Raw genomic sequence first — 72,089 nt, forward strand, 5'->3', positions numbered from 1 at the left:
ATGAGTTCGTCCTCTACTCCTGCTGTGTCACTGCAGGCCTGCAAGAAAAGGTGCTGGCTGATATGTTTGACATCAGTGTGTCCACTGTCTCCCGCATTGTGATCACATGGGCCAACTACCTCTACCTGCTCCTTGGTTCCTGTGAGGAGTTTACCAACTTACTCGACACCTGTGAGAGACCAGAACAAATGAGAGTCAGACACGAGAGCTTTACTTTGTACAAAGGGCACCCTGCCACTGCAACATCTAAGCTACAGATAGCAGAGAGGCGCAGAGCAGTTCCTTGTTCCTTTATTTATAGAAGTTTACATGACATGTGACTGGACAGGGGCAGTCCCTGTTCCAGTAAAATAAAACATTTGATTCATCATGAGTACAGTGTAGTAAGATGAGTACAGTGTAGTAAGACTACTGATGCTGGGACATGTGACATTCTTTTAGCCTTCTAACAGTTCCCTACCTATCTGGATGAGTAAACAGCAAGTGCAGGAGACGATGCCAATCAAATTTGCACAATACTGTCCAGAGGTGAGAGTAATCATCAACTGCACTGAGGTGCGATGCCAGAACCCTTCATCCAACAACAATCCTGGGTCAGGGAGGGATCCTAAAACAAATTAAGCAGGGAAAAAAAGTACAAGTGTTGAATTCAGCATCTTTCCACAAGCATCTCATGTAACTCGTTTTGGTTTTCAAGTCTGATTATTTTATTAACACAATATGTATAAAAATGGTAAGATACAACAATATACTGTACATACTTATACAGTAACCAATCACCTGTGTATGCTTGATAGAGTGTTGATTTGCATACACTCATGGCAGATGGCTTTGGTCTCTTTACAACCAAATCCTGAACTGCTTCTGCGTGGATCCCCTGGGAATGATATTTACAAGCCAGAGGTAAACTTTTGCAGTCGCTTCAGTCTGCCAGCTCATGTAAAGAATATCATCCCTAACCATATCCCTCACCTGCAACATGCTGTAATGGGCACTCTGAACGAGAAGGACCACAAGATGGTTGCACAGAACTTTCCCTGCGGTACAACTGCATGATGTTTCAAGTTCTCCTTCACTTATCTTCAACTGGAGATTGGCTGTATCGACTAGGAAAACAATCTAAAGCAAAGACAACATAGCTGTCAGAATAAACAAAAAATAGTTGTGTATGATATAGTATTCATAACGAATAGAACAGCTTTACAAGAAAAAATTTGCAACTAAAACTTCTTAACTGCAGTTAAGAAGTTAACCCCTGCACCATTAACAACATGATTCAATATTTTTGCTATGCAGACAGGAGATGGCAAAATTCAAATGCAAAGTTAGATGTAATTTGATATAAATCTAAGCAACGGTGGAAGGGGTTTACTTAGTGTTGTCCTTAATCCAGTGCTATGCCTTAGCTTCCTAATATAACCTTCAAATTAAAGCTGCAAACAGCGAACCACAAGAAGTTTCTGACAGCTCTGAGAAGGTGCTTGCTGCCCATTTCTTCTTTGAATCTTTTTATGGATCGCCACGCCCACACAGTTTCCTCAAAATTCATAATTTTGATAACTTTTACTCAGGAAGTCTATATGAACAGACCTACCAAGTTTGAAGTGAACTGGATAAAATTCCTAGGAGGAGTTCGTTCAAACATGACTCCTTCTCACCAGCCCAAAACACCAAAAATGGTGATTTTCATTCTTAAATATCTCGCTTCCTGTTCATTGTAGCCCATTGCTCCAAGAGACTTTTTTGTAGGTCTTGCCATGTTCTACAATTTGGCTGAGGTTTCATAACTCTGTGTCCAAAAAAACCCGAAACGGACAAATTTGGAACAAATTGGACGCAGGACGCGTCGCTGTAGCCCGGGTCACCAAGAAACTTTTTTGTGTGTCTCGGTATGTTACATACTCCCTCCAAATTTCGTACACGTGGACGAAACCGTGGCGAGGGGCCCCTCCGAAAACATGCATCTAGGTGGCGCTGTAGAGCCATTTTTGTACGTCCACGTGCGAGACCCCCAAAATGCGTAATTTTACACCCGACGTTGGGGGGAGGGGTAGGCAAATTTTCGTGAGTTTTCGAGTACATATGGGCCGTCGAAAATGCGATTTACTTTAAAACTTTCGAAATCCAATAGGGCCTTGCACAGCGTGCTGTGCTCGGGCCCTAATAATGGGGCTCTTCTCGCTTCTTCATCGACCTGAAACACCCTGACAGCAACCTCCCTGTCAATGATGTTGGATACTGACAGACAAAAGAATAATTAATGCATCAAACACAGCCAGAGTAACTTAGCATGTAACAGGTATTGTAGCTACACGTTTACTATGTTGTGGAGTGTTCATTTGGACAAAAGGGACAGACTTGGCTAGTTACACACATTGTTCATTAACGTTACAGAATACGTGATAAATAAGTATCCTCATCATTATTTGAAGAAAGCGGGTAAACTATTCAATTAGATGTAGTATTATCCTTGACTGCACACGTTATAACGTAAACACTGGTTACATTAGCTGATACGAAGTTGGTTAACGTCAACGTTGCTTACCTTGATAGTTGTTGTAGCTCTCTTCACAACAGGACAGACACAGGTCGTTCTTTGAAACGGGCATTTATTGCTGCGGACATAACTTGCTTCTCATCCCTGCACGTCTTGCTCACGCCGGCACGCTTTCACGCCGTGAGAACTGTTTTCACATGAACAAACATGTTGCAAACACACGTAGAAGGTACGTTAGCATGTAAGATGAAATACAAATGAGGTGCGTATAAAACAAAGAAATACAAACTTCAACAAATACTTGTCGTGAAAAGAGCTTAAAGTCTTTTTAAAGTCCCTTTAGAGTCACTTCTTGTCTTCTTTTAGCATAACGAATGAATGAAAATAACAAAGCCTGATGAAATGCGTAATGTGTCATTTACAGTCTCCACAAATCTCACCGTAGTGATTACACACCTGGGAAACATTACTTCCGGCCAAGAAATACTCACTGATTACAATGACTAATAACATTTTTATCTGTCCCATGACGTTTTAACAGCTCAGTTTTACATTTGTATCAGATTATTTATTTATTTATTTAACTTAAAATTATTGTTTAACTTATGAATTATTTATGCATAATGAACTTAAATTTTATACGTCACTTACAGTTGTAGATGAATTTCTCAAAAAAGAAACTGTATCCTTTGTCCAGTTTGGAACGGGCTTGTTGAGCCGCATTTTGTAATAACGGTGCATTTTGTAATAAACGTCCAAAATGTAATAACTTTTTCATTTCATTTTGTAATAAAGCCGCATTTTGTAATAAATTTTGCCGCATTATGTAATAAGTTATTACATTTTGACAAGATTATTACCAAATGCAAAAAATCTGCAATTTACATAATATTCTCTGTTAATGCAACCTTTGAATAGTGTACTGATAGTAATTGCTAAGTACTGCTACTAGGCTAATACAGTGATACTAATAATAGGCCTAGCTTTTACAAATACTTTAAAGTAAAATAAAATACAATTAACAAACAAATAAACTATGCTTTAGAATTGTTATTACATAATGCACCATGTTATTACATTTCCTAGAAAATAAAAAAGTTGCAAGTGCATTTTGTATTAATCTTGTCAAAATGTAATAACTCATTACATAATGCGGCAAAATTTATTACAAAATGCGTTGGGGCAGTTTATTACAAAATGCGGCTTTATTACAAAATGAAATGAAAAAGTTATTACATTTTGGACGTTTATTACAAAATGCACCGTTATTACAAAATGCGTCTCCACAGGGCTAAACCTAATGTGAGTGAGCGTTATTGGCTGACGTAGTGGCTCCCATTCATAGTTATGCAATTTTTAAAAGTTACGACATAACTTTATTAATTTATCGACCCCTAACCTATGGCCTGCGGACCCTCCCCCCCTGTTTGAGAATGAAATGAAGTGTAGGGCTGTAATCTCCAGTCATCCTGCGGGGGGCAGCACTGCGCCGTATCCCGCTCCTGACTCCTACACCGGACGTGCGTCAGCAGGTAGCGGAGCCATTTTGACGTGAAGGGAGAAGAGCTGCGTGTTTGTTGTTCGGCTTCGTCTTTTTTTTTTTACACACAAACACAGGTCACCATGGCTATGCAAGCGGCGAAACGCGCTAATGTAAGTCTGCCCGAGTCGGCAGGTGTATTATCTGAGTATTATAACGAAGAGCATGAGCTCGGTTAAAGCTAGACGATAGCCTCTCACAGCGTTAGCCAGTTAGCACGCTAACGCATTGAAAACAATCAACGCGTATCTGCTAAAAGTCGACACATTTTGTTCTCAGTTGAGATAATACAACACATCTGCTTATTTATGCGACTTATTTTGGGACAGTTATGGTCTGACATATTGTTTTAGGCACGTTAAAGCATGTACGCTTATGTAAACACGTTAGGTAAGTTTGGTTATTGGCTTCTGGGAAACGTAGTTGGTCAAGAAGATGACTTCATTTTCAATGAATGAGTCAAACTGCAGCCTTTACCACGATTCAGCATGTGTTCATATTAGATTACTGAGTATGCTGCATGTGTAATATCATTGTTAAAGGCTCATGTTGTAACACCTCTGTGGTTTAACATCTTTAACATGATGTCTGACTGTGTTTGTTTTGTGTCTGCAGATACGATTACCTCCAGAGGTGAACAGGATCCTGTACGTCAGGAATCTTCCTTACAAGATCACAGCCGAGGAAATGTACGATATCTTTGGGAAATATGGACCGATACGTCAAATCAGAACGTAAGTGTTTATACGCTGAGCATTTCTGTGAGCCGGGGTCAAATAAAATACTGTAACAAGAATGTTGGTTTGATCGTTTCCATCATAAAGGCAGCTTTTTGGATCATGCTGTAGTCAAAGTAGACGAGGGATTTTTGAGATGTTACGACCTCGATTTTTGAGGGGAACACTTTGCACAGATTGCTGATATTGTGGATTTTTGTGCTGGAACAAAACAAAACAACTTTTTCTATGGGGATTGTGCAAAGGGTGTCAAAAAGCTGCTCACTTTAACACATAACTTATAAAAACATATTAATTCATAAATACAAACAGTATTTAACCTAAATATTCTTTAACATGTCATTTCTAGTTGACACTGCTGAGTTTTGCTTCATCTGGTTCAGCACATTCATTTTTCCAGCACATACACAGTGATATTAATACGTCTGTGTTAGGCCAACATTGGCAGACTAATACATACACCTAGCTCTGGATTAGACTGACACAGGCTTTTTTTCAGTACCATTTTAAAGCTGTTATAAAAGTAGTACTTGATTTCCCTCCCCATTATTTTGTGGTGCATGTAAAACAGATCTATATTGCTCAGGGAGGTTAATCAGCACTTGATGTTAATCTATCTAACCTAATCACACTTTATTAAAATAGAAGGGCGACATCAGAAAGAGCACTGCAGGATATTTTAGACCAGTTTACTGAAATATCAGTATTTCCCACATTTACATATGATATACTCAATTAAAAATATTCTAAACTTCTCCAGAGCCACATAAATGTGTGTTTTTATGTGTACATACACTTTCCCTGTGGGACAGATATTGGCCTTACAGTCACTTCACGTGTGTGTTGCTCTTCTTTGCTTCTCAGAGGGAACACGCCTGAAACAAGAGGAACGGCCTACGTGGTTTATGAAGACATCTTCGATGCCAAGAACGCCTGCGACCATCTGTCAGGCTTCAACGTCTGCAACCGTTACCTGGTGGTCCTCTACTACAATGCAAACAGAGTACGTATGAGCATCAATGTCTGTAGACATCATGAGGTCAAAGTGCAATTTAAAAAAATCAAGAATCTGTACAAAATTCAAAACATTCATTTTCTTTGTTTTCTCTTTGCAGGCTTTCCAGAAGATGGACACAAAGAAGAAAGAGGAACAGTTGAAGCTTCTGAAAGAGAAATACGGCATCAACACAGACCCTCCAAAGTAACATTCAGGAAATACCACCACCTCCATTTGATCCCTCATACCCAGAATCTACTAATACAAAAATCAGATGTTCTTTTTACACAGGTATTGATTTTCTGATACACTTGTTGAAAATATTGTTTATTTTTTAATGATTTTGTTGAAATGAGGAGTTGGAAAATGTTTTTTTTATTATTTCTGTCATCAAATATGTGTGATCATTGAATAGACAAGTGTGTGAGTTAACACAAGGGCAGAGAGCGGTTGTATGCCGTTCCCAGAATTCACGTTTCAGTTGCTTCAGTTTTTTCAGTTAGATTTTGTGAGCTGGGCATCAGAATCTTTGGTGTTCCTGTCAAAGGTGGGACAAACTCTTCAGAGAGGAGTTTTACCAGGTTTTGACGGTGACTGGGAAAGTGTTTTCATTCTTTTTGTTGTCACTTCTACTTCATACTTTTACAATCTTTTAATTTAAAGCCAACCATGGTCATGCAGTGTGTGACATGAAATTGAGTTGATCATTTCTGACTATGTAAATGGTTTCATGTAAAATAAATGTTCCTTTTCTAAATCCTCCTGTCTCTTCCCTTTTTCTTTACTGTAGATGTAATGTAGCAGAAGCGCTGTCCTCTGTGTGAACCCATTAAGATCAATAGGCTGAATGCATTTTCCACATTTGCACACAGGGCTTAGGGGGTGGCCCGGTAATTGGCTTGCCTGAAGCTTCAAACAGCTTGTGATGGTGCAGCCTCTTGGGTTTTATAGTGGGGTTTGCTGTATATGTATGAGGGCACAGTCCTCCAAGTGAACCCTGTGTAATCAGTGGTATTATAGTGGGGAGTTATGGGTAAGCAGCAGGTTTTCTGTTATTTCAACTGAAAAAGGGTTGCAGTACAAAATAAAAGAGTTAACTGTACTGTTACTTATTTGTTAGTATTACTTCCTGTCTAAATCTACCTGGAAAAACTCAAATGTTTCCATAAAAATGGAAACCATCGTCTCAAAAGTGACACCTGGTGGCTGAACAGGGGCATTATTCCAAAAAAGTGCATCAGTATGTCCTCTTCAATGCTGGCACACACATTAGATCGTGTAAAGTGTAAACTGAGGAAGGAAACAGGGTTGCTTGAGTTCATGTCAGAGAGGCAGCTTTTTAGACCATAAGTCTTCACAGACTGACCCTTGTGTAAAATTATTTATGAAAACATAAATCAACAAAGTAAATGTCCTGCATTTATCGTGTTACTTAAGCAAAAGTACAGAGGTAAAATGTATCTGAAGTGTCATGTAAAACAAACTGATGTCGAAGTGCTGGACAGACAAGATAAGACATCTGAAGACTTCACACTGAACTTTAGGGCATAGTCATGTTTTCCACCATTTTCTAACATTTTTTGAAAGCAGAAAAGTTCTTATGAGTGCAGCGTTTGGGGTCTTGGCTCTGACCTCATGACTGAGTGATGAGCAAATATCCCTTAGGTGGATGCTGGGGTGGTCGTGGGGCTGAAGAACAGGCGGTGATACTGATGCAGAGTGGGAGATGGAAAAACTCTGACTCTTGTGGTTGTGTTTGGATTGGATCAGCGTGGAGTGTGAGGCATATATCATGTGTATGTGCAGTGCAGCTCAAGTTGTCTGTCTGAACTAGCTTGCAGGTATCACTCCATTTATTGTATAATTGGATTAGTGTAACCGATGTAATAATATTTTAGCAGCATTTTCATTTTCTAAACTGGGTCTTATTCTAAATGACATATATTCTTGGTAGTTTGCTCTATTACAAGGAGTTATATTGTATAGACTGATCATATATTTTGGTTTGGAGTAAAACGTGCAATGTTTCCCTCTGAAATACAGTGAAGTAGATCTATGACACAAATTAGAAATACTTACGTGCAATATTCAAATGTGTGTTCAAGTACACTACTTGAATATATTGTAGGAGTGAATTTGCAATAGCCAATATGTTTAACTGTGCGACTTCATTTTGTCACCACCTACTGTCTTCAGTCAGTCATAACACCTAAAGACATACTGCCATAAAGTTTATATATTTAGTTAGCCATTGAGAAAACAAGTGAGAAGAAAGGTAATTACTGAATTATTGAATTCATCAGCTATTAAACTGTTTAAATAGATCTTAAATACTATAAACAGTAAAGAACTGGTCTAAGTATACATCTTCTATATAGATGTTGCTTATGTAGCTTGGAGAGATGGTTTGTTGAGTTAGCAGACCAGACAAAAGCCCATAGAGTTCCTTTTATTAGATTAAATCACAACACAGGGAGTAGTGCAGCCATGTTGTCAGGGACACAATACATGCTACAAAAGAATCCTTGTACACGTTTGCCTTTGCTTACATTTGGTATCTTGATAGCAATAATAGTAATAACAGAGTTGGAATTAGAAACATTGTCTGGCCAAAGATGTTCATGTAGAAGAAGTTCAGATTAGAAACTTGACTGGGGGGAGACAAGCCACACTGCTGAGAGATGACGATGGACTGGTATGCTAGCTCTTTATTGCAACACTGTATGTATTGACATATCACATCTCCTTCAACCTCCTTAAGCTCTTGAAACACTGGTGGTGTTGTGGTTGGAAAGTGTCTGCGGTACTTTCAGGCAGGAGAGGGCCAGGTATTTAAAGATACAAACGGTTATTTCCAAATCATCTACAGGAGGTACCACGCTGAATTTCTCTACATTTACTATGCATCAGTATGTGTACAATGTGTGAGAGAGGGGAGTAAAAAAGTACAAAAAGATTGACTGATCGGTAAGAGAGAAATACTTCGAAGGGGTCAGGGAGGGCGACTTGTCCAACCTACTAAAAACATGACTTTACAGTAAGGGCTGTCCTCTACTAGTACAGTGTATAATGGAACGCCATTCACTGCTCCTCTCACTACGTAGCATTCATTTACTTCCACTGAAAAAGATAAATAAGAACATTAAAATGCTGCGACGGGCCTGATTTCTTCTTCTCCTCTAAGTGTCTGAAAACACTCCTCCAAATACATCATACTGATATGCAACCTGCAGGCTAATTGGGAAAAAAGTGGATGTGATGCTGACACATAGGTTATGACAAAGTTTGATAACAATGCTCTCCAACTACGGATGGATCTTCTTTCTAATCTAATTTGAGTGAAGCTAAGGGAAGCCTCATTCATTCTACTAATTGTAAATGTTTAATCTCGCTTGCCAGTCTGTTAGTTTCAGAAATGTACCAATTGATCTCTTTTTTTCTGGTTCACATTCTGCTCATTTGTAAGGAGATAAGTGTGTTTAAATGCAGAGGGGCAAGGGATTTAGTTCTTAGCAACATATACTACAGCTAATCTACAAGGAAACATGCTCCCACAGTTAAAGCAGTCAAAAAAAAAAACGTCTCGACAGATCACAAAAATTTACATCCCATACGACGATACTTGTAGAAGGACCTACTTGCGATTGTGATTATTTTCTCTCTATACGGTACAAATCTTTTCTCACGGTTTTCTCCCGAGTGTCACCGCGCTGCTTTGATAAGGCTTTCTGTCTGCGATTACAGGATGCAAAATGAGGAGGTTTCTTTAAGGCAGAACCTAAAGGCATGCAAATTAACTACGTTTACATTTTCTTTACTGACGATACAAGCATGTTTTTGGAAGGAAAAGTTGGACAAATCCATCTCTTCTAGAGCTAATATCGGATAGATAGACTGTCGTATTGGAGGCAGATACATCATCATAGGAATTTGGTTCAGTTGACATTACTCAGTATTATGAAACACATACAGCTAGCGTCAGTAAACTCGGAACGATAAATAGAGTAGCGGCAAATTCAACGTAGCACATCACTGATGCGCAAGCTCCAATAGAATGAAAGTGTATGGAAAATACTTTGCACACTTCACATTTTGGCAGTTGATCTTTGAATAATTTAAATATATATTCATATTTATATATCTATATATATATATATTATTTGTGCGAGGTGTTTATATGTAGTGAGAAGTGTTTGTGTGTGTGTGTGTGTGTGTGTGTGTGGTGTGAGTGTGCACCCGCACTCTTGCACCCCGCAAACTGTTGTTGTAATGTTGTGTGTAGATCTTTTTATAGCAAATAACATTCTCATGCACACAAGTGTTTCAAACACAAGAAGCAGATCCATTGAAAGGTAGTCCAAGCATTTTTTTTTTTCAGTGGAAATAGCTGCAAACTGAATGGAACATGAAATTCTTTCTGTGCAGTCCGTGGCGGCTGGTGGAGCGCTCCGCTCGGCCTCCGGCCTATTTCTGGAGGTCACACTGCAGCAGTAATACGATGGACGGGTCACTCTTGGCCGCCTCTTTGAACTCCTCCAGCGAGATCTGGTCGTCGTTGTTCTTATCCATCTTGGAGAAGATCTTGTCCACCCTCTGCTCGGGCGTCAAGCCATCCTCGTTCATTTTCATCATGATCACGGTGCCCACCATCTTGTAGATCGCCTGCAGGGGAGATTGAGGTACATCTCAAGAGTCCATTAATTGCGTTTTCCTTAGTAAGATAAGACAGACATTGCTGATTATGATTTAAGGCTGATAAGCTATTATTCATGAACAAGAAATATATTTTAAAAAGTCATGAAGTCATGCTGGTGCTGGTGTTGACAGCTGTTGGAATGAAGGTGGTGGGAGTTGCTGGAGGAGTTGCATGTAGCGTCTTGTCATCTCTCAGACTTTGAATTAATGATACGGATGGACAGAAACCAGTCTGACGTCTGATGTCCACCCACATGACAACAGAATATGAAGTCTCTGCAAGCATCCACAGATGCATGAATTCTTTTATTCTATATTTATGTACAGATCAGTAGAACCTCAGGTTGTTAGTGGACTTCACTCCTCAGATGTGGAATACACATGTGGCAACTGTTTCATAGAAAAGCAATTAGCTTAGATCATATATCTCAGATAAAGATATAGTTATCCGAGTTTCATTGCTACAAGTTAAAAGAAATGATGCTGATAATTTAATGTGTTTATTGCTGAATATAAATCTCTGCCTCTGTCTGGGCAAAGCCCCTGAATCTACACGAGTCTGCTCTGAACATGCACTTTTGCCTCTTGTTACTTGTTTCATATTATTCCCATTCATGAATAATGAGTGTCTTGTCAGGCCCAGCAGCCCTCTGCTGTATAACCTTTAAACAAGGTATTAAAAAAAAACTGCTGCATCCGAGTGACTCAGCAGGTTAAGAACAGAAGCCATGTGGCATCGTACTGATTGCCAAATGTTGAAAAAATATTGTGGGGAAATGTGCTTATTTATTTTCAATAGATGGATACCACTCTTATAAATGTATAAATCTTATAAATACGACAGTGATTATGTGTTTCCCCAATCAATTTCCAGCCTACACATTTGTAAAGTGTTACGAGCTTCTCATCTAACTCTTAACAAAAAAGTTTATTTCCCAGAATGTCAAACAGAAATCATATACTGCTTATTCCTCACTGTGATACCTCGATGATCTCCAGCATTTCCACCCGCGTGATCTTGCCATCTCCGTCCAGATCATACATGTTGAAGGCCCAGTTGAGTTTCTGCTCGAAGCTGCCTCGTGATGTGATGGACAACGCACAGATGAACTCTCTGAAGTCGATGGTGCCGTCACCGTTCTTATCAAAGGTCCTGAAGGCGTGCTGGGCAAACTTGGACGCGTCTCCATAAGGGAAGAACTAGAGGGGAAAAAAAGAGGATAAAGAGATATGTAAAGGTAAGTTTGAGTTTTTTCATTTTTAAGATCAAGATTTCCAAAGTCAGCTTGATTTCTGGGTGTAGGACATTTTCGTCATAAGCCTGATCTCCATGATGCAAACGCCACCCAAAAGGAAGATCAATGTTCAGCCAGAAATGTGTGTCAAAATGCACCACATTTTATATTTCTATATGAAATTATTCACTGGGGATTAGAGCTTCAGATTTCTGGTGTGATAAAGTGATATTTAAAAAGTAAAGTAAAAATGAGTTGTAGCTTGCAATAAAAGTGTAGACTCAGGAAAACAGATGTTATGGTTATGGTCAGGTGTTATTTGGGAACTGAATGACAAAGAATGATTGCATTTTGATGGATGATTCATTATGTGCGGTAATTAAGTGAATCTTCTGTTCTCGTCCAGTGCTTTTCAGCTCTACCTCTGCAAATTTTTATCATTGGTCTGTGTATTCATGCATATGTTTGCATAACAGATGTTATGCTGGGAAACCTGTTAAACCGTCTGCAGCCTGCAGAGATGCAAAATGCAAGTCTAGTTCTAAAGTCAGCATCACCACGGTCTTTATTGACCCCTGAAGGGAAGTTGTCTTTTACTTTAGGTCCACACACTGGAGGGTCAGGGTCACGGACATGCAGCAGCTAGAAGCAGGTAGAAACATTCATTCACTCATAGAAACTTCACAAACATCTTAAATATGAGTCCTCCCGTTACAGACCACCTCCCTCACAACTTCACTTTGCAGTTACACGATTTCCTACTGTATCTGTGTGTACATCTGTAGGGTTACAACTTTATATATATAATATAACAGAGTTAGAGAAAAGCAGCTAAACCCTTACTTTTTTTTTGCCCTTTGTACATGTCAACCGCCAGCCAAAGTCGACAGCCTACAACTCTACTGTATCATTTACACAATACTATGGATCAGCTCTGTTCTCTGCATTGGCTGAAACTTAAATCCGCTGTGTGTGTCGGCGGTCCAAGCCATCTGTGTGCAAAAAGGTCAGAGGTTAATGCAGTAATTCTGAATGACCACTGAGCCCCTGCCGTGCTTGTCATCTACTGTAGACCGTGAACCCTGAGGATAGCCGCGAGAAGCCGAGCGATTCATCAGATATGACCTTCCACTTGACCTCTCGCATAAACACTCCTAGAGCCGATGGGTAATCTAAGCCGAGCAGGGGTGCTCTCTGAGAACTGGTAGGCAAATGAAAGAAAGCTGGTGTTTCAGTAGCAGCCTTCATCAAGGAAATGCAACAAACTGGAAGAGATATTTCTTTTTTTTTTTCATATAAACTCTGCTGGATTAATTCAACATTCATCTTTGCATCAGACAAAAGCAAAAAGGAATCATAGAGAATGTCAGTCAGCGGTACAAGCATGAATGTTTGAAGTCAAGGTGAATCAACTCAAGTCCCTTCATTATTTTAAAATATTTAATCTGTCAGTGAATGTCATCAAATCTTGCTTGTACTGACATTTTGTGGGATTAAATGATGAGAAGTACAGTTTCTACTTTCAAGATGGATTTAAATTTACAGACTTTAAAAAACAAGTAAAATGACTAGTGTAAGTTTGTTTGTTGCTTATTTACGTATCCATCTGACACAACATTATCATTCAGTTGGGAGTCCAAAGCCTCAGACTCAGCCTTAGAAAGTAGTAGCTCAGACATCCGGAGGGAGGGAGCTTGAGTCGAGCTGCTGCTCCTTCATGTCTATAAGAGCCAGCTGAGCTGCTCCAACTGGGAGAAGACCCCGGGGCAGACCCAGAACTCGCTGGAGGGACTACATAACCCATCTAGCCTGGGAACACCTTGGGATGCCCCAGGAGGAGCTAAAATGCGTTGCTGAGAGAAGGACAGACGTCTGAAGTGGCCTGCTGCACCTGCTGCCACAGCGAGCCGACCCCGGATGAGTGGAAGAAAATGGATGGATGGAGTCCAAAATCTGTCTTAACTCTGTTTTTGGTCTCCACCAACTCCTGAGGGAAATATCAGGCTCTTCAGCCTCTATGCTCACTTTGTCTTTCTGCTGTTTAGTGCTGGGCAGGTAGCTTTTTAGGGCTCTTTTGGCTGCCTGCTGCATCTAGAGATGATGGTGATGAGAGCGACGAGAGTGAATCAAAGCAGAATTTGCTGGCTGTAATACCAAAACACATAGCCATTATTAATAAAATTAATGATTATTATAGCATCTTTATAGCAGTTTTAAACTGTCCGTACCAACAGTTGGAATAAGATCAGCTGCGGTTTCACGCAGCATGTAAATCACGGAATGTGTATTTTTGTTTCAGGCAGTGCAGCGACTGTTCTACACGGCGTCCTTGCTCGTGTGCATAGCAGACAGTCTCGTCGCCCAGAGGCTAATAAAAAGGCGAGGACGCTGCCCTCACCTAAGAGTAAACGCCCCTGAATGAACAAACTGTCTGCAGTCATATCGAGGTTATGAATCTTAATGGGAGGGCAGAGTGCAGTGGATGGGAGATAAAAAAGAGAGAGGGGAGGGGGGGAATCAGAAAGAAAGCGGAGGATGAAAAAGACAGGGTTAGACAGAAAGAGAGTTCGGGTTCGGGTCGACTGCCCATCTGCAATAAGGTCCCACCCATGTAAATTCTGCTGCAGTAGCAAACTGATCAGACTGCAGTGAGAAGTTAACAGACAGAAGAGAGTGGGGGAGGAGGAGGAGGGCTGAGAGAGAGAAGTCAACGAGGAAGGAGATGAGGAGAGACAGAGTGAATGAAAACACCCCCGCTAGAACTCTGAGATCCTCGAGTCAGCTGCTACTGGTCGCCCCTAAAACTAAACTGAAAACCAAAGGTGACCGAGCCTTTGTGGTGGAGGCCCCTAGACTCTGGAATAACTTGCCCTGGCACATCCGATCTGCTGGATCATTTGAGGTTTTTAAATCCTCCCTAAAAACCCACCTTTTCTCCCTGGCTTTTAACCAAGTTTAAATATCTTGGCATTTATCTTAACCTTTTGTAATTATGGTATTATATGTATTATATGTTAATTATAAGTATTAACCTGTACAGCACTTTGGTCAACCTCAGTTGTTTTTAAATGTACTTTATAAATAAAGTTTGAGTTGAGTTGAAAACAGGAGAGATGGAGATTAAAATAAGTGTGACAGAGAAAATGTTAGAGGAACTGTGACAGTGATAGTCCCAATCCAGGTCCCTATCTGCCCTCCTGCTCCGGAGAAGCCAAACTAATTTGAGGAAGGAAGCCCCTCCGGGATGGAGGGATGGTTGGGAGGGCGCGAAGCTGCCAGGATGAGCGGGAAGTGGCCTGTCGTTTACTGCATTGCGACGTAACTTCCTTCCCACAAGCTCTGCTCTCCTGCCCCCATATGGCCCTGCCTCGGCTCGTCTGCCCAAGCCCTCCTTGAGGGAAGGGGAGGAGGCAAGTGGACATGACAGCGCGGGGAAGGAGGGAGGGCAGGAAAGGTGTCAGCGATACGGGAGAGATGTTGATGAGGGGAAGGTGCCATCTAGAGAAAACTTTCACTAGATGGCACACAATTACCACCTAACAACCAAAATAACAGCCATGGTTTCCACACTTTTACAGCTACGGATATTAGGCTGTTAACATTTCCATTAAGTCTTCCTCCCCTGATTTGGCTCCCATTTGCTGTTAAGTCTGTTTGATATGGCTGTTTGGAGTCTGCCATCAAAGGACAGGCTGAATGCCAGACGTTTCTGTCCACTCAGGGAAGAGCCAGGCGGACAGGCACAGCTGGCTTAATAAAGGCTAATGTCACTCTGTGTGTGTGTGTGTGTGTGTGTCAATGAGTGAGTGGCGAGGCCTATTCTGTCAAACAGATACCTTATCGCAGCACACACACACACACACACACACACACACACACACGACTCAAAACATGCTGCTGTTAAATGGAACATTAAAGCCTTCGTAATCAGCCTGCAAGCTGGTACTGGTGCTGGTCCAAAAAAACAAGACAGGGAACGCCAAAGAGGAGCGGAGCAACAAGAGAAGGGAGGAGACAAAAAAGGAAGACAGGAAGATGGAGGATAGAGAAGGACACACTTCACCCAGTCACACTAAAAGATAGGCCATTTCACACTAACAGAACAGTCACTGTCAAAGAACAGATGAATAATGCAGCTCAGAACGATCCAACAGCAATCCTTGAACGAGAGGATCATCGGTAACGAGCAACAAACAGCTTGTGTTTGGTTTTTAAAGGAACTTCAGTTAGGTAACGCCAGTGTTGGATCCAGATTTGCGTTTGTTTGGGCCCGGCTGCCTGCACTGCTGCTGCCAGCTTTCCAGATAAACAGCTAAGCTGGACAGACATCTTGTAGCTTAAAAGCTTGCAGTGATGAGCTCGCGAGGGTCAGGATTTAAATGCGATGAAGATTTATTTACTTTACTCACAGTCTGTTGCAGTTTGGGGAGCTGCGGATTGCATGTAACTGGATTATTGTTATCTGAGTGCTTACAAAATACTAAAAAAAAAAAAGGTAACTGATCCGAGGCAGCCTGCAGTGAGTAGTTTTGGGATCTGGTGGATGTAGTTTTAGGACATCTGCCCACCCACTGAGACACGCTGATGCTCATAAAGCAATATGAATCAGATTAGTAAACTCTTTGGATGGACCGTTGCCTAGGATTTACTTTCACTGTCATTTCATCTGTTGTTCATTCCATTCATTGTTCACTTAATTCATTTGTTATTGAGTTATAAAATGTCTCAATTATTCTGATCGGAAGTCAAAACCTCTTATATCAAGGTCTACTTTTTAGCTTTTCCTCAGAGCTTTCAACCAAATCTTACAGTCCTAATGGAGGGGGGCTATCACCATGACAACAGAGCAAACTTCACTTCTACAGGGCTTCAAGATATCGCTGAAAGCTCCAGTAAAAGGCTTGACTTGGAACTCAAATTAGGATTTTTGTCTCACGTTTTAAATGTTTTTTTAAACGACTATTTGCTTTGCTTAGCTTCGCAAGCTTAGCCGACACAAACTAAAATCTTTTACTTGGTATCAAACTGAAAATATGAAATGATAATGCTGAACCTTGGATGTGAATGTTGTCTTCTGCATCATTCCCTGTAAACCATATAATTCCTGTGTACCACACAGGAAAGGTGGACTCCATCACTAGGTGATGAAAACTACTATACATTTACTAGAGGCATGTGTACATGTTGGTAAACATATTTAATGGCTATTACTGACAAAATAAATAGTATCAAATATGTTTTATATTATTAAAGTCTTAAGTAATCTATTACAACTTTAGAGTTTTGATCAATTGATTCTGTCTCGGTCTGATCAAATATCTTCTCTGCCTGCTGTAATTAATCACACCTGACAAAGCCGATAGATAGGAAAGCCTGACAAGCTGCAGACCTGTCAAAACAGACCCCTCCTCGCCCACCCTATCTCCCAGAAGATGACCCAGTGGGTGATCATTCATGTGCTCACTGTCCCATGATGCCCGCTGTGGAACGCTGCCATGGTGATACCATGCTCTCTGGTGTGTATCTCTATTTTCCATTGGTAGTGTCTGAATGTAAATCCATCCCTCTCCATACATTTCTGTTCTCCTTGCTGCTTTCATAGTCCACACACACACACACACACACGCACATGCTCACATGTACACACTCTTGGGAGCCTCAGAGCTCATTTGTGCATTATGGATGGTTCAATATCATTTTCCCCATGGATAAATGTTATCATTACCTGCAGGACTAGCATAAAAAAAGAAAAATGAATCCCTCACTGTAGATATAACTGCTCAGTGACCAGCAAAACTGGAACATTGGAGAATAAAATAGAATACAAAAGATCAAAAATTTGGTCTAAAGTCAGATTTCATGAAACCCATAAGGTCATCTCTCCTCGCTTAAGGGTCCTACAGCCACTGCCTCTAATGTTATCAACAATATGTAGCTGGTTTGCCATTGGCCATTCATCTCCAGTATACAAGCACAGGTATTAGAGGTCAGTCTGAGTCTGTGATTTACCCCTTCAAAGCATTTGTACTTTCCTGTTAGTGATACACTTAAAAAATGAGGCTTTGACTTGTTTCCTGTGTCATTCCACTGTGGCACCAGAGGACTGTGTAAATAATGCCTTATGTTTCATGCATCCCTTCGCTAACATTGTCAGATGCAGTCAAGCCTACTTAGACAAACACACGAGCAAGACCTTGGCTTGACAGCGCTGGCTGTCGCTGCATATGGCTGCTTGCATTGGTTCGTCTAAGCGTCGCTAAGATGCTTCTTCGCCGAGCAGAAGGGAGCTAGAGAGGGAATACGTGCATAATCCATTGCCGGGGTATTTACAGTGTGTGTGTGTCTGTGTGTGTGTGTGAGAGAGAGAGAGAGAGAGAGACAGAGAGAGAGAGAGAGAGAGAGAGAGAGAGCTCTTACATAAACCCTCAGTGACATGCCAGGCAGCAACAGAAACTTAGCCAGCACACTGCCGTGTGCTGCTACGGCTTCCAAGCCTCCAGGGTCTACACAGATAGAAAACACACGCAAGCATGCAAGCTGGCACACACACACACACACCTCTTCTCTGTAAAATGCATTTTTAATCACCCTCTTGTTACTCTCAGATGGGTGTCCACTGTGATATCAGTGTCACCACAGGTTAAAAAAAAAAAAAAAGTTAGCAGTAATCTATCCCTGCAAATATATTGAACAATAACTGCTAAAAATAAGCTCTCTGTGCTGGATCAGGTTGCATAATGGGAAATGATTGATGACTTTCTTTATTAAGAGAGTAGTAGAGTCGATATCGTATTTCTGTAGTATTAAACCACACTCGCTTTTACACAATAACCATGCATATCGCTAAATCAACCAGGAAATCTTAAAGATCAACTGAACACTAAATCCACAGTTTTTTTGAGTTAGTAACTTACATGTATAGTTGTTATTATATATGTTATATATTACTATCTAATGGCCCCAGTCTGTAGTGTTCAGTAGAACAGAAGTTATCTTCCTTTTTCCAAATAAAATCCAGTAATTCCAGTAAGTCCTGCAGATGCTGAAAAGGAATCACCTCTACACGCCTCCATTTGTCCACACCTCCAGTGTGGACACATTCTTTTAATATGGACAGCTAAAGGGTTAATATATCTCATGAAAAAAAGCGACAGTCCAAGTACACAATGTTGGCAGAATGGAACGAACACCCCTTATTCCTCCACTTGGTAGTGTTTGAACGTTGTTGGAAGGTGGTTGGCATCCACTGCGAATAGCTATGTGTTTATTGTGTTATGTATTTATAGCAGTTTGATAGCAAGTAAAACCACATACAAACCATGTATCGCTCCAATAAATCAGCTGAACTGATTGTATTAATGTACATATTGGATTTAATTTGAGGTCACTGCCAGCGGTGGTGCATTTACAACCATGTCTGTTGCTCTTTCCATCAAGTGTGAGAATCCTGATATCTCTGACAGTTGTAGTCTGACATGAGGCATTTTTTCCCACTCAGCTACTCACAAATACAAATTAAACGACTGCCGACACAATCAAAGATGCTACAGTGAGTCCAAAGTGGTGGCAGGCATCTATCTTTAGTTACGTTTAATGCACATGTGACCTTTGTGGTCAAGGTCTGTAAGATTGCTTTGGTGTTGAGGGATGAGCCTTTGATTCAGTGAGACAATAGGCTTTCAAGAAGAGGGGCCACTTGATTAAAACATAAACCAGGAATGATAAGTGTAACAAGTACTGGTTATATGTGTGTGTTTGTGTGTGTGTGTTGGAGGTGGCAGATATCAAGGGGTGGGGGTTGCTTTGAATGGCTGACTAGATATCCATTATGCTGTCCATTATGAGTGATTGTGTGCAGTCCAGGAATCATCCTGGAAGGTCTACTGCACACAATCACTCAGCTTGTGATTTAAGAGGAATTTGGAGCAGACCTGTCTCTGACCCTGGTTTATCTGTGGTTACAAAACACCCATCTGGCAGCACTAACTCTGCATTAGGAGTGTAAATCAGAGCACAACAGCAGATGGCACTATTGAGTGTGGAAACATATTTCATGCCTCAGGGGACGGTGAGGAGAACAGGTATTGGCAATGAGGAAAGAATGACTGGAGGAGAGAAAGAGCAGGAAGGCTGCGATGAGAGGTGAACACATCAGACTACATACATGGCAACAACCCCCAATCAATAACCTAGATCAGAAACTACCCAGTCAGGTGCTGAAATAGGTTAAAGAAAATTCATCAACCTATCAGCACACATATAGCGCATTCCACCAGTGCTATTTTTCTGCTTTTTTTTTTTTTTTTTTTTTGATACCGACTCTGATCTAAATCAGACACAGAAAATCAGCCAAGCAGGGCAGGAAGCAGAGTGTGCCTCACTGCTTCTTGCTGCCAGGTCTAGCAGGTAGGCCTGAGGGCTACCCTCTGCTCCTTGTGACGCAATTCAGAGCGAGGCAGAATATCAGAGAAGAAAAGGGACGAGGACTTGCTCGCTTTATCTTCACTTGCCAGCGATGTGTCCGAAATGGGCTCGTCTCTCAAGTTCTGGGCGAGATAAATCCTCGGTAGCTTGTGCAGTTTTGAAGCCCACCTTTTAAAAAGCTCATGATCTGCCTGCAAGCTTCTCCAAAAGACAGCGCCAGAGAGGGAAGGGGAGGGAAGAAAGGAGAGGCGAGGGAAGAAAGGGAAGAGGGAGATGAAGCGAGAGAACACCACACAACAAACACACACCCACTTTCCCATTTTCTCTAGATGTCTACAGTATGGTTCATTATTTATATTGTGCCTTCATTCTTGATGACTCATCAAACCTCCTTGGCTTTTCCTCCTCAAGCTTCAGTTCATTAGTCAGTCTGCACATGTGTGCACGTGTATGAAAAACCTCATACTTCTGAATCTGCATGCAAACATTGCTGTGTTAGTACTCCCTGCTGCCTCGCCTTTTTTTCCATCGGACTTAGGTAGAGCTAAAACACCCATGAGATGCCTAAAATGTTTATATAATCTTCCTCATACTTGAGTCCAATTATTAAAGTCAAGGATCTAAATTTAATGTGCATTTATATTAACCCTTAGGTGCACGGAAGGATATTCAAAGGTAACTGACTCAACCTGTGACCCATTTTGAGAGCACCTGTAATACAAACACTTTGGTTTTGTCAGCTGACTGCTGTAAGTTGTTGGCAGAGTTCTCCGAGTTTGTTGTGCAGTGTATTAATGTGTTGCATTCAGATCAACAGCACCGACCTTTCTCTTTCCACACAGGTGTCAGTACTTTGCCCACTCTCCAGGTGACTGAGTTTACCTAAGGGGGTAACTGGGTCTGTTTGGTATGGAATGCTCACATCATGTTCTCCTCATGTCTGTGTAGGTTCTCTCTGGGTACTCTGGCTTCCTCACACAGTTCAAAGACATGCAGGTTAATTGGTGCCCCTAGGTGAGGTCTGTTGCCTCACAGCAGGGAGATTCCTGGTTCGAACCTTGTAGCCAGCTGGAGCTATTCTGTATAGAGTTTGCATGTTCTCCCAGTGTCTGCATGGGTTCTCTTGTGTACTCCGTCCTTCCAAAGACTTGCAGGTTAAGTGGTGGTCGTAAATTACCTGTAGGTGTGAATGTGAGTGTGAATGGCTGTTTGTCTCTATGTGTCAGCTCTACGATGAACTGACGACCTGGGTGTACCCCGCCTCTTAGAGGTTACAGAATGGATGGATGTTGACGCATCACTGTGTGAATAGTGAAACCTTGGCAGTTCATTATATATTTTTAGCCACGCTGGCTGCATGGCTCTAGAGATGGCACTCATCTTCCTCACAGTGCTAATGGTGTTGGTGATCTCCTGAGTTCAAAATTCTGACACTCCAATGTCAATCTCAGCCTCACTTTGTAAGTTAATTAGCTAATGTTATTATACTTACATGCTAAGCATAAGCATTCTAGCTTTGTCATTGCGAATATATTAGCATGTTAATGTTAGCATTCTGATCTCAGCCTTGTTATCCAACATTCCACCAACCAGTTTAATCCTCTGGGGTTTTATCAATTGTTTTTGTAATTGTGGGTGACCCTTACTAAACAACATAATAACATAATAACATGAGTGACAGTACAAAAATTCTATAAATGTGTCTCTAACCTTGAGTGAAGAACTCATGCGTATCTCAGCAGATCAATACTTGCTTTCTCTGGCCAGCACTATGCAATTAAAGTTCATTTCTAAGATGTTGGCGGTAGACAAAACACTTCCCAGTTTAGAATAAAAATCTGTTACTGCCCACTAACTTTTTTAGTGCTGCTTCGGTTGGTGGAATCAGGTGTCAGTGATTCAATAATAACTTCTACTCTTGTAAATTGGTTGATTGCTTTAGTGCCCATCTGTGCATTACCAAGGAGGGTTCTTGCATTTACATGAAAGACAAATTGTCCTATCTATATCCTTAAACTTCTTAAATGATTGGTGCGTGATCAATTCAACTGCGAGTAACTAAAAGAGCTTAGAAATACAGTCGTTTGTCTATTCCTCCACACTCATATATAGTAAATGTATTTCTTCATACGTGTAGGCAATGTGTACCTTGTCTGTCCTGAGCTACACAAAGCTTCATGTACTTACTGTATGTGACAAATGAGGCAATGCCTCTACAGGTATTCATATACTTCAAGTGGCCCCAGTTTATACAGCAGTCATAACTTACAGCCTTGGTATATAATAATATTACTTCTGAAATATTTATTACATGGACAACACAAATGTGCCAGAGTTACACAGATGGAACATTTTTAAGTGCAGTCATTTGGCAAGGTATTTTGAGACCTATAAAATAAATCACCAGCAAAGTAAACAACAATGTTACAATTAATATTAACAAATGTTTATGTGTTTTTTTTCTTTTGCCATTACAATTATGTTCAGATTAACCTTCATAATTAAATGCTTTTGATAAATGGCTTGTGGAAACAAGGTGCCTGTACAACTTAATTTTGAGAACCTGGCAGGCCTATTACCTCACACGGTGTACCCACTGGGGAATGAAATTCAGATTGCTGATTATTACATATCCACAAATGCATCTACATGGATTTACTAATTTGTTTATCAAATGTTCCTATCATACAGATGCAAGTGAAACTCCATCTGAACCGTGGCAAGAGATTTAATGTGGTTAGTATAATTTTGGGGCAGAGCGAGCCTTTGGCTCTCATCGCTCTAATGGTTTAACTTCCATAACTGTCCTGTTTTCCCGTCCTTCAGTTTGGAGAATAGCTTCACTCTGTCAAGCAGTCATTAAAGTCAGGCTGATCGGACAGCTGGGTCAGTGAGGATGAATGGCAAGACTGCACAGGACAAAATGAACAAAATCTGAACAAAAATCAGCGCTGAATCTTTGGACTTTAATATTGATGTTTCGGTAAGGGGTCTACTGGCGTGTCTGCAGTCAGGTTAAAAATGTGCATGTGTAATGATAGCAGTGTCTGGTTCCCAAAAAATCTGAATAAGTGAGAGGTTTAGTTGGGTTCTTTCCAGCTGCCTCGGTGTGCATAAAAACATAAACATTAAAGCCTGTTGCTTCAACTTTTAAATTGTTTTCATACACCAAGGAGACAGCATACAAGTAGGAAAGCGACAGAGAGTGATTATGCTGAGAGAACTGAAACTTTACTTACAGTAGTACTTATTTAAAGATGAGACAGGATCAGAACAGCAGGAGCACAGCTACTTTTACAATCCTAGGGCATTAAAGTAAAAATAAGAATGGACCCAGTGTTAAACCCTGAGGAACACCTAAATACAAAAGGCAGCGGTTTAACTACACAGAATAAATTATATATAGCCAGTTAAAAGTAATGCTGCAAATGCTGCATTTTTATTTAAACTTTCAACCTGGGGCTTATTTCTATTCTCTTTATAGATATCCACAGTCGCCACAGATACTTTCATATTCATTCTCACTGAGATTTTTACCATTCTCATGTCTGTATAAAATGTATATATGAAGCTGGAACCAGAAGGCAGGAACAGCCCAGGTCTGTCTAAAATTCTGCCCCAGAGCACCTCTGAGTTTTACTAATTAACAAGTATATCTCCTTAATCTTAATTGAGATTCTCCAGGAATTCACTGGCTGGCTAAGAGACAATTCCAGCTCATAATGCAACATATACTTTACATTTTTGTTTGTGCAGAGATAAAAATAAATAAGACTCAACTTGTCAATTAGTCATATTTAGAGGTGCTGAGCAGGGAATATTTTTTACTTTGTACAAAGCCAGGCTAGTGGTTTCCCTCTGTTTTCAGTCTTTATGCTAAGCTAAGTTAACTGACAGAGAGACAAGGGCTTAACAAAACAAAAGCTGACAGCAATAAATAACAGTGATTACAAATGGCAGGACACAGGCAGAAAAACCAAGAAAGACAAAATGAGACACAAGATAAGGAGAGCAGGAGAGAACGAAAGGGGAAAGCCAGGCTCCTAACCTAATAATGTCCTACTCCAAAGCACTGCAAGCTGGGCAGAGGAGGGCCACTCCACTGATTAACAAGGCCCATTTTATTCACAGAGTACTTTGACGAATGCAAGACAACCTGACTTGACCTTGAGTGCATATTTAAATCCACACCAACATCAATGCGTAATCTGTTTATGTACTCTGTCTTGCAGTGTTTGCAATTAAGATATCAATATACACCTTATCCTATTTTCAATGATTTTGTAGCTTGTGTTGCTAAAAATCTATTACCTGTTTGTCATTTTATTTCCATTCATACATAACAGAAATGTAAATGATACATGATTAGACTCTATTATCGCTATTCTCTCCTTGCTTGTTGCCCTCTGAAGGTCAGAGATTAGTCTGATTCAACATCTTCCTCGGGTGGATGCTTGTAGACGCGGTGGCTTGAACTCTTGTTAACCAGTTGAAGGTCATCCCTGCTACCACCCCACTCCACTGCAGGATTTAAACCTGCATGGTGAGACTAAAAGCTTTGTGGCCTGGTGCCTTTACCATTCAACCACAATAACTGAAGTACCCTTACAGTGGATGTGCTAATGGTTATACACAACATGAATATGATTCCCTCCGGATGGGCACTATTAACTTCCTGTGTGCATCTAAAGGTACTCACTAACTTCCCCTTTTCCTCCTCTCTCATTGCAGCAGCAGCAGCAGCAGTGAGATTCAAGTTACTGAATAATTCAATTACAACTTCGAGGTTCAAAGTGGGATGCTTCAAAGAGGCCAGCAAGCAGCTGATTGGTCAAACGCAATTCATTACTATAAATCTGACCGTCCCTTTGCCTCTCTTCTTCTTCTTTCTGCCTTTCTGAGTGTATTTATGTGTCAGTAGTTTCTGTTACAGCTCATTTCGGATGCATCTGCAAACACTGACACCCTCAGCAATTAACACTAATTTTCTGTTCTGAAAGACTGGAGAAAATTCACGATGGGAAAAAAACACAGTTTGTCTTTGTGGAAATTACAGTCTGCTAATTCCGTGTCAGATTCCCCTCCCTCTGCGCTTTATAAACATTGTAAACGACTCACTATCGTAATGAGTGAGTCACTTTGTCCAGAGTTTATCATTGCCACTTGTGTGACTCAAATTTTCTATATTTGAACGCAGTCTATCTCATTAAAAGAAGTCTTTTCAAGTGAACACAAACTGTTTCATGCTGCTAAAGCACATAAACAGTCTGTGTGTGTGTGTGTGTGTGTGTTGTGACAGTGATGGAGAATGGCATGAGAGCTTCTGAGATGACAGAAGCTATTTTTAGTGTATGGCAGCCACAAGCCCACTTAGGCAGAGAGGAAGGGAGGTGAGAGAGGGAGTAGGTAAAGAAAGAGAGATGGAGAAAAGGAGAGAAAAAGTTGAGAAAGGAGGCTGGAAAGAGGAGGAGTATCATATACAGTAGTGAGACTGAGAGGAGGGAGAGGAATAGCTCATGTTATGTAATATTATGAGGGCTACATACAAGCTTTGCAGAGCACCAGCTGCTGTGTATTTGTGTAAAAGGGGAAATACAAGGTTACCACTTTCTGATGTGAACAGATACCACGTTATTTTTTAATAGATCTAATAATAACATTGTTGGAATTAAAGAAGCACAAGTATCTAACCTTGTCTCAGACTATATCATCATCTGACGCTCTGTAAAATCTCATATATCATGATTTAATTGAGCACATACAGAATTTATATTTGATGAATTTTGTTTCAATGTCATAAACTGTATGCTCTGATGTCATAAACGTTTATATAATGATTATATGTATGGCTTCCATGGCTGTGAAGTGAAGCTCATGTGGAAATGCCAAAAACTGCTGTTCCTCAAACGGCCATATGAGGCTGGCTACAGAATGAGTCAGTCTCCATAAGCCCCCATATTAAAATGTCCAACTTCACAGCCGAAATATGTTTACAGCCTGGTATAAAAAACAGTTTTGGTCTCTATAGCTAATTCCCTTGTTCATGAAAACTGTACTGATGGTGGATCTATACATAACTCACCTGTTGAAATTATACTAAAGCTTAAAGTTATGCATAATTAACGCCGTGGCCGCATTGATTGACAGGTAAGTAACGGTACAGGCTTGTTTGGGCACCCAGGCATCATTCGGCCTGCCTAAGGTCCACTGATGATCCATGATCCACATCTTTGCCAAATTTTAGATTAGCCAGGAGGCGGACAAGGCAGGGCCACAGATTTTGATGTTCAAAACGGCTCTTCAGAAACCTATGGGTGACATCACACATACGCTGTTATTTTATATACTATTAATGGATCCTAACATCAAGTAATGTACCTCTAGGATGGGAACCACCTGTCACAACAAATGTTTTGTGCCAATTAAGCCTTCATATTTAGAATATGGTAAAATTACCACTGTCGTGTGATCATATCAAGTAATGTTTCACATAATTTTGATGTACAAATAGTAATAATAGTAATAGCAGTAATTCTGAGCACACTGTATTGCAAAATGTACAAAATTAGTCAATGAATTTTACAGGCCCAAACAATGGGCCTGGCCAATCAGCCAACGTAAGATTGTCAAGGATTTTTTGGTTGTAGACCTACGATGGATTTACAACCAAATTAAGAAAGTGATATCATATCAGTATCAGCCTCAAATATCAACTACCTGCCAGGTGTATGGAATCTTCTCCTTTTTGATTTTGTGAGAATATTAATATCACTATCGGGATATTGATTTCAACCGCAATGCCCAAATCTAAACTTTAGTTGTATGAGAGTCATTAACTATATATCATGTGGCAGTCACCGCAGAGGCCTAGCTTCACTGTGTGTCACATTGTTACAAATTATTACAAAAGGATTTTCCAGATAACTCCGTCTGTGGGGGAAAAAAAGTGGGCTTTTGCAGCAGATTTCCCACGTCAATCAAACGCTGCATTTCTCTCTTTTCCATCTGTCTTTTGTCTCCTGTGATCAGGTGACATATGTTTCTTCACAGATATCGGCTGTTGGCCAGATGATGTCAGTGTCCGTCTGTCGCTCCATTTACCTTCCTATCATTCTGTCTGGTGAATGGTCAGTGGTGCAAACACACACACACACACACACACACACACACACATACACAGATCCGTCAACAGAAAGAGCCTTGAGGCTATGCAAGCGAGACGCAACAGAGCGGAATCTATCCATGCAGTACATCTACATTCAGGTCAGCATCTGTGTGTGTGGGTGTGTATCACAACAATGCTTCCAATCTACAGCGAGGCCGACTCTCCCTTTCATATCGCTTCTCATCGACAGCAACAAACCAGAGGTTAAATGTTCATATTTTTCATTTCAAAATGTCACATTTCGTCCCAGCCTTGTGTATGATGCTGCACAAACAACAACAAACTTCCAAGTAATGTGAAATATCAAACCTTGTCTCTGTTTTGCTGTATTTCTGTGTATGTGTTCTCCATTGAAACAATAACAGAGTAATGTGAGCAGGCAGAGAGTTGCTGTAATGAAGTCCATTATACTGACGCTGAAATGCTATCTCATCACAACAACAACAGAACATGGCAGGAAACCAGCAATATTGATGCTCATTTCATGTTACTGTCAGCCAACACGCTGACATATTGTATAGAGACACACAGAACATGTGTAGCACGGCTAACAGGATTAGTGGTATTTTCCTGTTTAAAACAAAAGCATGAATAATGTGTTGTGGATGTGTACGGATCTCTGTTAAATACGTGTGTTTGTGGATATCTCGGCACGGCTGCTTGTCTCTAAATGCAGGCTAAAAAAACGAGTGACAAAATCTATCACCTTAACATCTCAGGGAGTGTCGTTACCCTGTTACAAATGGCTCCCACAGTGGCTGGCGTGTCAGGGATGAGAAATTTCACACGGTGTGGCATGCAAGCGCTTGAGTGTGAATTTGTCGCTGAGGCCTCTCTTCCATTTTTATATCGCTTGTCTGGCATCGGCGATGCCACTAAAAGTGAAAATCCACTGGGAAACAAAAACCTGCAGGAGGTCAGTTTAATGATGCTGTCTAGTTTGACCAGGATTTATGAATAGTCACGCTCCTCTCGGAAAGTGAAAAACCAGACGGACAAGGCGTCATCACACCAAACATTCAGGTGGCTATTGAATGTCAAGTGATTTTTAACATATGCATGACATAACATTTTCGTGTTCTTAACTTGGTATTACAATGAAATTATGCCTCCATAAAATCATTCGAATGACAGAAAATGAACTATAGATTTAATAACTCATTGTTAGTCTAAGCCATTTATCAAGAAAAGCGGCAAAAGTTCTAGCTTCTTAAATGTGATGATTAGAAAGATACAGTATATCTGAATATTCTGGACTGTTGGTCAAACACATAGGCAGTATAAACATGGATGTTGTCTGACGTTGTTGTTCTGAAGAGCTGTTGTGAAGTTCAGAGTGTGGTAGCTTTGGCCGCCACCATCTTGGCAGTCCTCCCTCGCCTGCCTTCCGGGCTAATCTAAAAACTGAGGTGGGCTGAATGACCCCTGGGTGCTCAGACAAGCCACCTGTAACAGCACCCACCTGTCAATCAAAGCGGCCATGCTGTTAATGTAACTTCATAGCCTCCATAACTTTAAGCCTTAATATAACAGGTAATTTGAACAGTCCAGTTGTCATGAACAAGGAAATTAGCTATCAAGACCAAAACAGTTTTTGGTACCAGACTGTAAACATGTTTATTTCTGCTGTGAAATTGGACACTTTAACATGGGGGCTTATAGAGACTGACTTGTTCTGTAGCCAGCTTCAAGTGGACGTTTGAGGAACTGCAGTTTTTGGCACTTCCTCATTGGCTCTAGTTTCCACTAGTGTCCACATGACATCAACCTGAAAATGTCACTTTAGGCTGTCACACCAAATTGTACTTAATATACTAACTGCACTGAAACCGTAAATAATAATCTAACAAGCAATAAAAACACAAATAACCCATATATTAATTAATATTGACACATTTGTTGGTTGCAGCCTATAAATAATTCAAAACATTCAAATGTTAATGCGAAATGTTTGTTCATACAACACAGATTCCAAAGAAGTTGGGACGCTGTATAAAACAGAATGCAACGATTTGCTTCCTCTGTTCAGCTGAATACAACTGAAACATGCACTCGTTCTGAATTTGATGCATTCTGTTTTTATTCACCTTTTACACAGCGTTATATCAAAGGAACTGTGTGGTAGTCTACTAAAACTACATGAATTAATCTACTCAACCTCGTCACCACAGTGAGAGATTACCAATTAATTGCAAAATATGCATTCAAATAAGCTATTTAATTTGAATTGACCTTACTGATGGATATTTAAATTGTGTTATTATCTGGAAACTATTTCAGCTGCTTCTAATTTTAAATTCTTTATCCATTTAGTCCTACTTTTGAATCCAGTGTTTGACTCATTCTAAAACTTCATGCAACACAACTGTGATTGACTACTTTTAATGAGTTCTTTTATAATGACTCGACCCCCTCGGTCCTGATTAAATGAAACTGTAAAGAGCGATAATGCTGGTTACCATACACAATCAAATGTTGTAGATTATAGCTACACCACAGCATCATCTATGAATATCACACACTGCCCTGAGATACACACACCAATTATTTCCAGCTGACATGCTACACCTGCTTTCTCTCCCTTCGTCTGTTTCTTTCTCTCTTCCTGTTCTTTTATGCCTTTATCACCTCTCTCTCTCTCTCTCTCTCTCTCTCTCTCTCTCTCTCTCTTTCTCGCTTTTCACAACCTAAAAGATTATTACCTCCACAAAGGAACTGGGAAGTGAGATACAGAGCATGGAAGGGAGAAAAAGAAGAAGAAGAAGAGAGAGAACAACGTGTCTTGTTTCAACCAAAACAGCACATTAAAGTCCAGGCAGACCGCCGAGTTGAGGTAACACTGCATTTAGCACCCTGGCTGCGGAGGAGGAGGAGGAGGAGAGGACGAGGAGGAGGAGAGGACGAGGAGGGTGGTTTCTGGACAACTGTCACAGGTGCAAATCTGTGCAAATGTTGGGACGTATGCGGGAGTGCAGAGAATTAAAGATGTTGTTGATCAGAGGCAAGTCGAACACTGCCGATCCCATGTATGCATGTGCAGCGAGGATACACACACGCGTTCTCAAACATGACTCCATCAGAGATAATGACTAATAAATAATCTCCCACCACCACCACCACCACCATACACACAGAGTCACTCTTCACAGGAACAATCTGTCCCGTTAATGTGAGGTCGCAGCAGACCGTTTTTCCAGTTATCAGCCCTCTGGATTTAAATAAAGCCATATCACTGATACACTGTTGCCTAGAAACACAATAGGATGCACCAATAATAGGATTTACCCAGAGGCCTTCAAGACCCCTTTAGATGTGAGCCGTGTTGCCCCTTTTGTGCGGTGTCAGATTTTTCTGCCACTGTTGCTCATGTGCCGTGAGGAGATTCGGAGGGATATTCCATCTGATTCCTTTTGTGTTTGTATCCCTCTATCAGAGCTGCCAACTTTCTCTTATTTCCCAGGAGTCCAGGTTATTTTTGTAGTTCAATTTTAAAAGGATTTCGATGCTTCTCGGTAGTTTTTAATGGGACAAATCGGTCCAAATGGAAAAATGTCATTACCGGTGGTGACAGATGTGCTTTGTTCTGGTTTTTGTTTTTTAAATCCTGGCATCACTTACGTATGATCTTTTCAGGATTTGTTGAGTTCTTCTTTTCTTCTCTCTTCTGGTCTCAGCTGATGTATGAGCTCCGATGGCATTTAGAGGAAGTGCACCCATGACCTCAGTGCCCAGGCGTGTCTTATGTAACGGCACCCCCCCCTCTGGTTATGAGGCATTTACTGGCACCAGTGATAAAAGATTAAAGTCTATTCTTACACTACTCGCTTTCTTCCATGAAAACTCTTGATGCCGATATCTCGATGTTAAATAAAACAGTAAAAATGCTGAGATAAGTCTGATGTAACAGCTAAACAAGGACATACAGTCTTATTATGTATACAGTACAGCATGGACATTATTCAGTGTTGTTTTGCAGGTTTATTACTCGCACTGTGTGATAATATAACAAACGTAATGTACTGTAAATCTCTTATTGTATTAAATTCAAGGTGTCTGCCTCAAATCTCATGTCCCTTTTTACCAAAACCAGACCAGTACAGGTATAATATTTATTTAATAATATAATAAGACAAAGTCATAGTCAGAACTTCCTGTAGGCAGATGGTACTCAATCTGCTACGTCTACATTTATTTTTCTATTAAATATAAATATGTTCAGGTTCAGTAGGTCACAGCTGAGGTTTACATTTTGAACCAGCAGACAGCAGTATTATTATAGTAGTAGAAGTACTCCTAGTAGTAGTGAATATTTGTCTACCATTTATACCCATAATTTCTCTTTCATTACGAGATCACTGTTTCTATGAAAGTGTTCCTGTCTGTTTTACAAGCCTAAATGAATAAATCATGGAATAAATTCACACTCTCCTGTCAGAGGTAATGAGATACGCTAGGCTACATCTTAGTAAGAGAAGATAATCATCAGAGCGCCTCTGATATCGCTCCTCTCCGTTGGTTTTCTTCCCAGATACAGGAGTAGCGAATGGGAATGTGGCAGGATGCCTGCTAAAATCTTGCTGGGTTTTTTAATGGGAATCCCTCAATGGGTTTTGTAGTGATTCAGAATTTATTCATGTGATCCCAACTCACCCTGTTAATATCAATTGTGACAAAACCTACTGAGGATGCACTTTGTTGCTCTTTTTAATTTAGACTGATGCTTCTGCTAATGATGCTAACCTATTACTAATGCCTCTTAGTAGCAACTCAACTTAAATACACCGTCACTAACATCCTACCATAAACATAACAAATGACTGACTATGAATCACTAACCAGAATTTAAAGCTACATTAGTCAATAGTTTATATTAACACCAGATCACATGACTATATATAAAATGTAACACACTTTATTGTGTTGGTTCACTGTCACCGCACTCATTTACTTGTTCCCTTTTTGTTACTTGTTTGAAATAGGTCTGATACACTTACTGTGCACTACCTGCTCAGCACCAAACAGCAAATGGACAAAGTTAGAAACTAGCTAGTGAACATATTGTTGCATTTAGCTGCTCAAGAGCCAGAACTTTCCCTCACAAGTTGGTGGAGACCAAAGGGGAGCTCAAAGGAAAGTAGTTATTGGACTTGGATGTGTCACTTGCCCTGAAAAGTGAATCTGGATGAAAGCTAAATCTTCTCTGTGTGCACTGGATGTGTGAACAGGCAACTGTTTGCATATCAAAACAAGTGGCCAAAAAACTTCAATAAATGCAGCTTCAAGGGGTTTTTTTTAACTTGAAATGTGTTTGTGTCAAAGTGACTAACTAACAAGTTTTGAAATTGGTCCAGTCTTGGAAGTGAGCGCTTCAGCTTGCAGCAGTGAAATGGGCTCCAACGTAATCCTTTTTGCACACTGTCAATATAAATACAGTGCTTGTTTTTGCCACAGAGAAATTAAACATTGTCTGTAACTGTTACTTGATCCACCGTGTGTCTAACTCATTGCTCAAGGAGTCTCGTTCTGAAATCTCAGGAGAGCTGAGGTGACTTATTGAAGGAAGTGTTGTGTTAAAGCCGGGTGTCATGTCATGGCTGAATATTTAGCTGATTTCAAGAATATGGATGATGCCTTTGATTTCAATATGGACAAGACTACAAATTGAAGAGCCGTAGGTGCTGTGACCCTATCCACAGAGGAGATGTAGACCACATCTAGCGAAAGATACTCACTCAATACTGGACCAAATTCAAAAAATGTTTGTCGCCATTATTCACTTTGACACAACATAAGAAAATGAAGTCCAGGTTACCCTTTAAACAAACCTACATCACTTGCCTACTATACTGTATTTTTTTGGAGGAGTGTACTACTTTATAGTAACATCTTGAAAAAGAAACCACTGACTTGTCATGAATATGATACAAAAATGTTTGTCTTGGTAGAATATCGAGTTTAGCAGCATTGTAGGCTACAGATCTATCTTTTCTGTTCTGGGACCAAGTTCTCAAAAAACAAACGTGCCTCTGTTCTCCCTGCTTTATTCTATTCATACAGCACTATTTTTTCTTCTACTATAACCTATCCACCCCCATTGCTCGTTGCTGAACATCTACTGCTTTATTGAACTTTAGTCAGGAATATGCATGCTGAGTTTTTGTATGTAGTGAGAGTGTATGCATGCAGCATGTGTGTAATCCATCACCTGAAAGTGAGTCAGTGGAGTCTCACCTTGACATAGAGCTGTTGGAACTCCTCCAGGTTGAGCCGGCCGGTGGGACAGTCCTTCAGGAAACCCTTGTACCACTGCTTCAGCTCATGTTCATTAAACTCTGTGTTCTTCACCAGGTCCTCCATCACTTCAGGGGTCAGCTTGCTGTTCTGTTTCCCCATTTTGCCTGCAAAAAAGGGCACACATGCACGCAAACAGACACACACACACACACATACAAAATTAATGACCTTAAGCACCTTTCAATGAACACAAAGAAGTGCCTCTTTATAGAGTACATGCTATGAACCTAAAAGTCTGGAGGGTGTTTGGAGAAGTCATTTATCCAGGCCGAAAAACAGACATTTCTAGAGAACTTTGAAAGTGCAAACCAAAGCTCCATCTAAAAATAAGCTTTAAACAAATGGAGCTTAATACGAAGTGCTGGAATAGTGTCTCATGTTGGAAATTAGTCCTGAACTGTTATTTCGTCTTGAATAATCGGGTCATTTTGTAAGACGTACAACTTTTCCGTTCCGTCTTCTTTTTGAGCAGCTGCTTGTCCTAGTTTTGTCTCTTTGTTGTTGTTTCATTTTTAGTGGAACTCTGAACCCTTAAAATCTTTCACAAGTTTTTGTTTTCAGTGACAAACTTTTACATGTTTTAGAAAAGTAAAGTTGGAGGGATTGATGACAACCATTGTGTTGGGTCTGTATCCTACCATGATGAATCAGAAAAAAAAAACTACTTTGTCCAAAAAAATATAAAAGGTTTTGAGTTATTTACTTTCCCCATGCTGAGTATCACACTTTCAAGTTAAAGTGTTTGAATTTTACAATAGGTAATCATGACATCTTAAAGTAGTTGGGCCACTGTGAATTTTTGGGAAAGTGTTTTTGGTGTTTAATGTCCCTCCGTTTTTCCACTGGAGCTGTTTTCACCCAGCTGCCTCTGCGGATAGCTGATGTATCTGCACACTGCTGAATGCTGTCACTTTATTGCCTTGATGAGTTCATTACCCAACCCATAATTATCATAATTTGCAAAAGACGGCTAGAGTTTTGGAACATTTCTACTCGTACTCTCTGCTGAGATGTTTTATTAGACCTGTTTAGCTTGAAAAGACCAAGGCAGTGTCAGTGTGTGTGGTGCCAATCTGTCTCTGAGTACCCTGGGGTGAGGAAAGGAGATTTCGGCAAGCGTCCAAGAGGTGCTGCAGTCATACCGAGGGCTGCCATGCTGCATTGGGTTTTTTTTGGTTTTGCAAAGCTCCACACTCCACAGTGCTTCCTCAAAGTGACCATTTTTTGAAAGCATACCATCAGTTTTGAGATTGATATTGCACCTTGCAGGTTACACCTGGCTTCCATTTATTTCAATAACCTATGAAAATCAACAATGCAGTGACCTGAAGCTCATCTGGGACAGATAATGGATCGCTTTGCTGCCTTTTTTAAATGCTGAAGTTACATTATTGCTGTGTGGTCGAGCAGGGACTGAAAGAAGATCCAGCTTTGAATTCTTAAGTTAAATACTGCAAGAAAATAAAATAATAATAAATCACGTTTTTTCTCCCCAAAGTTTTCATGTTTGCTGTTTGCTCATTTTCAGGGCTTGATTGTGTCACAACATAGCTGCAGTATGTGCCGCAATTCAGCAGCCAACTGTCATACCCTACATGTAGATGCCAGATTGTGTTGAATACACCACCATGGCAAGTTTTCAAAATGGTCCCTGCTCACAATTACATAGATACAGTTAAATGACTTAACTGCACCATAAAATTCAGTAGAAAAGTTAATGTGTGAGATATGAAGGTAGTGTAATGATGTGTAATGATGATATAATATGCTTTTCACCTTGATAATTAATGCAAAACATGATTGTCACAATTATGTCTAAAAATGTACAATACCACTAATATGGAGCTTTAAGAGAGTAGAGAGAGTAAGAGTAGTACTTTCTTAATGAAAGTTAATAGAAAAGACTGGTACCACTAATGCTTTTTATGTTAGCTTACCATTAAGACTGGAAACAGGATGAAACACCTAGCCTAGCTTTGTCCAAAAGTAAAAACCACCATGACAATGAACTGAAGCTAATGCGAAAGAGCCAAAAACTGCAGTTCCTCAAATGGTCACTAGAGGCTGGCTACAGAACAAGTCAATCTCCATAAGCCCCCATGTTAAAATGTCAAAATTTACAGCAGAAATAAACATGTTTTAAAGTTCTGCATAATTAACAGTGTGGCTGCTTTAATTGACAGGTTACAGGCGGCTTGTTTGAGCAACTGGGCATCATTCATCATAGGCTGGACTGCCAAGATATCGGCAGCCAGCACCACCAGTCACAGATACGACGTCCATATTTCATACTGTCTATGGTGAAAACCACCAAAGTGTAAAACAACAATTGGTGGTTTTACAGGGGGCTAAGCTACCTGGCTTGTGGCAATAGCTTGACATCTAATGTACAGACATGAATGTGGCATCTTTTCTATTTCCCAAAAGAATAATTTCTTTGAGCCTTTATATGGCTGGAATTGGGCAGGGAATATGGTTTTTCTTTCTTTTTTATTATGACAGAGATATGTGTATGTCTGCCTCAACATAGAGGTCGAGTTATTTTATAAAGTTGTCAATGTGTGTATCTGTGTATATGCTGTGCATGTGGTGCGTGTAGACAGTTCAGCTCAGTTAGCTGATCTAATTTTGTTGTCTACGTTGTTGATGGAGAAAGAGACACATCCATCAAAAAAATTATTCTTAGTGAATTGAGAAAATAAAGGAATAAAAGCAATTCCTCATTTCATGGAGAACCTTTTGAACCTTCCCAAGCGCCTCAGACAGTCCCTGCATCACAATTTGTAACCCATTTGTCTAAGGGAGATAGATATACTTTGCCCTGAAATTCAATTTTGAAAAATGCTTTCAGTCGAGCTCAGTAAAAAACTCAATGTTCATAATGTGCAAAACTGCAATTCAAGTTGTGACTAACCATGCCTGTCAATTAAACGAACAAATACATTCATTTATTACAAATAAATTAACTGTACTTATCATGAAGGCTGATTGTCTGGTAGAAGGAGTTAATAAGACAATGGTCCAACAGAAAAGTTTCAATATATCTATATAAATACAGTTTATATACAGTACATACATACAATATACTGTATATATACTGCATGGATGCCTTCATTATCAGCTGAATCCAATGAAGCTCGTCCACATAGTCAATGCTCACGGAAAGAAATGTCATTTTAGACCCATGTTTCAAGGACTACTAATTGTCTAACTTACTCATCAAATGTAGGACTGAGATAAACAGAGTTTAGGGTTATTGGTCATTTATTGACCATAACCACAGCACCATAGCACCCCATTCATCTTTTACCTTTACCTTGTAGCCCTAAGCCATCTAGTAGCATGATATACATGTGAGGAGGAACTATTTCATGTTGTAGTAATAACACAGATGCAATATGAGCACACAAAAGTGTTCACATAAAAAATCTTTTATATCTAGAAAAACAGCCTTGTGTTAATGTGACCCACCGCACTAAGTGCAACCAGTTGCTTCTGAAAGGTTGGAGAGAAGGTTGTAAAATGTTCTGATTCACAACTGACCCAGCGATCCTTCGACTGCAGTGTGGATGTGAAAATCAACTAAACTGGTGTTCTGAGATTTTCAGCAGAAATTATAATCATTTAGCATCAGTGGATCAGGCTAACAGCAAAACTGCCAGCAGACAAAATGTGCAATAAAGACCTTTTGTGAAACAACTTTTTCCTCCATAACAGAAACAGATGGAGGTCTGACTCATCTGGCATTCAGAATATCTCTTTGATGTGTGAAAATTATGCGACATTTACTGAAGGGACCCAAACATCGACACACCTATCATAGGTGATTCTCATCTGGCTCTTGGACAAACTTTGTCTGTTGTTCTTCGATTTCAGTTTTTAGTAGTGTTGCGGTGGGCCTCAGAAAGTAGAGCGCGTCATCCACTAATGAGAATATCTGTGGTTCAATCCCTGGCTCCCCCAGTCTACATGTGGAAGAGTCCCTGGGCAAGATACTGAACCCCAAATTGGCTGTGCCATTGGTGTGTGACTGTGTTTAGCATCCCTTCTGATGAGCAGTTGGCACCTTGCATGGCATCCAATGCCATCAGTTTATAAATGTGCATACAAATGGGTGAATGTGATATGTAGTGTAAAAGTATAGTGCAGTCAACGCAGCAGAGACTGAGATATCCTGACCTTTTCTCCCAAGTATGGGTCATCATCCCAAAACATTGGAACCTACATTTCCCATAATGCATTTTTTTTGCAAGTATTTTGTTAGAACCTCCCTGCCTTGTAGACGCTCACATCTTTCACCCTCCGCAACTTGTAGTTTCTATGCTCAAGTTGAGATAACCCCGATGACACCACTATGACATCAATTCATGGTTATCACAGTTCTGAGTCATGGATTAGATGAACAGGTTTGGGTTACATTAATTTAAAAATGCACTACTTTGGCTCTGATGCATCCTCTCCCTCTGTAGACTCACTCAGTGGACGCCCACAGCACTATCTATCGTATCACCAATACGAGCCTATCATTAGGTTGCTGTACCACAGACTGACAAAGAGACTGGAGATGCTCCAGTGAGCGAGCAGAGGTGTGTGAGGAAGTGAAGGCAGGAGATGTTGCTGAAGTTGCAATAAACATCAGAATCTTATGATCTATTTCTATGATGGCAAGCATGCCAAGTTTCCCCATTACATCACTGAAAATACCTGAAGTCTTAGCCAACAGGATTTCACTCAGTGGAGGCGACAGTCTTTAAATGAGTCGTTCTTCCTCAACATGATCATTGTGCTTCAGAGCAAAAGACAGCACACATCTGTCTTGTCTTGTCTTTTCACTGCGACTCTGCATCAAGATTTAGGGAATTATTACTTTCGGAAGTAACAGTAGCAGTAAAACTCCATTTCACACTTTGATGGTTAAATGAATGTGCAGTTCACCTGCGTACCAAACCATAGGGGGAGTTTGGGGGGTCTGTATGAATCACAGATCAACTACGTCCCATTACAGAGCGTGTAATATCTTCTTTATAAGAGGAAAAAGGTCTTTGGGCACAGCTGAGTATGAGTTGAATTTGTCGGTTGATGTTTGCAATAAACACAATTGGGTTGCTGTGGTGGTCGAGTGACATAGATAGCGCATGAGGAGGAGGAGCGCCATTGGCTAGAACAAAGCGGTGAATCAGAGAAATAAAATGTTAATTTTACAGCGACTATGTCCGAAAGCATAAATAAACACAGCCACACAGTTCATCCCGTCGGCTGTGTTCGCTGTGAGTGCAGCTCAGCCCTGCCCTCGGTCATACAGACACAGACCTGCAGCCCATAACAGAGAGCAGAGAGGGGACGCAGACTGTGATGTAACCTGGTCGCCTTGAGGGTATGTGAGGTCGAGTCCTGACCTCAGACCCTGTGTGATGCATAATGAGGGGACACGCAATAAAAAAAATTTGAACAATTCGGCACAGAATAACCCCCTCAAAAATGCTGTGGGCCACACATTTTATTAGATCTGCAGAATTTCTGATTCACCAGTCTCACTTGACAGATCGTTGATCGTACCCTGGAGCCCTGTCTTTGTGGAAATGCTCTTTTTCATCTCAGCTGGCTGGAGGGGCGTGTCCCTGTCTGTTTTATGATTGACAGCAGCTGACAGGCTGTGAGTGCCACTGTTACACCACAGGGAATGAGAGACAAAGTAGTTATGGGCAGACGGTGTGCTGTTACTAGTGATATTGAAGAATAAGCACATAACAGGACCTGTTTGCAGGTCTGTTTACATGCTGTTCAACATGCTGCTGGTGATGTTCAACAAGCTCAGGTGCAGGACGGCGTTAGATAAGAAGGTGACTAGTAGGAAAGCTGTGGGTTGTTGGTCAAAGTCTGTGGCTCCTGTGTAGCGAGGCTGAGTGATCTGCCACAGAACAGAAGACCTCCACCCTCTCGACACAATCTACCATGATGAATTCATTCTCATACAAGTCAGAGCCAGGTTTTCAACTGCTGTCATAAAGGCAAACCTATGCACACACTCAGTATTTTAGAAGATGACATCTGCAGCACTTGTAGATGGATAGACATACAGTTACCAGCTGAATGTGAAGCCTCTTCTTCTATGTTTGGCGATAGAAAACATCGCACGTTACGTGAGAAAAATCTGTCAGTGCTGCAGTGAAACTGAGGAGTCATTGCTTTCCGACATCAAGTTGCAAACTGTTCCGATATTGGCTGTCAGACAAGATGGGCTGAGCCTGAAGACGGCAGCTGCAGCAGCAGGAGACAGATGTGTCCCAGGAGAGATGGCAGCACAAGACGCATGACAGCGTCGGCGTTATTATGTCACTGTGTAACCGGTGCGTGTGCATGTGGAGTTATAAAGAATATATGTACATTACGTGTGTCCATGCTTACAGTAAATATGTGTCTCTCACCAGTCATGAATGCAAGTGTGTGCACCATGTGTTTAAGATTTCATGCCTGTTACATCTGCTTATAGAATTGCATCCCAGAACTACAGAAGTCATTAAGATTTAAGGTTAAGTGCTGCACTTGAAGGCATCACAAGCACGTTATGAGCATACTGTCAGCATATATGATGCCGCAGCACGCACACCACAGAAAACCTCTGAGGAATTCAGACCTTTTCCATGAAAAATACAAATGCTCACTCCTAATATGTTCACAATGTGCTTCCGACAGCTCACACTGCATCATAATGCATGCGTTACTCATTACTCTGTCTTCATTCATTCATGCAACAAGCAGCAAAGCTGAATCTGCATCTGTATTGTGTCAGTGTGTTGCCGGGGGCCCAGCTTTACGTCACAACGTGAGCTATTTCTCCATCTAATTCATGCCAAAAAAACAGCTTATATAATAGGAGGTAATAACCTTAACTCCTTGAGTGTTCACAATGATCAGACTAACACTTAAATAAATCACACTTTTTTTTTTAATACCACCCCTGCTGCTCATTTTATTTAAAATCTGCAAATGCGCAACCTTAAAAGTGATGCAAATAGCAACCTGTGTGTGCTGGAGTGATTTCAAAACATCATCTTCCTCCACGTTTATTAAATATATCTTCATGTTGTGTCTATTACAGTCCCGTACACATCTCAGTTTGTGTAAGTCAGTCTGGACCCAAGAAAACACACATTTCTGTGCAGCAACCCATGATCATATTCATCTTCTATACTTTCTGTCAACGCCTCTGCTAACTGTCATTTTTCAGAACTGTGTCAGAGCCTTGCCACCCTCTCATCCGTCCTCCTAATGTTCAGTGTCAACCCTGCACCGCGATAGATGAGGAAAAACTCTCCAGATCTACAAATGTGCCAATGATGAGATTTGTTCTACATCCACCAGCTCACTCTTTAAGTATTCACTCTTTACAACAGAAAAGTGCATCAGCAGCAAAAGCAGAACAAAGTAAAAAATATATAAATGTGTGTAATAAAGGTGTGATTTCAGGTGGATGCAGAGAAAAAAAACTTGTTAGCACAAAAGGCTGAACACAACCCGACCCCCTGTTAGGTCTTAATCTTAAGCATTTTCACCAGTTACTCACAACTGCAGGGTAAAAAAAAAACTAAAAAAAAACAGAGCGTAGTGCAACATCAGCAAATGTCGGTCCTTTTATTTTATCAGGGGAAACGAGAGCAACCAAGTCTGGGACAAGACACTCTGGGTCAGCCTGCAGTGCAGTGCAGAGCAGAGCACCATGCTGACTCCAAACCTGAGTCATAGCCCTTTGTCTTCTAGTCCGCCGGGGCCTCGTCAGAGCCAAAAAAAAAAAAAAATCAAAGCTGTGGTCACACTCAGCAGACAGGTGTGAACTGACACACAGATATGTTGTCTATATTGTCAAATGAGTGCTTTTACAGTCCTGTGAGAAGCAGCAGACCTGCCCCAGAACCAGGCGGTAGGCTATTACATAACGGCGTCCCTTAACCATCATTTGCCAACAGGGGATGACCTTGAGAGCCAGTCAGAGCCCCAGCCAAGAGAGGCAACAGCACACAGGAACAATGCAGTTCATGGGATTAAATTCAGGGAAATCTTGTAGATTTATTATTGTAAAGAAAGTGTGTGTGTGTGTGTGTGTGTGTGTGTGTGTGTGTGTGTGTGTGTGTGTGTGCAGGAGAGGTGGGGGTACAATAGAGGCGCAGATGGATGAGATGTGGTCATGCCTGCATTGATTTGCAAAAAAAGTAGCCTCATGGTGAGGATGATATGCTTTAAGGAGACACACCACACCCCCACCTTCCTCATCCATGCACACGCACACACACACACACACACACACATACACACACACCCTTAACAACATCAGCACCAGTGACAAACTACAGCAGGACACATCACCACACCACATCGTGCCATGTCGTGCAAAGCACAGACATCCCACGCAAAGTCCCGATTCCCACAGCCTGCATTGATCAAGGAGGATTGCATAAAACCAGATTTGTGTCTTTACAGTTTTGTTGTTGAATCTGGTGTGGTGTGTGAAGTGTGTAGGCAGTCCTAGTAAACCCAAGCAAGACACAACCATGTTTATCTAACACTGACAAGTGACGGATTTGCGCGCAAAACGTGCAAATGACATGAGGAACCGATGAAGCAGCTGTGCAGGCTGTATTGATAAATAATGTGTGTTATTTTTGTTTTATTATTTCAGCCTCATTAATAAATCCATAAATTAGAAAAATTCCACACAAAAAAAAAGGATGACGCACCAGGTTGCATCATGCGAGTCTAAATATGTTATTTTGTTCGTGCATGAAGACGAGCCCGTAAACACATCACACGGAGCATCCGTCCTACCTTAACGAGAGTGCGGAGTGAACGGGAGAAGTCCGGTCTGATGTCTGGAGTGGTCAGAGGAAACCTGCCGAGGACGGGAAACCAGAAGCGGTTCAGACGTCTGAAGCTGCTCGTCCACTGCCACTAGTAGCTTGAGATGTCGTGCGTTTGGTTTGAATCTATTGTGCTTTAATTGAATTTATTTATTTTTTTTTGTGGGAGAAAAAGTCAGCCTCGACCGAAAGTAAGCGTCCGTCGGATGATGCTGGTTAACGCACACTGCTGCTGATGTAGTGAGAGGAGGAGACAGATACTGACAGAGAGAGAGAGAGAGGGAGCAGTGTGTCTCTGCCTCTCTCTACCACTGTGCGGTTAGATATTACAGGATGCTGCTGCCAAGAATAAAGAAAAATAAACACAAACACGAGTTTTCATCTTCCGTATTAAAGTTAATGAACCGTACTTTGCCTCCAAGCACTAAAACTACGACAAATTAAATATTTCTATAAACACCTGTAATGTCACCAGTAGGGTATTTTTTTCCCGCCACACACAGGCTAACACGAAAACTACAGTAACATTGACGTTAGCCAACTAACACAACAACCAGGCCTCAGGCTAAAGTGTACAATTTATACAAGGTGAGTAACTTTGGAGTGATTAATAATATCTGGATAAAGACAAACAATATTTGTCTAGCTTAAAATGTCAGCTAAAGTCAAAGTAATGGCTGAAAGATATAAAATAATGACACAATTGTTTTACATACACTCGCTAGCTGGCTTTGCTAATGTTACCTATGGTAGGGTTTGTGATACAAAGTCACTTTAACGTATTAATAATTTATGAGTAATGAAAACTAAGTAGTTTAAAACAGTAAATTAAGGCATTTTTGAAAAAGCAGGTAGTTTGTCTTTTAACTAACTTACTTGCCAAAATTGTACCAACAAAGCTCCTTAGCTATCTGGTCATGGTGTTAAATAAGACACAAATCAGTCCGCATATCATAAAAATATTCTTGGATAATTAAATAAAGATAAGTTATGTAATATGTTTTTGTGAAACTATGAGCTTTACTTAGCAAACCGTTGTGAGCTATTACACAAAATATAGAGATATATTAGAGATACTGTTTTGTGGTTGTCATATAATGTCGTAATATTTTCTTGTGATTTAAAAGTTTCGTCTGCTACAAAGCATTTGAACATGTATAGCCATGTCTGTGTGTGATAGAGTGGTCTGCCCAGGTAACACCCACACCTTCTTCTCTCTACGTTAATTTGTATGGAAAGCATGAGACTCATCGAAAAGCACAGGTGAACATTATAAAATAAAATATGGTTAAATTCCCTTTAACCTGCTTTGGTTTTAGGTGTTGTGCATATTGGCTCCGCGTCACGGCTTACTGGAACACTTGAGTAAAACAGAGCCAGAGTCGTTAATGTCATTAGTTACACCTGTTCTTCTCTATGACAACACAGTTTGTCTGATGTGAGGACATTGTGTGCTCATTGTAACAAAGCTGGCATTTTCAGAAACTGTGGGGTTTTTAACTATGGAAGCAACAGTGCTATAGTGCCATTTATTCTGTGCAGTGAATCAGCATCATGCTGTGTAACAATCTGTTCTGCTATAGGAAACCTACTCACTGAATATCATGTTGTGTCTCCTATATTCTCTTCAAAGGTTTGCTGTGGGGTTCTTTTCGTGTTTTTTAAGCTGCAGGTTTGGTGTGAGGTGAGTTACATGGAGAGCCATATCATCTGCCTGTGTCTAGAAATGTTTTGTGCAAACTATGTTTTTTTTTTAATGAGTAACATTGATCTGTGTATTGTGCCGTTCTGATGCAGTGTCACACTCAAGCTGTTTCTATTTCAGGTGTAGTTGACAGGACAAAAATGGATAAAATCACACTAGATGTCAGTCCACCAACTGAGAGAGAGAACTCTTCACCAATCTCTCCTAAACGACCAAGGACAGATTGTGCAGTGCCAATCAACCACAGGGGGGAAAGCAAGTTTCCTAACCTTGTGACATTTTGGAAAACCATTGGTACCCCATCATCAACAAATGCCTTGCAGAAGAATGCTGACCTTGTGTGTACGGAAGAATGTGGGGAAGATGAAAAACCTCCTGAGCAACAAGACAGTGAATTAATTGTCACCCCTATCACTAAGTTGAATACTTCACACTCTGACAATGCACGCACAGAATCATCTGAATTCTGTTTTCTCGCTTGTGAGACACACTTCCTACTTCTAGAGAAAGACGAGCAGCCTCACGTTAGTGAAAGTGACAAGCTCAACTCAAACTCGGGAGATGATACAGATGGGGCATCAGCAGAGTCCCGCAATTCAAAAGACGCCGGCGCCGACACGTCCAGCCACCCTGATTGCAGACGACTTGGGGAATCACTTGAAGACGAGCCCCCTGGCGGCTGCAATCTTCCCGCTGGAGATGTGGGAGATGGGAGACAGGTGCAAAATAGTGTCAGTCAAATCCAAGCATTCACCCATAATTCAAGTGATGAGGAGGTCAGATGTCGGTTTGATTGCACTCATGAAGATATGCGACACGACACAGGTTTCTGTAATACCTGGAGCCTAACTGCTGAAGTTGAAGAGAGTAATCAGAAGAGCGACGGACAAGGATTTAGTGAGATCATACTTTTCAGCAGGGAAAAGGAAGAAGGTAACAGTCCCTTATCCTCCGCCGATTATGCAGACACAAAATCTTTCTACTCAAACCCCAAAGAGGACCCCTGTGAGAACTTGGCAGGCGGTGTAAAAAATGAGGAAGAAATATTAGAATTGCAGATTTGTGAGAATGAAAATGTAGCCGTCTGCGATGGGGAAACAAAAGGCCAAGTTAATGAGAATGGCCTGAGCAAAAACTCCACCCCCCCTACTGCTGAATGTGCTGAGGGATCAATTGTGTCTTATGATGTGGTATTAGCCCGAAATATTGCAACTGAGAATGCGAGTCTTGAAACTGATGATGACTTCTGTGGGGCCAAAGGAGAACATGCTGCTGGCAAGATGATAGCCGAAGCTTGGAGTAAAACGGCTGATCACACAACAGAGACTCCAATGCCTGCAAGAATCAGTCAAGAGCCTGCTGAAGGAGATAATGATGCAGGCCCTTTCAGTGTAATTGACCCTGCAATCGGGAGTGAAACTGACAGGGAGGCTGAAGAGAAACGCTGTAACTCAGAGAGCACTGCAGGTGCAGAATTATCTCCATCAGTAAAAGTCTGCGAGATGGAAATGCCTCTTCCACTCTGCTCTGACGTCAGGCCATCACAGGAGGTTTCAGTTCCCGACCAGACCTGGCAGTTTAATCAGCAAAGCAGAACACAGCGGTGCGAAGATGAAAAAGAGGACTTGTGTCAGTCATACACAGAACCACAGGCTTGTTCCATCACCACCAATGACACACACGACAAGACTGGCAATGAGACGAGCTGTCTTTGGAAATCTGGTCCCAGCAGCAGTCCAAAGCTTCCTACTGCTGAGGATAGAAGACAAGAAAGCCATGAAACCATAGGGCATCAACAGTTGGGCTGTTTTTCTGTCAGTCTTGACCAAATGAAGACACAGGAGGTTGAATATGTACTGACTGAAGTTTCCAGAATGGACACGGCAACTGAGATAAAAGAAAAAGAAGAAATATCAAGTTTAGAAGATGAACAAAAATCAGAAAACTCAACAAACGTAGAGGAAAGACTTCTGCAAGAAAATGAAAAACACAAAGAAGATACAACTGAAACATCTACGGGTGAATACAATGACCAGACAGCGGGCAAAATAAGTAAATATGCCACCAAAATAACACATATTGATGAGGGAAATAATCTTGAATGCTTGTCTGATCACCCACATGTTGATGTAACTGTAATAATGGAAGGGACAACAGAGGAAAAGGAAAGAAAAGAAGAGGCAGGTGTTGTAGGAAAAAGTGATGTGCAGGGTAACTCGGAGGTATTAGTGACGTCAGCAGATGATCAGCGGAAAGGAGACATGACTGAGGCGTCACCTGACGAATGTGTCAGTGAATGGACAGAAGGCAACATGAGTAAAAGTGGCAACAAATTAACCCTAGTTACTCATCATGATCTTGGAAACGATCTCAGTTCCTTCTCTGATTACCAAAACAAAGCTGAGAAAGATGAGAGGTCATCTTTCTCTTTTCCTGCAACCAGCGATGCAGTCGTGCCAAGTCCTCATGAAGTAATTCATTCACAAAATGTTGACAGCAACCCCACAGCCCTGAACTGTAGTGACAGATTTTCCACAGTTCCCTCTGCCTTCACTCTCTGCGACCGTGTGCCGGGGGGGTTTGACACTTTCGAAAAGATCCAGCTTTCGCCAGATGATGATGATGACGACGATGCCGGCCTGAGCAACAGTCCTCTCCTCACCAGCCTGCCTGGGCAGCTGTTGCACACACCCCAGCGAGAGCTTTACCACTCCATGCCAGAGGCGGAGAGCAGTGAGCACGAGGAGGTACCAGAGGGGGAGGAGGGTGAGGGTGAGGAGGAAGTGGAAAAATTTGAGTGTCACACTGAGAACGTGGCAAATGGATTTTTAAACAGCGATTACAGTTGTAATGAACTCGCAAACTTTATCTCAGCAGCAGATGTTACTGCTCTCAGCTGGCCGGAGCAATGTCCTCACAGTGAATCAGCCTGTGAGTCCTCTGAGTGTTTCCAGCATGACCCACAGTTAACGTCCTCCACTGTTTTCTCTCAGAGCGACAGGCCAGCCTCCGTCATGAACGACAGCCCAAAGTTTGAGATGAAAAAACATTTCGACATGGTTCTGAAAGAGCTGAAATTATTTTTCGATATCAGTATGAGTGAATTTGCAAGCGACAGTAGAACATCGTCACCTGAGCAGTGTAGTGATGTGACTGAAGCAATGGAGGACCATGCTTCCAACTGCAAAGTACAGCTCAGCAGCCCACAACCAGAACACCATAGAGACGCATCATCAGGTGACTACAAACAACACGACTCCACTTTAACTCCAGGGACCTTGACTGTTCTGTCACCACTCAAATGATCATCACAATAGAGCAAATCCATTACTCGTGTTTTCAGGACAAGTTGCCTCCATTGACTAGCCAAATGCAGATTATACATAAAACTCGATGATATGATATGATGACGGTTATATAGTATCGTGTGTGCATATTCAAATTCATGGAGCAATAGATACTGAAACTGAAATTCTTCTGTGAGCAACAATAGTTTGACATTTTGGGAAATACTCATGTGGTTGCCTGGCAACCTCACGGTCACGACAAGACTGCGACTCGCCAAGATATATTCCAGAAAATAACCCCCCATGAAACCATAATTTTATGTCTTCAGACCTGGTCAAAGTAAACGCGATACAATGTGAGCTTAAGAGGAATATATGGGCTGATCAGACCTGGGCTAGCTGTTTCCTTCTGCTTCCAGTGTCAATAATAAAATCCGCTAATCTGTTGTAGCCTCACATTTATCAAACAGATAGCAGAATGGTATCAACCTCCCCTAACTCAGAAAAGTGGATACGAATATTTCCCAAAATGTCAAACCATCTTGAGCTATGTGAACTACTACTGTATCTCGACACCGCGCTGCTCAGAGAAGAAATGCACAAAAAATCAGCCAGTGTAGGATTTTTATTCGATTTTCCCAAGTGAAGTGAAAAGTCAAGTTCTCACTTTTAGGTTAAATATACAACACTGTGTCAAATGAAGTTAGATAAATGATCAAGGACAAACACTTCTGCTGTATAATATGGACAATTTCACATTAAAAAAACAACCATAGATACTTTATTGATCCTGAAGGAAATTCAAGCATCCAGTAGCAGCATGCAAACATACATTGAACATACATTAGAATTAGCCTATAACACAATAACCATGCAGTAAAATTGACTGAAGAACAGTCTTTATTGACACCATGATGTTCAGTATGTCAGAAAAACACAAAGACCAAACACTGCTTTGTGTCCTAATATTCTGATTGTACTGTGTGTTGCATGTCTGTTGTTTAGATGATGCTGATGAAGACTTGGACATGTGCGGAGGTGATCCCGTGGTTTCTTGTACCTCTGGCAGCGTTAACGGCGAGCAGGAGGTGCCCCTTGGCAGCCATGTGTGCCAGGAATCATCCATGCACACTGCAGAGAAACACAGAGGTTTGTATTTTTTTAGTTCAAAACAAACAGTTCAACAAAAAAAAACATACTTTTCTTCATAAATAAAAGAAACAAATATCAACAAAGTGCTTTAGTAATCAGTCTAAATGAGGGTGAAACTAAGCTTACAGAAAAACTCAACCAGAAAACTTCAGAAGCCAAATTTTCAGCAATGAAAACATCTGAAAAATGAGTCTGAAAAACATTAGATGGAAATAGTTTAATTAGAGCTAACTGTTCTTTTATTCCATTGTTTCAGTGTGCTGTGGTTAACGCTGCTTTTCCACAGTGTTGGGTGATAGACTTTGAAAGGTCAGCTAGGTTAATTCAGTGTAGAAATACAATTACTTTTATTGATTTGTCTTTTCAAACTGAAAGAACTCCTCTCACGAATGTTCAAATAATTATTTCCATTCTCCAATAAGCTGCGGTGGAATGATAACGGCGCCATGAATGCAAAAATGTTGTTTAAGGGTAAACAGAGCAACAAATAAGACAGAATTAGCCGGGCCCCCTTGGCTGTCTCTAACTGTCAATACGTCTCTGTCAGAGCCCCAGGAGACGGAGCAGAAAAGGAAAATGTGGTCCCCGTCCTTTACGTGTCAGCCGTTCTTGGAACAACTGAGCCACAGTGAGTTTCATATTGTGATGGCAGACAAAAGAGTGAAAAGCCCCTGAGCTTTTCAATGATGAATGATGCCTTCTTTTTTGGAAAAGAGTCATGGTTGTTTAAAGATGAAAAAATAAGGACACTCAGTCCATTTGAATCACTTTAATGTCTTTACATGTTGCCATGTCTTTTTTACACTCATCATTTTTCTGGTTTGCACTGCATTATGAACCAAAGTGTGCCTGCTGGGAGTTAATGGGCTGGCCTCTGAATATTTAAGAGGAGAGTTTAACAACCTGCCTACGTGGCGATGCAGTGCACCTTGTCAGTTTGAGGGGGAAAAATCAGTCTAACAACATGGCTACTCTCTCCACACATCAGGAAGCACTGTTTTTATCTTGTCAGCTTTAGTGAAGGTACTGAAAGCATTAGGAAAGGCTTTTTGTCCATTATTTTGTTCACTGTGGTCTCTTTGCACCATTAACAGAGAACAAACCAGGGTAATGAGCGGTGAGGGTGGGGGTGTAGACTTCCGGCCTTGCGTGACTGATGCGCAAAGTGTTTTTGTGTGCAGGACCACCAGAGCAGCCCAGGAGACTGGAGCCTCTGAGAACGTGCACACGGCCAATCCGAGTCGGACTTTCAAAGAGAGCCAAGACCAAACACCTCCACCGTCACCACCCTTACAAATGAACATGAGAAATGCAGCGCAGGTGATGTGCATGAACGTTTTGTTGCCATGTTATGTTCCGATTTAGAGTTTACTGTTTGTGGTTCTTTTGACTGTCCCTTTACCCAGCATAGTTTGCTTGCATCACTTGCCTCCACTCGTGAGAGGTTTCCATTTAATCACTGCTGCAGCAGCAGCTGGGTAGTAAGTGCCTTGCCCAAGGACACCCTGGCAGCATTTGTTGATAATCTGCTTCCTGTCCACATTTGCCCTGATAGAAATGTATCCTGCTTTCCACAATATTTATGTATTTATTTATTTATTTGCTTCTTTCCAACCCTAAGTAAGTCAAGTCTTATTTATATACTACTTAGAGATTACTACATATTTATATATCTACATATTTACATTATATGAGATGGCCTTCGTGTGTTCACTGTAGGTGTATTGATACAGCTTGCTACTTGTTCCTGTTACATGTGGGCGTCTTCAGTCAGAGTAAATGAGATGAGTATCTTCTCTCACTGTTCTGTTTTTACCATGAAACGGCTTCACGTGTACTGTATGCAACATGTTCTTGAGCAGTTCTGTGGGAGGTTAGCTGGAGTTATTTTTCAAAATGGCATGTTCTAGCTTGAGGCAAAATATATATTCATGTTCGTTATTGTGACAAACAAGAAGCTTTTACTCACGTTCTGATGTTGTTTCATCACCCGGTAGAAGCTTTGCTATGCTGAATGTTTTTGTCGATTTTGTTTGTGAGCTGTGGGCCGACTTCCTCAGTAAAACGTCATGATTAAATTAAATTACTCTTTTTCAACAATCAGTTAAATGTGCTCTTTGTTATCATAACAGATCCACACATTCCAATTTTAGTAACATCCTGCCACCAGTGGAGCACAACACAACAGTAAATATCAATGAGCTGATTACAATATATTTAAAAAGTCTGATAAGAAAAGCTGCTGGTTTCATAGTAATGCAGTTTACCTTGTTAAACGCTGAACAGGTTTCCAAATACAACAGGTAGAGAGACAGTGAATTGATTTTAACACGGACTCAGCACTCGCTGCCGTGGCTGCAGGCTGTGGAAGTGACACCTCGGCTCAAGTTATAACGATGCTATCAAGAGTGCTGTTTGGGTTTGTTTACCTGCCATCCACAGCTCCCTAAATGTGGTGTGTTTTTAGTCGGAAGTCAGGCTGTGTTTTCCAAAACATGGAGCACATGTTGGAGACAGACTCAGTGAGTAGAGGCGAAACAATGACAGCCTGACAGCACCTGTTTAAATGAATACAGTAGCCATGTTGTCAGGGCTTACTTTTCCTCGCTGTGTGCTATTCAGTGCAGCAAATTACAAATAGTAAAAACAGAGTTGGGGACAATTTGCCTGCTTAACCTTCCCTCTTAACTATTTTGTCATCTGAAACTCACTTTGATTGCCTAAATGAGCAGAATTAAAAAGCAGAAATTACATGACATATCTCCCTTTATAGAGAACAGCTAGGATTTTTCTCTTGAATCTACCTCCAGTCATTCCATTAATGTTAGCGGGAGTCCCCTCAGTGTATTTTATCAAAGCAATTAAACCAATCACTGATGTCTCTCACGACTTTGGAATAATGTTTTTTTATGTGTCCTGATCGCATCTCTGAATACAAATGGTAGGTTTTTAGTAAATGGTTGAGTTTTTTTGGGGTGGAACATTTTGTTTCATTGAGCAAAGTGCCTCAGCTGGCAGACAGGCAAATACAAATCAAAAGGAAACAATGGCAGGGTATGGCTTTCTAAAAATAATTGGATTCAGACACTACACATTCAATCTGCCTTTTTAATCAGGCAGTGTCTGTGAAGGCTGAGGGAGTTGAATTACATTTTTTCCTGATTGATAACGACTTTGTCACTGCTAGTTGTCTGAGAAGTATTTGCCCAGTTAGTTTGTTGCAGGGTTTAATCTCCACATGGATATTATTTTCATCTTTAAATGAAATCTTCTCGTCAGTCGTTGGTAATGACACTTTGCTGTTTTTACAAACTACTAACTTCTTAATACATTATTAATATGTGGATTTCTATTATTCTAACAACTAAATGTCCCATTCACTATGTTTAATGAGATTCAATTTCCATCTGCAGTTGCTGGAACAGTGTTTCATCTATTGTTGTTTCTCATTGATTACACACAAACCAATAATCTTCTGGTTTTAGTTACACTTCACTTGAAGTGCAGTAGAGTGTGTTACTTACGCACTATTCTTACGTAATTGTCACATTTCAAAATTAAAGCACGATGAGGTATTACCACATGCATTGTGAGGGTGAGGGTGGAGAATTAATCCCAGGCAGTTTTAAAGTTAATGAAGCAGACTATTATTATGTGGAAGTCTGTTCTGTTCTAAAAGTGTATTTGGCCTACATACTGTAGGTACATTTGAAAGTAGATGTTTGTGGATTTGGAAACACACAAACTGCTGCAGCTAACGGAGGAAAGGTGGGTTTAATAGAATTAGTAATACATTTTTTTTTTATTTCTTATAGCAAGTTTTTAGTGTGTGCTCATGAAATGTTAATGATGAGTTTTTGAAGTCTCTTTTTGATCCTCGCACAATCCCATTTATAAATCTTTTAATTTTTACATATTAATATCTGATGACTTGTTTCTGATGAATTGAATAAGGAGCTGAAATGGGTAATATGAGTTTCAGGGTGAGAATAAGCATTCAGGAGGCACAGTGCCACTATATGGGAAGATAACTCTATTTAACACATTAAAATCAAGGTAATTTGTTCGAAAACAAGACTGCGCTAGCTGATTTTTCAGACTGTACCAAGCAGCAACCTCCGTGGTTATGTAGTGAAGCCTATACGGACGCGCCAGAAACTGCAGTTCCTCAAACTGCCACTTGAGACATGACAACTGTTCTGATTCTGAATTATTATGAAACTCATCTGGCCAAATTATATTAAGGTTTAAAGTTATGCATAATTAACAGTGTGGCCGATGTGGTGATTTACAGATGGCTTGTTTAAGCACCCAGGCTTCATTCGACCTCAACTATGGACATGGTCCATGTTCTATCTATCTACTAAAACGCACTGACAATAGGAAAACAATGCGAAAAGAGTGTGAGCATGTGGTCTGAGGTGAGTAAAAACATGGTTTATGTGGCAGAAGGTTCATTTTCTTTTCCCTTTTTCATTGATATGAAAACCTTATATCACATATATTGACATACATCACAGCTTTAGAATCAGCAAGAAGGCTTCAAAGGCTCCAGTCGAACCAGAAGTTATCTCTTTTTTTCTTTTAAGTTTTCACAAATGTACCCCTCTCTCTCCTGGCAAAAGCTTCACTGTGTAATTCACTTGCCACACATAATGATCTCCAAGCATAACTCAGGGATCCAACATGTAAAACAATACCAGAAATGAAACCTGACAGTGATTTACATTCCTGTGTTTTTAATTTCCTCCCCACCACCAAAATTAAAGGGATTAGGCACGCACATATTTGTTTATTTTCATTCGGCGGAATGGAAGACGGGCATTATCCCAGCGTGAGAGTCCAAGTAACGTTATTATGCTCGTGGAGAGACCTTGAAGATGGAGAATACACACACTTCCTCCTCCCTTTATGCCCCTTGAATCATTTGCATAGTTTCTCTGTGTAGGAAGAACCACCGAAGACTATACTTAGAAAGCTTATTGGAAAGCTAGAGGATAATTAATGGGCATCAGCCAATATGCCTTCAATATTTCAAAATCTAGCAAGAGTGCTTATTTTACAGCCTTGAATTGCTACTTCTACTTTGACCCAGGCTTCTTGTAGAGAAAATGTGAGCAAATATTAACACAAGAAAATATCTACAAAAATTTAAACAATAGCTTGTTTCTCCTGTACGTGGAAACCCATGAAACACAACAGTTTTTGTCTTCTTCTTTCCACTGCTCCACTGGGGCCTTAAGGTACTTCTCTGTATCAAAAGGCTGCTTACAAAGTTGACAGAGTTTCAGCACAGTAGCTGATGCGTCTGTGTCTTATTATCAAAGGAGAAGCTGTGGTGTCAAGCTGTCTGCAGCAGACTACAGCTTTTCTTTCCAAAGCAAACACAGGGCTTAAGCTAAAAGTTTGTCTTTCACACACACGTACACACATTACAGCACTGTATGTATTCACACACACACACACACACACACACACAAACTAAGCCTGCATGTATTTGCTGCCTTCAAATCAATAGCAATCACTGGGCCACAATAGCAGAATCAGATGATTGACTCGGGGGTGACTAAAAATACACTGGAGTATCTATCGCCTCTGCACACTACTGAGTTCACTGCTGGACTGTGATGCCATGAAAGTGACCAGAACTAAACACTTCTGATTCTACAAACATCATTTCATGGAAACTTTTATCCTAAGCGCATGATACTCCTCATTTTTAATCTGATGGGATATCACTCAAAAGCAGCTCTGACACAGAAGCCAAAGCAGATCAGGACAAAGAACAATGTTCAGTGGAGCTTTCATGACTTTAAAGTTGCTTAATCACTCTTGATTTATCCCACCCAACATCTAAACAGTCTTTGAGTGAAATTTATGCCACTGTTCACTGAGGTCGGCTTGTGCAGTAATCTCTACTTTGGTGCTGAGCAGAATGAAGGGTAGCGGGCCGAGAGAAAGGACAATAAGAGGATTTCACAGTCGAGTGTAATGACACGACTTTGCATTATTGTTTTGCCTGCTTCCAAAAAAAAAAAAAAAAAAAATTTAATTGCTGTTAGACCTGTCTGAGTGCAACAGAAAGCAGTGCCACTCCTCGATCCTCGCTGACTCATGAAAGACCAAAGATCAACTAGAATCACTGGTGGCAGGGTCAACTGGGACATCTGTTCTGCACACGTAACGGTCCACAACGCTGCTCTCTGAATGCTTTTGATGAAGTCAAACTTACCAATGCGGATAAATGCGTTTATTTACACTTCACAGCATATGGTGGCTGAAGATTTAAGAGATTACTGTAGCTCTTAATGAACTATGGCAGATCAGTACCGCCTATAGAAAGACACTAAATAGTTGACTCTATAGTGATAGGAACAGATGCTAAGATCCTCAGTGGTGATTTTCACATCTGTAAACAGTTTTTATTTTTTTATTCCACTGTGGAGATTTTTGAAGACACTATATAGAGAGTATATTTAACAATATATTGTGTATACAGTAACATTTCTGAAATATAATATGGATTTTAAATATGTATCTCGTACTTCTGTTCTTGCATTATGTAACTTTGTGCTTAGTCTCCCACAAGAGGTACATAGCGCTTTATGGCGCTAAGTCGCACACCACCAACTATTGCCCTTAATTTGATCAGGCTAGATATTTTATGGAGAAGATGTTTTCTGGTTTTCCCTCTCATGACATAAAAAAAAATGATGCAAACTGTAGCTGTTGTTAGCTCAGTTTGTTAGCCAGGCTGTCCAGACTGTGAGCTCAGAGCACCGGACAAGTGTTAGTGTTTGTACTACAGGAGTTTTGGACCACCAGGAAGAAGAGGTTTTCAGGCCTGGGGCACAGGGGCAGCATAGGGTTGTATTTCTTTGAAGATAAGGTTGCCCGTCAGCAGTTGCAGATGATTACACTTCTTCTGGCAACTGAGTGGTTTAAATGTCAAAGGTCATCGCTATTGGTAAGATTTCCTTCTGTACAGCTAAAATCGACTGTTACAACTGCTATTAAGCCATGTATCGTACTTTTGAGGTAGTTTTAGATTGATGGAGTTGAACTGTTTCTCTCAGATTTGGTGTTTTGGTTTTGTAGGTCAGAACAGGACAGCTCCTGCCATACAATAAATCATCATTAGGGTCCTTAACATCAAATGCTGTTGTGGGCATCAGTAAAATGTGCTGCTGAGCAATGAGGCGGATGGTTATTTTAGTCAGGCGAAGTCCAGATGAGTGTGTGGAGCCTGAATCAGGGCCAGAGCCTATCAGCTAAAAGAACGTAGGTGGGGCCATTTAGTAATGGCCTGAATTAACAAGTGCCAAAATCTCTCATAATTCCATTATGGTACTTCATTATGTACATGCTGCAGTACCATTTTAATCCACCCACACTCTGAATACTGGCCTTTGGTATCCCAGCTGCTAAAATCTGTACATCCCTGTACAGATATACAGAATGTAAACATAATCATGCCGCTATAATATATAACGGCATGATTATGCAGATCCACGAATGCAATACAGATTTTATAACACGTTCTCATAGAGCTGTTTAAACAAGAAGATATTCAAAGTGTGTGTTATAGCTGAAGCGCATTCACTGAGCTGACATGAAAATGAGGGGCTGTCATAAATTCACTGCACCCAGTGACTAATCGCAGTCTGCCTCACGGGTAACCCCACAGGCATGATGGGAGAGAGAGAGGGCATTAATCTGCAGAGGACTAGCTGGGGAATGTGTTCTCTCATCTTAGATAACTGCACTTTGTGCCGTTAACCTGTTTAAAAACAGCAACTACTCTAACGAGCCGCTAATGTTAACTGATATTAAAAGAGTCATTTACAAATAAAATAGTCAGGGCACATCCTGGAGAGTTTAAGAACAGCTCCTGCAGACAGACTGCCATCAAAATGTGAGGTTTTAACGGGATGAGCTTTGCTTCTTCCGGGGAAACTGCTTGGTAAAGCTAGAATGTTTGGTGCAGCTGTGACCGGATTGAATAGAAAAACTGATGCTTTTCTAAGCAGATATGCCAGCTTTCTGAACCTCATGCGCTGTTGCAATGACTGTTTCTAATACAGTATTATTGAATATCTCATGGCTGGCATTTTGCTGTACCAGTCAAATGACAATTAATCTGTTTATTGTTGTTGGTCAACTCGGTTCACCAGAGAGGAAATGCTGCAGAGCAGAAGCTTAGTGGTCAAAGCAAAGACAGAAGACATGTTATGTTCTCTTAGCGTTTAATCAGATTTATGATTTTCCTCCTCAGACTCTGAAGCATTATATTTATTTCAAAGTGGATATATATATATGTCAGACACGCTCCTAATTTCTGTCAAATTAGGTTATTGCAGCAAGTTTTTACGAAATAAAATAATATAATAAAATAAATAAAGCAAGAAAATCATCAGATTTTAGCCATGTTAGTAGTTGGGTTGTCCACTTATATATACTTATATCTTGTGTTGTTTAGCTCAGTTGGTAGAGCATCCTCACCAGCCCAGGGTTCGAATCCAACCTGTGGCTCTTTCACGCATGTTATTCCCCATCTCTCTCTCCCCACATTCCTGTCACTCTTCAGCTGTCTTTGTCAAATAAAGCTAAAACAAATAATAAAATAATAACTATTTAAACATAGATGTAACGGTATGATTTGGACATCAAATGTGTCATGTACACATTGTTTTGTAACTATTTTTCTCTCAAAAAAAAACTTCAATTTTGAATTTGTTTACCAGTCTAGAAAAGCATAAGTGACCACAACAGTGGTTTGGTTTTCTGCATTTAAACTGTGTCCAGTTTACACTATGTTCAGCTGATAATCTAACCCTAACTCAGCCCAAGACTCTATTTCTGTTTAAAGTTTTAAAAATAGCTTTGCTAAAGCAACATGCCCTTTAATTCCAGCTTGATAGAGGCACTATTGTGCACTTGACACTGAAACAGGAAACTGGTCTGATTTCAATCTGCCCAGATTTTGATGCTAAGCTGACTGCTGATTTCCTGTACTCTCATTTAACTGTTGCTCGGAGGGATTTCTGCACTTTTATTCGCCAGTGTTTTGTTCTCCGTGTACAAAACATTACTTTTTCTGTAAATCCTTCATACAAAATAACATCTCTTTGTGCAGAGAGCTTTGTACAACCTAAAAGCATGAAAGACCATTCAAAATGATAGAGCAGTCCCCTCAGCTAACTCACTGTACTGAATTAAGCTTTTGTGGCAGGTGAACCCAAACTTTAAACCTTGACAGCCGGACATTTACCAGGTATTAAAGGGGTGATTGACTACCATCAATGTCGCCGCATGAGTCACATCATCTTTTTTTTTTCCAGTGTCGAGGTGGCACAAGTAAGAAGCATGTGCAAAGCAGCGTGGCGGTATTGATCCTGATCAATGATGCAACACTATTGATTCTGATCAGTGATGCAACAGTATTGATCCTGATCATGATGATGTTTGATTTGTTCAGAGCTACACTACAGTATCCGTGGCTCTGTTTAAATGTGTCTGGTTGGAGGTCTCGGAGTCAGCATTCCTTCCGGTGCCTAATTAGGTGTATTTATTTCAGCCATGGAAGAAAAGGGGAGAGCAGAGGTGTCACTGAAATTGTTTATAGTGCATTGATCCTCCAGACTAATTCTCATTCCACACGAGTCCTCCCCCCGCCCTGATTCCCAGCATGACGCTGATTCCATCATTGATCTCCAGGGTGCTGAAAAAGGCTCTGGACACTGCTGCAGTTGTTGCTTGCTGCAGGCCGTTTTATATATATATATATAATATATATATATATATATATAATATATATATATATATATATTATATATATATATTATATATACACACACATGTGATAACACACAGAAATGATGGACACATATTGAAGAGCCTCCAATAAGCTTTCAGGTGATTGGTGATGGCAAGCGGTGACAGATGAGATAGAGTGGAGAGGTGGGAATGACTGATTGCATGCAAGTAAAGGAACATTGCTGCTGTGTTATTGCATCAGTCGGAGAAATCTATTTCTGCTGAGATTTTTTGTTGCCGGCCGCCAAGCATAAATCTATGCACTGAGTGGATAATTTAACATTTGCACTTCAGAATTTATAACTGCAGTCTAAGGCTGCTGCAGAAACTAATGTAGTCTTTTATTTGAGGGTAACTCCCGGGGAAATACATAAACCTTAGTCTCTTAGCGACTAAAAGATCAGTCAAATAAATATTTCTCTGAATTATATTTAATTGTACAAATGGCTGTAAAAAGATTCAGCACAGTTGTTCAAAAAAACTAATAAAAGCCATATTAAGAGTTAGAGTCAGCTAGTAGCTAAGTAGAGTCAGAATGGGAAAAGTCTGTTTCTGGGTCTATAATGAATGCTGGGTGAGTTAACAGTAATCAGACCTGTAATTTGAAGTCAGTTCATGTTGCCGGCAGTCACAGTTTGGGGAGGTGAATGTCATAGACAGTATAAAACATGGGCGTAGTATCCGTGATGTCACCCACAGGTTTCTGAAAAGTTTTAAAGCTTTGGTTGTGGCTTTGGTTGGCGCCATCTTGGCAGTCCTGCCTCTGCTGCCTCCAAAATCTTGGCAAAGACATGGCTCGTGAACGGACCTGAGGCGGACTGAATGAAGCCTGGTTGCTCAAACAAGCCACCTGTCAATATATAACATATAAACATGTTTATTTCTACTATGAAGTTGGAAATTTTAACATTTTAACATGGGGACTTATGGAGACTGACTTGTTCTGTGGCCAGCCTCAAGTGGACGTTTGAGGAACTGCCATTTTGTGCATGTTTAAACTTTTAACAGCCATACTTTTTCCCTACTTCCAGTCTTATGCTGAGCTAGGCTAAGTGCTGTGGCTCTGCACATTTCTGACCACAAAACCATATCGCTCAATTATTTTATTATAATGCTGTACAAACAGACAAACATTAGTGTGTGTATGACAAAACAATGAGACTACATCAATTTAAAATCATTCAGTTGGAATATTGGTTTCTGCAATAATTAACTCTCCCTGTATGTGCACGCTTATTAAGTACAAGCTCTTATCCATTCATACAGGGTCTAATTTTGTCCCGTGGGTGCAGGAAAATGAGAGTAAGAGTATCCTCCTCAGTTCCGTGCTGTGTTTTCTCTCTCCTTTTTCTCTCCCCGCGGTCCCTTGCAGGGAGTCCTGCCATAAGGACTGTAAAAGCCGACTGACCTCTGCAGGAGGTTTTGTCGATACTCTGACCAAAGATCACGCCTCCTCAATCAGCCATCTCACACATCCCTACAGGGATTAGCTGATTTGACACAGAAAAATAGAGGAGTGTTAAATCTGTCTAAATCATCATGGAGCCGGCAACACCTTCCACAGAATAATATTGACGTTTTTGGAATTGATGTCTGTGTTGGCACAGAGGCTAATAAATTGCTTTGATCTGGTCAGAGGAATGAAATATCAGGGAAGATAGGGGGTATTAGTGCCAGTGATGGAATAATATGGTGATTTGGAGGAATATATAAATGAAAGTGTTATGGATTGGAAGTATAGAAGATAAAAAAAGATGGATGGGAGTTGATAGACGAGCAGAAAAACATCCTCTTTCACAATCCAGCGAGAGTAGTGAAGAGTAGGAAAAACAACAACTGCAGGATGATCTCAACATTTGTGTTTCTACACAACGAGCACAACAGATCAAATCAGCTCAGAGAGCGAGGTGTTTGAGCGGTGTGTTTTAATGCCACGAGTTGAACTGAGATTTAGACAGCCATGTTTGAGTTTGTTTTTTTTTTTACTCTCCCTCCTTTCCAGAGAGACGGCCATGAGGGAACCACTGCTGCAATGCAGCAAAACAAATCACGGGAATCTATTAAGAGTTTGTGATTGTGAGACAGAGCCTCTCCCTTGTTTCTCATTTTCACTTTGCTCCCACTCTGGTTGGCTCTCTCTGTGGTCTGACATCAAAATAAATGGATATTTATGGAAGATTGGAAGATAAAAATAGCATATCTGTGTATTTTTATGATGATGGACTTGTAGATTGTGTAAAAAAACACTAGATAAATCATTCCACTTCATAAATTATTATCTTTTTTCTGAACTGACTGACCTGAGAAACAATAACTGTAATTTCAGAGTACATTCGAAAGGCCTCTATTGACATATGCAACCATTTCAAATCACGTAAAGCCTAAGCTGCAGTATAGATCAAGGTTATCCTTTGTTCCCTTTGAGGTTCAAGCATTACTTCTGCCACACAGCATTCACTACAGAGGTACTGTACGACCACACAGCTACAGAAGTCTTTCACACAATGCACATCCAAACAGAGCTCTGACATACTGGAAAGAGAAGCTAAAGAAAATATATAGTACACACCACAATGTCCTTTATTTATACATAAAGTACTCATGATAAACTCAAATGGTAAATCATAGGAATAGATAGATAATTAGATATCATCACTGAATGACATAAATTAATGAATGAAATCCACTTTTATTTCTGGTGCTAAATGTGTCCCATTACGATGTTTACGATTTTTAATGTAGTTTCTGAGAAAAACTGTTTTTCATCCTCCTTAAAAAATATTTTTAGACATAAATGGTTTTCATCAAACTGTGCTGATATGTCCATGAGTTATTCTCTGAATAAAAACCAGACCTTTACTCATATTAGCAGTTGTTTGCCTCATGATCCGAAAGCATAACCACCTCAATTCTTTATTTTCCTTGTAAGCCATTCTAACGTACATCTGTTTCATAAAATGATGACACAACCAAACACTCAAACTCACATTCTACGTCTCTGTCCTGAATGTGTACATATTTGAGCTTGCTAACAACTCCAAACAGCCTCCTCCCAAGCTAAATTTCCAGCAGAGAATTAGGCTGCATGTAAAAATCATTTGCTCTTTCCTTGACCCCAGTCAGCTGAGGCTGCTGTGCCTACATGAGCCACGCTGAGATAGTCAATATATCTTTCCTCCTGCTCAGCGCTCGCTTTGGCTACAGTCCACAAGGTGATAGAAAGCGTAGAAGTGTAGTAGTTCATATACAAGTATACAGATTTGTCAGTGTTCATCTTCTAGAGCCAGGCTGCGGCCAATAATTTTACACTATTTAATGTAATCTGTGTCCACTGCTTACAGGAGACTTTTCTTCCTTGATTTAGCACTGCCCTAAAACATTCACACGCCTGAGAAGGAGCTTAGACTTAGAGTTGCACTAATCGTTTTTTTGGCCACTTGGGGGCAGAACTGCAGAAAAAACTTTAACATTTGACATATTAAGACCTTGTAAACTTGACATGGCGTATTTGCTGGTAAACTATTACTATTTTTGTAACACCAATCAAGCAGGGAAGGAGCAACATGGTCATTCATTTGGTGTTTGTGTGTCTGGTGACTTGACAATTATCCATTATTCCCTCCTTTTAGCTTTGGTCTCCACCAACTGCTGTTTGTTGCAGAGCAGGTAGCGTGCACTCTTTTTTTAAGACGTTTTCTGTGAAAGCAGCTGCCTGCTACAGCCTAAAATGGCAGTATGAGAGTGGAACGAACAGATCATCAACAAGACATAACTGTCAGATTAAGTGAACAATTTGCAAACATTTGCAAAATAGTCACAATAATTGAGGAGTTGTATGGAATAATTTTAAGTGGTGTTTGGAGCCACGTTATGTAAGTCATGAAGAAGCTACAGCTCAATTGTTGTTCCCCTGCATGTCCTGATAAACAGTAAACTAGTAGTTTTCCCAACAGAAGTGGTGATATGACAAGACTGAAGACTGAGGAATTGTCTGTCTACATTGTAGTGTTATGGTCCTCCTTTCTGTCCCTCCTTTTCTCTCTCCTCTGTTCCTCCCCACCTGCAAAGGTCTGTCATCTCCTAAACATCAGAATCAATTTTGCACCACCATAAATCACAGCCACCAACCTGTCAGTGACATCAAGGCGCTTTGTACAATGGAAATAGTGTGAGGGCACTTTTAACAGCGACAAAATGAGTTTCTCTCGGCGACACAAGATTCTACTTTGTGTCCGCGAGCATAAGTTACAGCAGTATGAATATAAATGAGCGCTATGACTAAGCGTTATCTCACTGTGAGCATACAGTAAACAGCAGATCTCAAAGCGTTGTTATTTGGCAACATAAATCTGCCTCACAAAGCGGGTGAGAGGTCCAGGATGACAAAGTTGAGCAACTGAGATGAGCTGCAGAGAGAGAGAGAAAAGGAGATAGGAATTTTCATGCCAAACCGTAAGAAAAACTGGAATTAATTTATGTTCTGCAGGTCGATATGGGACTCATTGCCATGGTAACAGGCCATGTGCCACACCACCTTCCATCTCCACCTCCTCCCCTCCCCTCCCACAGCCATCACTCGTCTAAGGGAGATGACACTGGTTTCTTCTCTGCTGTCTGTGAATTAGCTCTGTTGGATGTTGAATATTTACCACCCACCACAACATCCAGGGGAGACGTCACACCCTCTAATTAACAGTCCCTCCGTCTCTCTGTTTGTCTCACTTTCTATCCATCTCTCACTTGTTATCTGCCACGGTATCTCTCTCTTTCTCACCCTCTCTCAGCAAAAACAAACTACATGTTGACACAAGGAGGAAACGGGGCCGAGCTGAACTGCAGCCCAGCGCTGGATGCTTATTTCCCCACTGAGCACTCCGGTGATCACAGTGTGGTTTGTTGATTATTTGGCCTGTTTATCTCTAATAAAACCTTCAAGGGGAGCACCTCTAATTCAGCAGGATAGATTTGATAGCATGCAGTTTGCAGAAACCATGCCAGTAATTACATGCTCTGACAGTAATTACTAGTAATAATAATTATTTTCATATGTTGTCTCTGGTGACCAGCGCAAACAAGGCATGACATACAACTGGCCTGTACAGATCACACTCTCGAATGTATAGACAGCATTTCAAGAAAACTGAGACCTACAGAACCAGAAGAAATTTCTTTGAAGGCTCTGACACTTTGATCTGCTCCCTGTGGATTCAATAAGCAACCTAGTTCCACTCCTGATATTACTGTTATATTCAAAAAGAGATAACTTTATTTCTATATCGGTTAAAATGTCATACTAGATGTAGAAAAGTTTGTATTTTCAGTATGGAGATGTTGAGATGAATCAGTATGATGATCAGAAAAACCTGAAGGAGTATTGCAGGGATTTAGAAATGCACTTCCGTAACACTGGGGGAGACGGGTTCAAAGATAAGGTAGCAGAGGCCATAATTTTTGAACTTGAAAGGTATGGTGACCTTCTTGCTGAAAGTTTGATAAAGAAGATTCACACCACTCTCATGTCTGTAAAGTAATTCTAAAGCAACAGCCAGCAGGGGTACAACTCACACAAAAAGCAAGTGAATTTTCACCTCTGTGTACTCGCACGGGTTTGTGAGTGTGTGTGTTTGCACCTCTAAGGCTCGCTGCAGACAGGTTGAAAAGCAAAAAGTGAAGATAAATCCACTTTATACGGCCAAAAGTCTAAAAAATAAAGCCAGAGCTCTACTCCCACCAGATCAGAACAGGATCCAATGTGACTCTTAATTCATCCATATTCACCAGCTCTGCAGGGTATAGCAGCTCTGTATCACCCAGTCCTCCTCACAGCACAACGCTCTGCAAAACCCTGTAATAGACTCATTTTTTGTTCGAGTCGAACACTTTAAACTCATGCAACTCGTTGCAACGTTTAAATAGCATAGGGATAGCAAGATGCTACTTCTAAACTATGGTGGCTCTCTATTCTCAGACAGAATGGCCAGAAGTAAAGTAAAAACCTCTGTCGCTGTGATATGCTGCCAATGCGGAACTGCCAAAGATCACAGTTCCTCAAAGGGCCACTTAAAGCTGGCTACAGAATGAGTTAATCTCCATAGGCCCCCATGTTAAAATGTCCAACTTCACAGCAGAAAGGTTTACAGCCTGGTACAAATCAAGGTTTTGGTCTCTGTATATTATAAATTATATCACAACTTAAAGCTATTTATAATTTGCACCGTGGCTGTTTTGATTGACAGGTAGGTGCTACAGATGGCTCGTTTGAACACCACATCTTTGCCGATATTTAGATTAGCCGGGGTCCTTTATGGGAAGGGTACGCATGTGTTCTACTTTGGGAGAAAAGAAGTTTTCCAACAGAAAACCATGAAACCAACCTTGAAACCATTTCACTGTTATTACAGTTATTTCAGAAATGCCTAAAATGATAGTTGGGTCACATCAACATCACAGTCACAGTCACAGCAGGTGTCCGTAGCAAAAATGTTTGAATTGAACGGTTTCTTTACCCTCTGCAGGGCTTCACTGTAATTTTCCCTGAAGGACTACAGGTACCTGAGAGAAAAGACACAAAAGAAATGCCACATGCACTGTCACTATACTATATCCTGTGTTACAAATGTAAATGTAACAGCTAATTCAAGGTTATCCAGCAGAATGACAGAGTGTTGAACACCAATATCACTGTAGTGCAACTAGTAGTAACAGCATTATTAGCAAAATATGACGTGCATGTTCCTGTGAAAAGGAGCAACATCAACACCTAGCAATCACATAAAATAAATTGAGGACTTGCACATAAAAAATACTGTAGTAACTTCTGTTGTAGAGAAAACCTTCCAGAACGCAGACAGCTGCTTGCAAATCCGAACGACCTTTTACTTTTTCTTTTCACAACATTTTATACCCATTTTTACATCACTCTTACATCACTGTTACATAGTAAAACCACCAGATCTGGACCCAACCGTCCCGTACTTTCTTATAATCATATGTCCGTGTTCTGAGCGTCACGTGAACGTAATATTGTCTATGTGTTTCCCATGAGCCTGCATGGTGTGTGTGTGTGTGTGCGCTCGACTCCTTAATCTTGGTCAAGGCCAATCTGAAAACAGACTGGCTGAATGTTATCTGGTGGCAGAGAAACATTTGATACTGTCCTAGCTGTGTAATCTGTGTGTTTGTGCATTTTGTATGTCTATGTGTGCCTTTATGTGTCTATGTGTTTGTGCATTACGTGTGTGCATGTGTGTGCCTTTATCATGTTCTATTCAAAAGTCCATATGTGTCACGCAGAACACCACACTTCACACTAGGAGTACCGTGGTGGATCTATCAGCTGTTAAAAATAGAGAAATGAATCTCATGAGCCTTGACTTACTGCAACTTCAAAAACTATAAAACACTTTCAGCTGAGAGAAATATTGACACCTGCTTAAAAATGACCAAACAATGAACGAGATCTCATAAAAATGTTTGCTGAAATACGGATAAAGAGATTGTCCTGTTGCCTTGCCAGAAAATCTCCCAGTAGCTTGCTGTTGACTCAGAGGATATTCTGCGACTGAGACAAAACCCCATTTGCAGCAAATGCACACACAGAGTGAGCAGCAATATAAATCCTGTGCTACAAATCTGGCCACAAGCAAGTCCAATTGATTCCATATTGCATTTACCAAAGGATCCTTTCAAGTCCATCGACAGATTGACTTGGTGCATACACACCCACTGCTGGTAACCTCTAGAAAAAGCTGCAGTGGTGATAATGTTGTACTCGGGGAAAGTCACACCAGACAAAAGTGTCAGACGACTGCCGAAAATCGAAAATGTGGCTCTTTCCTTGTACAGTTCCTCAGCTACATTTCTAAAAGCAAAGTCAGAAAGGTATATTCTATCTCACTTTGCAGCATATAGAGTTTGCATCCATATGTTCCTTACATTTCTTCAATGGCAACTCAAATACCAGAAGAGACAGCAAGAAGTGAGTAAGTGAGTCCTCTGGCCTACCTGCTCAACAACAGGCCTGTAGGCAAAACCCATGGGAGGTGGATGTTATTTAACAAGTGCTCGTCTTGACCAGAGAAGGATAGAAGAGAAGGGATGGAGAGAATGTGAAGAAAAAGAGGCATGAGTCAGAGGAAGCAACGTTTGTACTTTGAGTCAGAGGTGGCACGCATGCAGGCAGCTCAGAGCTCCCATCAAGCTTGCTCCAAGACACAATGAAACTTTAATGAAGTTGTGCTGCTGCCGCATGGTAATGCACAGTCTCAGGGGCGTCAGAGATAGGGATTGGCCTGAGCGTGCCCAGGAGGTGAGTTCTTCAGCCATCACTCATCTAACATGGAGAAACAGCTGAGAAGTGAGCCCCGGTCACACAGTTAAAACATGTTGCTTTAAGCAGTCCACGCTCAGGTCAAGGATTCGTTTGCAGGTGCAGTGGATGATGAAGAAAGGTGTCACGTCTGATTTGTCCCTGTCCTGATTTAACTGATGAGCTTGTCACTTGCTGGTTAAATAATTTAGTGAGTCAAGGAGAGGAAGGGCAGCGCACTGTTAACCTCTGTCTTCATCAGAGCTCCTGGAGCTGTGAGTCAGACCTTTAAGGAAAAGTAGAATGGGTGAGAGAGGAGAGTTAGAAGCATGCAACAAGAAAAGAGACGTTTAAATTGAGGTAGTCCAAGTGTGGAGATACTGTTCAGGAGACTGTCTACATGAAAAAAGCAACAGAACAATGGTCAAGGTTTCCTACCAAGAACTCTCTTGTGGCTACATAGGTGATTCATTTCTCAGATTGAAAGGTACCTGACTTTGTTAGGCGCTGGTGCTAACAGATCTCAAATCTTTTATCATTCTCCTCACTCTTCTTTTTTTGCAAAGAGAATTTGAAAACATATCTAATTTTTTAGACTGTTGCTGTCGCTGGTTAAAATGACACCTCCGGCAGCATATTAGATCACTAATTAACATCAATTTCAAAAGTGTTGGATTGAAAAGTTTGTTCTCCGGTTGATGTGCCGGAGTCTGTATTCAGCCAAAGATTGTTTGTGAGTGAAAAGACACATCACTCAGCAACACAGCTATGCGACTGTGAGTGTGCATTTTGTAATTGAGTAGAGAGAGATCAGAGATCTTGGAAGTTGGGGTGCAGAGGATGCAACAGACCTTTTGACAGCCATCTTTTACTGCACCAAACCACAGCCCACTTGTTGCAGAAAAATCCCATCTGATTGGGGGTTGCATGGCCCCAAAGTTGTCAATAAGCTATATATACTCTATGGCAGGTACAGGAAGTGATCTCTCTCCACCTATTCAAGTGGATCCATCCATAATGTCAGAGGTCAAGAGGAAATAATCCAATTAAATAGCGAGCAGAGTTTGAGACATATTAAAGATTTATAGAGATATACCTCTCCTATCTATCAATAAGATATACCTATAACAAAAGACATAAAGTTCTGGTGAAAGATCACTTTTGGCACAAAATGTCCAGTAAAAATTAACTGAAGAGTAATATTCTGTAACAGCACCTTTCCTCATGGAAATGAAGAGCAAACTGACCAATACATTGGACTTTGATAACATTGTGAATGATTTCACAAGAAATGTAGCCGGATAAACTACATTCTCTAAAGTAAAACTATGTTATTGTTCATTTGTTCATGTCTTATAAAGTCTTGTTTGCAATGTGTGACACCTTAGGTTGCTTTCAATTCTTCTTTAGACTTTCTCCTTGTTAATGTTAGAAGTGGCTCAAACTTCTTCTTTCTTATTTGTGGTCGAGAGTGAGCGGTGTATTTTATTAATGTGCTGTTGGCTTTAATTGAGTGAATCTGCACCATAAATTCTGTTTTGCAGGTGAATTTATTGTGCTGTTGGCTTTAAGTGTTTGTGTTCTATAAATCCTCTTGAGACACAAGTGAATGCAGTTATTGTGCTGTTGGCTGCAAATCAGTCTACCTGCTGTTCAGGTACCAATATTTACAGCACACCCTCCCAGAAAAATAGTTCCAACATCGCTGCTTTGGGACAACAACAATCGGGACCTTCAGTATTTGAAGTACTGCTTAAGTACAGAGAGCTACATCTCACATATTACTCACCGTTTACAGCACTGTTAAAAGCTGCAGTCTTTGTACCTTCTCAGCAAATTGAATTGTAGTCACTTAAACCTTTGGTTACTTGCAAGGGTTGAGAGATAAGCCTAAAAAGAATCTATAGTGAACCAGAATTTATTCTGATTTGATCAGTGGATTTGATACTATATTTAAATTTAGTTTGATGCTATTAAACCTCGTCCCAAATACAGACCTGAGTGTTGGCTTGTTAGCCTTTAAAGAAGAAGAAAAGCCAGAGAGTCCATAATAGAGCAAACTATCATAGCCTATATGGTGTGCTGCACAATCCAATGTATAATGATGAAAAGATTTACATCAGGTTAAACATGTTGAACTAGAAGGGCACTTTAGGAGCAAAGACCTTCAGTCAGTCCAGTCATGTATGACACGCAAATCCTGAAGCGTAACGACTTTATATGTCTGTCAATGTTGATAAAGATTTGTTTTGGTCGGCACTAAAATTTAATGGGCCTGTAGTTTTTCCGTAATCCTGCTAACATCTGTTAGCACAAATATTGCATGATTGTAATGTCTAATGTCTAACGCCTTTCGTGTTCACCTTTGTTCCACTCTCTTAGCTCTGTCTTTTCTTTGTTCTGTAGAGGTATACTTGGCTTGTTCTCAGAGGTCACCTCTTGATCTGTTTGTTAGGGTCGACTAAACATCGATCTGTCCCCCCTCTCCCCTCACACTCTTCTTCCCTGTCTTCCATCAATCCCTCTGGACCAGCAGAAGATCATCAGTCAGCTCGCAGCCCATCCTTAAGAAACACAATCAGCTTGAATCTCAAGGCTCTGATCTTGGGCCAGAAGTTGGGGCAAGCATAAAGTCAAGTGGCACACTTGTTGTTAGAGTCTTATACTTGTGTACACTTGCAGTCTTTCTTCTTTTGGAACATTTGGACTGTAAAACTATAATCCCCTCAGTATTTGAGCTATTTCTGCAGTACAAAGATAAACTATTGAATTTTTCCTGTCTGAACAGCCTCATCTGTCCATCGCATGGGTAATTTTAAAGTGGGTATGTGGCACGCTTGGGAAAAATGTCCACATAGTGTTTATGAACCATGGAATATCCTACGAATGAACCCCGTTATTCCTTTCTCATGTCTATACTCCTATACAAATAATCAATCAATCAGCATTCGACGTGAGTTATTTCAACAGAAAGCAAAACCAAGCAGTGGTATGGACCAGTCCGGATCATAATTTCCATGGCAAAATTTTGTTCCCAGTCTGACCATGACCTGGTCGTGTCGAAGAAGTATTACATTTTGAAAAATTTGTGTTCTTGCCAAGAGTCAGATAAGAAGGTTGATATGACATTTGTGTATGTGCATTAAGTAAAAGAGTTGGAGCAGATTAGCTTAGTTTAGCTTAAAGACCAGAAGCAGTAATAGTATAGCTTGGCTCCGTCCAGAGTTAAAATGTACTAGCTACTACTCAATCTACTAGGACCTCTAAGGGTAACTTATTACATGTTGCATCTCAATGCAATGTAATCTCTGAATAAACTTTTGTTCCCAGATACATTCTAAATTGAAAATCCCCCTTTTAGAGTCAGGCTAGCTCTTTCCCCATGCTATCTTAAACTAAGCTAATCACCTATGTATTTAACACAGATACGTGGGAATGGTATTGATCTTCTCTTCTGATATTCAGTCAAATTCTTTTAACCGTGAATGTATACATTGTATAATCAACTTGGTATCCAAATATTTCCTGTAACTGCTTATTCTCATCAGTGTTATGAGTGGCTGGAGCCAATCCCACCTGGCATTGGGTGAGAGGTGGGGTACAAGTTGTCAGTTCCTCACATGGTTGACTCATAGAGATGAACAACCATTTACACTCACATTCACACCTACAGGCAGTTTAGAGTCATCGGATTGTGGGAGGAAGGCGGAGTACCTGGAGAGAACCCACGCAGACACCAGGGGAACATCCCAACTCCTCAAAGAGAGGCTTTGGCTGGGGTATGAACCAGGGACCACTGAAAACTGCACCACTGTGACTCTCTACATGGCAGCCTTCTGCAACCATTTCTTTAAATCTTCAGCTCTTTTGAAATCACTTTTTTTTTCTTTTCTTTCCATAACCTTAAGAGCAGCAACTTCTCCAGAGAGTCTTTGTCTTTACAATATAACATAATGCTACTTGAGGGACATTTTTCACTTAAGTGTCTCTTTACACTGTGGGAACGAAGTATTTTAATATGAAGTTAATGAAGAATAAAAACAGTTCCTTCCATTCCAGACTTATGTAGTAACAAGAAAGAAGAAAAGCAGTGGTTTATTTTCCAGCTGCATTTAATTGAAGTATTAATCCAAGGTCAAGAAAACAACAGCAGCACAGCTGGATAGGACATATTTTGTTATGTTTTGTTAAAGCCTAATTACAGTGTGATGAAAGGAAGACGAAGCCAAGATGTGTCAATCATATCCAAAAACACAACGGCATTCTTAGAAGTGGTACAGCTGTTGCCATGGATCCCACACCCCATCTGGGGAAAGTGGTCATTCATTTTGGATGGCTGTTAGAGAGGCACAGGCACGAACAATTTACAAATTTGCACTGTGGCTGTATTTGTGATCTGTGTGGGCTTTTGTACTTAAAGGTTGTTATCTCCTCTTTCTGAGGCAGTGTACACTGAAGGCTTACAGAAAGGATGGATGAGAGCTAATTAGACTGAAGTCATATTGGACTAGATGTACCAATACACACACTTCAGCAATCTGAAATATTTAGCTGTTGGATTTGTTTTTGCTTAGTGCAAAATTATGTTTGTGAAAGCTAGTGGAGTAGAACTTTAGATTATTAAAGATGTAAATGATCCCAAATCAAGTAAATATAATAGTTTTTTTATCTGCCTTTGAAAAGTATGATCTGAACACAGAATGAAGTTACCTTACCTGTGGCATCTCTGCAGTACTTAATGGCAAAATAATCTGAGCAACAAAATAGCTTAGTTTTACAACCAAAACAACACATAACTAGTGGCAGACAAAACTGAACAAACAATTATTTTCTACTGATATTTTTGCATGGCCGAATTGATTACCGCTATGTGCTGCTTACGCCTGTTGGCTAAATCAGTCACAATATTCAAACTTCATAGACTATACTCTATGATGAGTTCAAATTACATTCTTCATGTAAAGTAAAACATTTTGAGTAGATTTTGCAAATACAAGTCATTAAAATGTAATATACCTACTGTACCTTTCAAAACTAAGTATTTTATTGTACTTCTATCTGATATCTCCATGAATCCATACCATATGAAAAGCATTCCTGTCTGTGAAATTTCCGGAGACAATAATATTGCCCGGACTACCTCCCTGCGACTTTTGAATGATGTGTGATACAAAAATGTAGCATTTCATTCATTAAAAACATTGCCTGTGTACATAATACAGGCAGCAAATACATTTGTACCATAATGTAACTGGGGAATCAAATTAGTACAATATCAACATAATTATCTTTAAGACAGGGCTGTTTGTACACATTCACAATTATTTCAATTCATCTGAAAATGAAATACCTCCCAACTATTCCCATCAGCTTCAGCTGTACTTT

General features: G+C 40.5%; 3 protein-coding genes across 5 annotated transcripts; 2 read left to right on the plus strand and 1 right to left on the minus strand.

Moving 5' to 3' along the window:
• The first annotated feature begins 3,987 nt into the window (after nt 1-3,987).
• On the plus strand, nt 3,988-6,530 carry sf3b6 (splicing factor 3b, subunit 6). The gene is made up of 4 exons (XM_010741075.3): nt 3,988-4,150; nt 4,653-4,771; nt 5,639-5,777; nt 5,890-6,530. Exons 1-4 carry the CDS (start codon nt 4,121-4,123, stop codon nt 5,977-5,979), a joined length of 378 nt encoding a protein of 125 aa, XP_010739377.1. The 5' UTR covers nt 3,988-4,120; the 3' UTR covers nt 5,980-6,530.
• Nucleotides 6,531-8,204: 1,674 nt separating this feature from the next.
• vsnl1a (visinin-like 1a) lies at nt 8,205-42,675 on the minus strand. The gene is made up of 4 exons (XM_010741076.3): nt 42,405-42,675; nt 33,522-33,688; nt 11,451-11,666; nt 8,205-10,433 (listed from the first exon to the last, which is right to left on the minus strand). Exons 2-4 carry the CDS (start codon nt 33,681-33,683, stop codon nt 10,236-10,238), a joined length of 576 nt encoding a protein of 191 aa, XP_010739378.1. The 5' UTR covers nt 33,684-33,688; nt 42,405-42,675; the 3' UTR covers nt 8,205-10,235.
• A 193-nt stretch (nt 42,676-42,868) lies between these two features.
• LOC104927079 (uncharacterized) lies at nt 42,869-50,729 on the plus strand. Of its 3 annotated transcripts, none has more exons than XM_019252871.2 (6): nt 42,869-43,024; nt 44,070-44,120; nt 44,262-47,378; nt 48,434-48,577; nt 49,128-49,208; nt 49,762-50,720. In XM_019252871.2, the coding sequence occupies exons 3-6, from the start codon at nt 44,282-44,284 to the stop codon at nt 49,878-49,880; spliced, it is 3,441 nt and encodes a 1,146-aa protein (XP_019108416.2). In that variant the 5' UTR covers nt 42,869-43,024; nt 44,070-44,120; nt 44,262-44,281; the 3' UTR covers nt 49,881-50,720. The 3 variants fall into 3 exon arrangements, with proteins under 3 accessions (XP_019108416.2, XP_027140014.1, XP_019108417.2); XM_027284213.1 differs by having other exon boundaries at nt 44,070-44,116; nt 44,260-47,378; XM_019252872.2 differs by lacking the exon at nt 49,128-49,208 and having other exon boundaries at nt 49,762-50,729.
• The last annotated feature ends 21,360 nt before the right edge of the window (nt 50,730-72,089 follow it).

This window comes from Larimichthys crocea, chromosome XI (genome assembly GCF_000972845.2).
Source record: "Larimichthys crocea isolate SSNF chromosome XI, L_crocea_2.0, whole genome shotgun sequence".
NCBI lineage: Eukaryota > Metazoa > Chordata > Actinopteri > Sciaenidae > Larimichthys > Larimichthys crocea.

Bases quoted from the DNA above. Each gene is read 5' to 3' on its own strand.
- sf3b6 (XM_010741075.3), top strand. From the start codon at position 4,121: ATGGCTATGCAAGCGGCGAAACGCGCTAAT. The intron at 4,151-4,652 runs GTAAGTCTGCCC...TTGTGTCTGCAG, and splicing joins AAGCGGCGAAACGCGCTAAT to ATACGATTACCTCCAGAGGT. The intron at 5,778-5,889 runs GTACGTATGAGC...TTCTCTTTGCAG, and splicing joins TCTACTACAATGCAAACAGA to GCTTTCCAGAAGATGGACAC.
- vsnl1a (XM_010741076.3), bottom strand. From the start codon at position 33,683: ATGGGGAAACAGAACAGCAAGCTGACCCCTGAAGTGATGGAGGACCTG. The intron at 11,667-33,521 runs GTGAGACTCCAC...TTTCCCCTCTAG, and splicing joins TCCAACAGCTCTATGTCAAG to TTCTTCCCTTATGGAGACGC. The intron at 10,434-11,450 runs GTATCACAGTGA...TCTCCCCTGCAG, and splicing joins AAATGCTGGAGATCATCGAG to GCGATCTACAAGATGGTGGG.
- LOC104927079 (XM_019252871.2), top strand. From the start codon at position 44,282: ATGGATAAAATCACACTAGATGTCAGTCCACCAACTGAGAGAGAGAAC. The intron at 47,379-48,433 runs GTGACTACAAAC...TCTGTTGTTTAG, and splicing joins CCATAGAGACGCATCATCAG to ATGATGCTGATGAAGACTTG. The intron at 49,209-49,761 runs GTGAGTTTCATA...TTTTGTGTGCAG, and splicing joins CTTGGAACAACTGAGCCACA to GACCACCAGAGCAGCCCAGG.